This window comes from Ursus maritimus, unplaced genomic scaffold (assembly GCF_017311325.1).
Source record: "Ursus maritimus isolate PB19 unplaced genomic scaffold, ASM1731132v1 scaffold_7, whole genome shotgun sequence".
Taxonomy (NCBI): domain Eukaryota; kingdom Metazoa; phylum Chordata; class Mammalia; order Carnivora; family Ursidae; genus Ursus; species Ursus maritimus.
In genome coordinates, this window is record NW_024426885.1 from 68,611,587 (window position 1) to 68,683,675 (window position 72,089).

Below are 72,089 nucleotides of genomic sequence, written 5' to 3' on the forward strand. Positions count from 1 at the left end.
TTGGAAAACAAGTTCCTTCTCTGGATTCTTAATCGCAGCCAGAGGAGGAAGGAGGTGGCTAGTGTGGGAAGGGGGTCCTTGCCTGATGAGCGGTCATGTCTGACCTGTGCTGCCCCGCGAGTCAGAGGGAGGCTGGGAGGGCACTGGTTTAGGACTCCTGAAGTCTAATGTTTAATTTTAAGTTCCTGACATGGCTGCTACTGAAACCCCCCCAAGGTAAGTAACCTTGTTCAAAGGCATTGGATGAGAGTCTTTGAGTGATTCAAGGAAAGAATCTAGAAAAGCCCCACATTTTTGTTGACACCAGGGTAGACATAAAGAGCTAGATTTCATGAAGTGGGTGGCAGGTGTTCAGCTGAGACTGGCTGCCCAGAACCAGAGGGATCTGAGGTTGCAAAATCCCAGCCACAGAATCTTAGAAAGGCGACAGGTTCTCTGTGGGGCCTGGAAGAGGGCTTTGAGCTAGTTCCTTCTAACCTTACAAAGAGGGGCTCCTGGGAGGCTCATTCGGTGAAGTGTCTGCCTTCGGCTCAGGTCATGATCCCAGGGTCCTGGGATGGAGTCCCGCATCCTTGCTCAGCAGGGAGCCTGCTTCTCCCTCTGCCTGACACTCCCCCTGCTTGTGCTCTCTCTCTTTCTGGCAAATAAGTAAATAAAATCCTAAAAAAAAAAAATAAACCTTACAAAGAGGCTTCATTGCCCCAGGCCTGCCCGCACCCCTTGTAGGGTCTGTACATCTTTGTTTGAAAGGCCTCCTTCAACATCCTGCTGGGCCCTGGAGTTTTGAAATGTTGATTTTTCCTTCAATGCATATCCCTTATATTCCTGACACTCGGAAAAAGAAGGCAGTTTCTCAACCGGAATTCCCCTGGGAAGAATTAAGTCCCAGTGCCCAGCCTGAGGCATTCCTAGCATGTAATAAATTAACTTCATTACATCTAGACGGTCTGAGTTATGTCCTGTTCTTGGGAGAGAACAGTCAGGCAACTGACCTCTGGGTCCTGCTCCTCTCTCGCAGACATGTGGTCCTGGCAGAGGGTGGGGGCTGACGAGCGGGCCGTCCGAGGACTTCTCCAGCTGAGCACGTGCTTGTATCCCCGTGTCTCCTCAGGAGGCTGAAACCGGTGCTTGGTCCTGGCCCCCATCCTTCCTCCACCAGGCCTCCCACCCGAGATGAAGAGCACACTGCTAAATGGACGGGGTGGCGGGAGTGTTTGTAGGACAGGCAGCACAGTGGAGCTACAGCCTTCCAGATGGCCGTATTGCTCCAGACCTGGTCCCTAACTCTGCCTCCTTCCGTACTGCCCTGGGGGGTCCTGGGGCAAGCGTTGTGCCAGGGGCTCATTCATTCCTATGGCCAACTCAAAAGGCACCCACCTGTTTTCTTTTAGCTACCTCGTCAGCCTGCCCCATGGTACTTTAAAACTCCTTTATTGATAAGGTTAGGACTGATTTCAAGAATAATATCATTTATTTCTGCCACGTCTCGGGCAGTCTGAGGCTATATCTCGATGGTCAAAGGGCTTCGTTCCCCATGAGCTCTCTCCTCTGCCCTTTGAAAATCATTGAATTTTCTTGATAGTTTAATAAAAAGGGAAACAAAATAACAGATTCTTTGGGCCCGGGCAGTATGGGGCAAGGGCTGGCAATGCCGTGGGTCTCATATGTGAAGGCTTCATTTATAGCTGTGTGATCATATTCACAGCTACCCCTCACCCCTGCCTGCGTCTCCCTACCCCTGTACTACAGAAGGGTCTCTACAGCCTGTGATTGAGACAGGCCAGCCAAATGCTGGCTGCATTCAGAGGAAGACACTTGATAAGCTTTTTATCAGTGATGATGGGTCAAGTGTAGATGACTTAACATTTTCCAAAATGAAAATGAATGCCAAGCAGGAGAGTGGTCGGGACCGTTTGGCCCAGACTGCCCACCCACACGGCTGCAGGTGTATCTCCCTGCCCTGAAGGAAGGCAGCCTCACACACAAACACACATGTGGGACACGGGCAGTTTGAACAAGGAGCAGGAGCAGGTGGGAAACAGACTGATCTTTGTTTGTTTGTTTTTATATAAAGGGTCCTGAAAGCCATGTTGGAGGATGCTAACCCAAGATGCTGCCCAAACAGGGTCTGGAAAGAAGGCTGTCCCATGACAGCTTAGATTTTTCCACTACACTTTCCTCTCTGTGCCACCTGCCTCTTCCCTCAGCAGTAGGAGTGATTGGCATGCTTTCTAGAGACAGGCAAATAGACAGAGTCTGCCACCATTCACTTACCTTGTAGACATCAGTGACTTACATAACCTCTTTTAATCTCGTGTCCCCATCTGTGAAAGGGACCTAGTAATGGGACCTGTTTTGCAGGTGAGGCTGGAAGAGGTAATACAGGTAAATTCCTTAGAACAAGGATTGGCACTTAGAACTCCTCGTGTTTTCACCCTTGCCTTTAACATCATTTCAAGTGTTAGCGTCCTCAGAACTCTTCCCGACTTGGTCACTGGTGTGCTAACCTCTCCTCCTCCACCTGCTGGTCACCACATGGCCAAAATCCCATGGAGAGAAAGGAGGGGAGCAGTAGGGAGCTGCCAGCTGCTAGTCCTGTTTGCCCAAATCTGCTTCCTCTCATCATCTCACCTCTGAGTTTCCAGGTCAATGCTACACACACCTTTCTTTCCTGCCACCTCAGTATCCCATCCCGTCCCAATATATACCTCTGCCCAAACCAGCATTCTCGTTGGTGGCTCTACTATCAGGGGGGATTCCTCATAAGTCAGGCTTTTCCAGAAATAAGAGGGTCTGGTCATAGGGTAATCTTGCCTGCATTATGGCTCCGTGCCACAGGCTCCGCAATGGATGGAGCTGCTCTTTTTGTTTCTTTTTCTTTTCTTTCTTTCTTTTTTTTAAGATTTTATTTATTTATATTTTAGAGAAAGAGAGTGTGAATGGGGGAAGGGCAGAGGGAGAGAATCTCGAGCAGACGCTGCCCGGAGTGCAGAGCCTGACATGGGGCTTGATCCCACGACCTTGGGATCTCAACCTGAGCCGAAATCAAAAGTTGGATGCTTAACCGACTGAGCCACCCAGGCGTCCCCCCACACCTCTGGTGCTACTCTGCTAATGACTGCAACACAACGGAAGTGTCACAGAGCTGTTTTCCCTGGTGAAAGTTAGCTAAACAGTGTGAACTCCTCTTGCAACTGATGGAGGCTTCTCTACCCCCCCTGCATTCCCCTGGAGTGGGGTCTGCAGTGTGGGCACTGGGACATTTTTAGGTAAGTGTCTTTTTTGCTGTTCTTTAAACAGCTGTAGAGCTTCTGGCCATCGTGCCATTGTCCCCCCCTCCCCCAAGCCCCCACCACCAGACCCATGCTTCTTTCCTCCTTCTCCACTGAACACCTCTGGGGGGAGAGCTGGGATAGGCATTGTACTTAGGCTAAAAGAGAAAGGTAAAAGTGGGTGGAAAGTGAGAAATAGTTAGTATGAGTGTAAGATTTCATTTTGAAATTATCTGAACACAGAGAAAGAATGTAGAGTCATAAGTAATTGTGACTCCAAGCACATCCATTTGGGATGCCTCTGTTGTTTATAACTGAAGGAGGTAACTGATGTGGTCCACTTAGAGATCACTGATCTAGATGGAATAAAGGAATCTGACCATTTGACCCAGAATTTAATTGCAATTTTAGTTCTTGCTACAACATAATCTGAGAAATTTTCAATGGCTCCCGTCAATAAAGCTGAAACTCTTTGTATATTACCCCAGGCCACTCCTCTATCCTTAAACTGTTTTCCTGTTGTTAATCTCTTATGACTTGCCTTATATATATATATCATTTCCTTAAGCCACACTGGATTGCCGCTAATTTTCCAGAGTCCATGTTCCCAACCCGTCAGCCACCCAGGACTCAATATTCTTCCTTAGGCTGTTTTCTCTGCCTTACATACTATCAACTACCATCACTCTGTGTTGAAACCTAACTTATTTTCCTTCAACAGACTTTATTTTTTAGAGTTGTTTTAGGTTCAAAGGAAAATTGAGTGAAGAATAGGGATTTTCCATATCCCCTCTGCCCCATTTCTGTATTCCCCACCAGACTGGGACATTTGTACAATGGAGGAAGCTACGTTGAAACATCATTATCACCCGGAAGCCATAGTTACATGAAGGTTCACTCTTGGTGTTGTACATTCTATGGGTCACATGACACATATCCACCGTTATAGTACTATGCAAAATAATTTCACTGCCCTAAAACCGACTTATTTCTCAAGGTCCAAAACAAATCCTTCTTTCTTTCATTCAGCATTTATTCAATAAGCCTTTAATGCACGCTCACTCTGTTTAAGGCACGAGGGACACAAAGCTGAGCCTAAGCTGTAACAGAACAGGAGGTAAGAGACATAAATGGATAACCGTGACACAGTGTGTCTCAGACAGCATTGGTTGGAACATATACTCCTCCAGCGAATTCCAAGTATTTGCACCCTTTTGAACACACTACAACTTCCAATCCATAACTTTACCTGTCTCATGGACCTCGTGATGTCTCAGGTCAATGGCCAGCATCAATTCCTAGGCTGATCTTCCAATGGAAGTTTTTTTTAAAATTTAAGAAGTGTTGGGCCCCGTTGACTGCTCAATTCTTTATCTTCTGAATTGAGAAACTAGTCTGGGGACTTGGTGATCCCGGCCACAAGCCTGCAGTTCTGTGGGGGCACCTGAGTCAAGGTCCAGCACTGCCTTGAGACAATTCCTCCAGGTTAGGACCTAAGGAAACCTTTGCAATTTACTGCCATTAAAGGTTCCTGAGGGACATATGCATATGCATATGCAATCAATATGTGGGTAAGTGGCAAATGAAGGTTTTTCATCAACATGAAATATTGCAGACACAGTTATCACGGGTACCTTCTGTGAGGAGAGCTGGAAAAATTCTGATATTGCCAACGAGGCAAAGAGGGCTTGTTAGCTACTTTGCCTGAGGTTTAAAGGAAGGTGGTTTCCTCCATCTTTAGGCTTGCCTCTCAGATCCCTGCATGAATCAGAGCTCCGACAGAGCAAATTCCCATAATTTCATTTCAGAGCGAGTCCCTGCCTTACTCAAGTCTCTTCTCAACCTGCTTAATTGCTGCCCCCTGGCAAAAGTGCCACAGCCTGCCACCACTTTACTCACACTTTATGAAATCAAAGTTAAATTGATGGCCTGTTAACATTCTTGGCTTGGTGTTGGCTGCAGAAAAAATATACCTAAAAAAAGAAAAGAACCTATAGCCTGCCAAAAAATATTATCTCCCCTACTAAAGACCCAAATTACTGAAACATTGTGGCCTGAAGGGGAAATTCTGGTGAACTTATGTGAATGCTGTACTTTGAGAGTAATCACGCCTGAGGCTGTAGTTTTATGAAATTTCCCTACTTAACTTTGATCCATAAAGAGTCCTGGCAAAGGGCCTGGAATTTTGGACCCTGGTAACCAGCTTAAAATGGGTTTGTTTCGTTAACTGGGATTGATAAATTCTTCTGATGGGATTCCTCATTATAGACATTGTCCCCTCCCCCTTTTTAAAAAATAATTTCATCATGCATTTGTGGCAATCACAGAGCTGGGGAGGTGCTAGCTATTGGTCAGACCACCTAGGTTGGCATCTGCAAAAGATGACTGTGGAGTGTGTCATAAAAGAGGGCAGTGCTTATTAATGTGTTCAGCTAGTGTGCTGGTACCACAGGGGACAGGCCCTGGGAAACATAGAGAAACCCTGGGCACTGCCTTTGCCTCCAAATCTGACTGCTCAGATAGCAGAAATTTGACCATTTCTTGGGTAAATATGAATTGCAATTGAGGCTCATAACAAGAATGACCACTTCCCATTTGCTGTGTGTAGGATTCCTTCTTACAGGAGGTAGACCCAGAACTGAGCTGAAATTAAGGGATGATACTGTGGTGAGACGAGAAAGGTTAAAAGAGATTATTGAAACCTTATGAGAATGTGTGCAGACCAGATTGGAAGAAAGGGGAGAGGAAGGGAAAAGTGAGCTAGAGTGGACAGAGAAATGATAATAGTAGCTGATACTTGCACAGTACCTACTGGGGGCCAGGCACTGTTCTGACGACTTTACACATCCCTGATACATTTAATCCTCACAACAGCCCTATAAGGTACATGTTATTTGCATCCCCCTTTCTGGATGGGGAAACTGAGGTCGGAAGTGTTGAGTGACCTGCTTGAGGTCAGACAGGTGATAAGTGGCAAAGTTGAGATTTGAAAACACGTGGTCTCCCACTGGAGTGTGTGCTCTTAGCGACTTGGTCATCCCACCTCTCAGACCTAAAAGGTAAGATGTACAAAGCAGCTGGTAGAGAGAATGGGCAGGCCGAATGTAGATGCCACATGAGACCAGGCCGAGAGGAGAGAAGTAGCTGAAGCGTACTGATTGCTGGGACTGTAGGGGTGAGCAAGAACAACAGAGCCTACAGAAGCAATGGTTTTCTAAGGGCCCAAGTAGCCCCGAAGAATGGGAGGGCATTCAGCAGGAAGAGATGTGAGCAGAAGGAGGGGAGTACTTGTGGAGGTGGGTAATGTGGAAATGTATAAACGATCAGAGTAGGGACTTTGGGCAAGCAAAGAGAGGAAAGGGAAAGAATCTGGATGACTCAATGGGCAAAGGGGAAGTGATTCAAATCTAAGCTTGTATATTTTCTAAGCTTCTGTAAGAATCAGAAGGAACATGTCCCAGAGAGATGAGAGTTTATTTTTTAATTACTTTTAAATGTACTTATAGAGGAGTGTAAGCTCCTAAGGAAAGAGAGTGCTTCCTAGACCAGGGGCTTGTGAACCAGATCCCCTTGCTTGTGCATTTGGGAGGGAAGTCGGAAGCTCACAGGACAAAAAGCCTTTCTGAGCCAGGCTTTGGTTGTGCCGGAACTGAATCCCCTGGCTGGTGACACCTGGCTGTCTGGCGTCTCAGGGTAGGGAAGGGGAGTGTGAGACCAGCAGAGAAAGACACTCTCCCCTGGATGCTTATTTTTAGCAGGGGTCCCAGTGGATTCCATTTGCTGGTGCTACTGGACTCATATGGGGTTGCTAGCAGAATTCCTTATCCTCATACCTAGAAGACACCAAGTGGACCATTGCAGTCTCAAACAACAACAGTGGGGGGCAAGTGGAGCTATAGCTGACCAAAATAACATCACAGGGGCTTTGAAAACTAGATTGTCATTGGAATCCCATCCCACAAAGTAGGCCAGGAACTGCACGCTAAACTTAGACAGGGCTACTGCATGCTAAATGAAATATTTAGATAGGACTGAGTCTCCTAACATAATAGCCAAAATGGTCAGGATACAATAAAAAATCAACCATCATAATAAGAACTAGGAAATCACAACCTGTGTGGGAAAAGACAATCAACAGAAACCAACACCAAGATGAATCAGATGTTGGCATTATCTGATAAGGATTTAAAGTAGCTATTATAAAAATGCTTCAAAAAGCAATTGCAAATTCTCTTGAAACAAATGAAAAAACAGAAACTCTTAGCAAAGAAATAGAAGTTATACAAAGCCCCTAGTGTAAATCCCACAATTTAAAATACAATACCAGAAAGAAAAAACTCAGTGGATGGGCTTCATAGTAGTGTAGAGGCGACAGGGGATGGGACTGGTATCCTTGAGGGCAGACCAATAGCACTTACCCAATCTGAACAACAGAGAGAAAATAAACTGAACAAAAGAGAGTGAACAGATTCTTAGGGAAACCTGTGGGCCATTTATATCACCAGTGTCCCAGGAGGAGAGTACATGTGATGGAAAATGTAATGAAAGAAATAATGGCTGAAGATTTCCCAACTTGGTGAAAAGCATAAACCTGAAGAATCATGAAGCTGAGAAAACCCCAGATATGATAAATCCAGAGAAATCCATGGGAAGACGTATCATAATTAAAACTGACAAAGAAAAAGAGAAAAAGAAAAAAAAAACTTTGACAAAGAAAAAATCTTGAAAGCAGCTAGAGGGAAATGACACATTACCTGTAGAAGGACACCAGTTCAAATGGCAGTGGATATTCCATTGAAACGATGGAGACCAGAAGAAAGCACAACATGTTCGTTAGGTGCTGAAAGAAGTATCAGTTGCAAATTCTGTGTCTGGTCAAACTATCCTTCAGGAATGAAGGGGGAATAAACATTTTCTCAGATGAAAGAAAATAGAAACAATGTGTTGTTGGTTGACCTGCCCCTAAACAATGGCGAATGGAAGTTCTTCATGCATACGGAAATGGTAAAAGGAGGAACTTTGGAGGGGCAGGAGGGAAGAAACAACAGTGGAAAGAGCACAAATGGGGGACATACAAAACACTGTTATTCTCCTCATGAGGTTTCCAAATCGTGTGTGATGATAGAAGCAAAAATGACAACACCATCTGACACCAAAGACAATGGTATCTAACAGTGGGGAAGGTGAACGTACCTAAGTGGAAGTAAGATTCGCATGTGTCATTCAAAGTAGTAAAGTGTCAGCACTAGACTGCGAGGAGCTATGCTATCATGTATGCTATCATACCCAGAGCAACCACTAATTAAACCACAAAGAGAATTAGACTCAAAATACTATAAATGGATCAAAATGGCATCCTTAAAATTATTCAAGTAACACATGTGAAGGCAAGAAAAGAGAAATTGAAAAATGAGCTCCAGAAGAAATAAATGGAAGATAAATATCAAAATGGCAGTTCTATCAATAATTATGTTAAAAATAAATATTCTAGGGGTACCTGGGTGGCTCAGTCAGTTAAGCGTTCAATTCTTGGTTTCTGCTCAGGTCATGATCTCAGGATTGTGAGATTGAGCCCCACATCTGGCTCTGTGTTCAACATGGAGTCTGCTTGAGATTCTCTCTCTCTCCCTCTGTCCCCCATCCCCCTGCTCACTATCTCTCTCTCTCTCTCAAGATAAATAAATAAAACATTTTTTAAAGTAAATATTCTAATTATATCAATCAAAAGACATAGATTAGGTGAGTGGGGGAAAAATGACCTTTTTCAAAAAGAAACTCACCTCAACTTCAACGACACAGGTAGGTTGAGGTAAAAGGATGGAAAAAGATCCCTCAGACAAACATTGACTTTAGAAAAAAAATGAAGCAAGGGTTTCTCTGTTAATACCAGAGAAATTAGATTTCAGAGAAAAGTTACTGGAGACAAAGAGGGACAAAATGATAAAAAGGATCAATCCACTAGGAAGACATAGTGATTTGAAATAGGTATGCCCCAAATAACATAATTCTCAAAATACATGAAGCAAAAATCGATGAAGCTGAAGGGGGAAATAGACAAATCATGATTATACTTGGGGACATCATCACTGCCCTCTCAGAAAGTGATAGATTTATGAGTCAGAAAATCAACAACAGGGTAGAAGACCAGAATACCTTAATCAAACAACAGAATATCATTGACACATACAGAACACTCTACCCAACAACCAAATACACATTTTTTGTAAGTGCGTACAGAATATTCACGAAGATAGTCCATACCTGGGCCATAAAACAAACTTCAATAAATTTAGAAGCATGAAGCCATAGAGTTTATTCTCTGATCATAATGGATTCAAGCTAGAAATCAGCATGAGAAAGACAACAGAAAAATCTGTAAACATGTGGAAATTAAACAACACATTTCTGCATAATTGATGGGCCAAGCAAGAAATCTCAATGGACATAAGAAATACAGAGAGTTAAATGAAAATGAAAATACAATAGCCTAAGTTTTTACGCTGCAACTAAATGCAGAGAGGGAAATTTACAGCATTAAATACTCACGTTAGAAATGAAGATTTCTCTCATCTATGGAACATAAGAACTAGGAAGATCGGTAGAAGAAAGGGATAAAGAAAGGGGGGGTAATCAGAAGGGGGAATGAAGCATGAGAGACTATGGACTATGAGAAACAAACTGAGGGCTTCAGAGGGGAGGAGGTGGGGGAATGGGATAGACTGGTGATGGGTAGTAAGGAGGGCACGTATTGCATGGTGCACTGGGTGTTATACGCAACTAATGAATCATCGAACATTACATCAGAAACCAGGGATGTACTGTATGGTGACTAACATAATATAATAAAAAAACATTAAAAAAAAGAAATGAAGATGATCTCCAATCAATAATCTAAATTCTTACCTCAAGAAACTTGGAAAAAGCAAACCAAAATAAACCCAAGCAAACAGAAGGAAGGAAATAATAGTGATAAGAGCAGAAATGAATGTAATTCAAAATGTAACCAAAAAACTACAATTTTCCTCTGTTGTGGAATTCAGTGAAATAAAATGTTTATTTTAAAAAAGGAATAAACTTAAGAAATCATTATTAAGACTTACAAAAATTTAAAGCGAAAAGGCAGCCATCACCAATATCAGGAACGAAACAGGGAATATCATTACAGATCCTGCAGCCATTAGAAATACAAGGAGGGACCCTGTGAACAAAGGTTCTACGCTCAAGGATCCAACAACTTAGAAAAACCTCCAACTTCCTCAATAACCACATACCACCAAACCTCAATCGAGATAAAGTAATCTGAATAGTTATAAAGCCATTAAAGAAATGTAACCTTTAGTTAAAAAGTTCCTGGAAAAGAAATCTCCGGGTCCAGATGGTTTCATTACAGGATATTCGCAAAGATTCTGGTAGGAGAATAAAGAAGAATTAGTGCCAATTTCACAAAATATCTTTCAAAAAATAGAAAAGGAGAGAGATTTTCTAACTTAGCTTATGAGGCTAGTATTACACTGATACCAAAACCAGACAAAGAAAGTACAAAAAATTAAAACTACATGCTAATAGCCCTCATGAATTTAGGTGCAAAAATCCATAATAAAATACTAGTGAATTGAATCCAACCATATATACAAAGATATCACACCATGACCAGGTGAGATTTATTCCATTTATGTGGGGCTGGTTCAACATTCAAAAATCCATTGTATGGAATAGCACTCAGCAATAAAAACAAAATGAGTTCTGGATATACACAACAACGTGGCCGAATCTACAGAGAATTATGCTGCGTGACTAAAGGCTAGCCCAGAAGGTTATATACTGCAGGGTGCCATTTATGTAACGTTCTTGAAAGAACAACATTTTAGAAGTAGAGAACAGATTAGTGTTTGTCACGAGTTAGCGATGTTGGTGATGGAGTGGAAGAAAGATGGGTATGATTATCGACGGGGAGCAGGAGGGACCCTTGTGGGAACTGGACTATTCTGTATTTTGCCTTGTGGATACACAAATCTACACATGATGAAATTGCATAGAAGTAAACACACACACACACACACACACACACCCCTAAAACTGGGGAAATCTGATAAAAGCAGCTAATTGTGTTAATGTCAATATCCTCGTTGTGATATTATACTACGGTTTTGTAAGATGTTACCACTGGGGAAATGGGCAAATGATATGTGTGAACTGTCTGTATTACTTCTTACAACTGCATGTGAATTTACAATTACTTCAGAATAAAAAGATAATTGAAATGATCAGTTGACCCTATTTAAGTGAGTATCTTTTTTTTGAAAACATTAAAAGAAAGAGCTCTATATTTGCTCTTTGGCATTTCATCGCTCTGGTTGAGGGTGTCTGCCTTTCCTCCTTCCACAACCAACTCCCTCCCACCAAACATTTCAGAGAGTTAAAATGAAGAATAACATCTGATATAATTTTGTTGTTTAGAGTTCTGTGTCTTTCCTGAGCTAACGTGGTCTGTTACTCTCTCCTCCTCTTCAATGTCTGCTGGGTCCAACAATATTTTACTTTGAAGCAGAATGCAAGTTAGTATCATTCCTTGTTACATTTCATTAAGAGATTTATATACATCATATCTATGTTTTATATACATCATATACATGTGCATGTGATTATATATGTATCTATAACCACACACACATTGACTAAACAGGCCACAGTGGAAATTATTTTTGTGTTCCTTGTCCACAAGTAAAGAGTTAACTTGTAGACTCGCAATTGCTCCTGAAATCCATACTCATTGCTGCTGACACCAAGGAAATATTCTATATTCATGTCCTAAGCTGACAAACCTTGAGAAACGCTGTTGCTGGAAATTTGAGTAAATTTGCTTTCACCTGCAGATCTCTTTACCGTGCGGCTTGGCACGTGAGCTCTGGCCTTGTTGGGGGCTGCCAGTCACAGCAGCCGCTCCATGGTTGAGACTGGATTTGAGTCACAGAAACTCCAGATAATGGTCTTAGGAGCAATGCTATCTCCTTACCTACCTGAGGGGAATCTGTCTTGGAAGAACTGTCTCTTTCATTCTTTACTCTAGACTTTAAAGGAAAGTTTGGACATCACTGGAGTCTCAGAGATGACAGGTATTCGTCTTCTTCAGCGATATGTCCAAGTCCCACAAGACTTTTCAGAAAATCCAGGTGATTTTAACTTATGAGCAAACCACCAACATTCTTCAGAGTCTGTTAGCATTTTCCCATCCTTAGTTTTGAGAGGCTGTCTACCATGTTCTGGAACTCTCATTTATAGCAGGATGTAACTGCATTCCTCAGCTTCAGGCTTCGTAAAGAACCAGTGTGTCATTTTATGCCAAATATAGTTGATAGAGATAAAAACTTCTGATCCGTAGCTTTCGCTTCAGACATTTGCTCCTAAAGCTACTTCTCGAACCATTTTTTAAAAATCTTTGTCCCCTAAAACACTCTATCATACTCTTTTCTGCACATTTGCAAAAGACAAAAATTTTGTGCAAAACCTGTCTATGGGGATGAAGCACGTGATGCTTTTTCAAACTACACGAGCCTCACCTTCCCCCTGTGATTCTGATAGATTTTCCACCTCCAGTGTGTCCCCTTTGAGAGTCATTTGCTTAAGTGTAGACATTGGAAGCACATCACTCAAGAGCCTTTACATCTCTGATGCTGAGATTTCTCCATAGCACTCACAGTGATTTACTATAGACTATTGACTCATTTTTTCTTCCTAACAAGTCACTAACTCATGTACAATTTGATACCAGGATGAAGAATGACATAATTTTCTTCCACTATGATTTCTCATTGACCACTGTCAGAAAAAAAGAACAAAACAAATGTCCACCTGATGCAAAATCCTTCTCAGGGGTCCAACAAACTCAAAACACAGTTGATCAATTTCTCAGTACCCTGGACGGGCAACTAGACCTGTTTTGTTCTCTTTCAGCAGAAATCTGGAAGATTCTGTGTGGGTTAGGTGGAGGGAACACAGTGTAGATGGCCTTCTGGGGAATCACTAGTACTGGATTTCTTTCCTGACCATAGTCCACTCAAGTTTGACCTCACTTCCACGTTATCGCAGGACATCATCAACTTGTTCAGTGTTTATGTAGGAACACTGCCTTTCCATGGAAGGAGAAACAGGTCTAAGCAAGGTAAACCCTGATCCAAACAAGAGAATGACTCAAGATGGAAATCAAATGGTCTGACCCCATGCTTCGCTTCTCATTATGCCTCCCTCAGGTGATCCCACACTGATCCAGCACCATGGGCCAAATCACAGCAGAACTAAGCAGTGTGGTAAAGCTATGGTGCCCTTATGTATCTTTAGGCATTCATTCGTTTCCTGAGCTGCTGGACTGTTGGAGGCAGAGCTACTTTGTCCAAGGTCATGCTTTCACCCAAAGGACGCTGTACATCCAATGGCTGCTTGATCAAGAGGGTATAAAGAACTGGTCTATTGGCCCTAAGGCAGACAACTCTGAAAGTTCATCTAATTCCCCAGAGATTGGCTAAAGCCTGGGTTGTGACTGCATTGATGGTAAACTCCTCTCTGCAATTGTCCTTCCTTCACTCCCCCCATATCTGCCCAAATTAAGAACACTCCCCAGTGAACTTCCTTTATGCAAATCTACATTCAGAGTCTGTTTTCCCAAGGAACCCAATTTAAAATAACAAGCATACCTCTGGACAGAAATGTTTTCTCTTTAAAAATTCATTTTTGGGGTGCCTGGGTGGTTCAGTTGATTAAGCATCTGCCTTCAGCTCAGGCCATGATCTCAGGGTCCTGGGATTAAGCCCAACATGGGGCTCCCCATTCAGCGGGGAGTCTATTCTCCCTCTCCCTCTTCCCCTACCCCTGCTCATGCACTCTCTCTTGCTCTCTCTCTCAAATAAATAAATAAAATTTTTAAAAATGTAAAAAAATAAATAGAAGTTCATTTTCTTTATTCATGCATCCACTATTTACTGAGCTTCTATAATGTCTGATACTGTATTAACTTTTGGTAATTATAAGATAAATAAGCACTATGTCTTGCCTTCAAAGAGGTCATAGTCTACTAATAGAGCATAAGATTTTTAAAAAATAATATACATATCATCCATAAGAGATGATTTTGTGAGATCACAGAAAAGAGTTACTTAAACCCAACCTGGAGAAATGAAGAAAGGTGGGGAGAATTTCTGAAGAAAGTGATGATAGACATAAGATTACATAGTACTTTATTAGTTTCAAATTTTTATTGATATATAGTTCACATAACATAATATTCACCCCTTTAAAATTAACAATTCAGTGGGTATCAGTAGATTCACAGTGTTGTACAACTATGACCACTATGGTAGTGCCTGGGTGACTCAGTCAGTTAGGCGTCTGCCTTTGGCTCAGATCATGATCCCAGGGTCCTGGAATAGAGCCCTGCATCAGACTCCCTGCTCAGCAGGGTGTCTGCTTCTCCTTCTCCCTCTGCTGCTTCCCCTGCTTGTGCCCTCTCACTCTCTATGTCAAATAAATAAATAAAATCTTAAAAAAGTATATGACCACTATCTAATTCCAGAGCATTTTTATCACCTCAAAATAAACACTGTACCCATTAGCGGTTACTCCCCATTTCCCCCTCCCATGAGCCCCTGGTAATCATCTTTCTGCCTCTATGAATTTACCTATTTTGGACATTTTCTGGAAATTAAATCAACAAAATGTGGTCCACTTTGACTTTCACTTAGTATAATGTTGTCGAAGTTCACCCATGTTGTATCATGTATCAGTACTTCATCCCTTTAAAAAAAATATGTAGTAAAATATACATGAGATCTACCATTTTAACTATTTTTAAGTGTATAATTCAGTGACATTAAGTACATTCATGGTGTTGTGAAAACCATCACCACTCTCCATTTCCACGCCTTTTTTCTTTTTATCATCCCAAACAAAAACTATACGCCCATTAAATACAAACTCTTCAATCTCCCCTCTCCACACTTGCTTTGTTTCTGCCTTTGGGTTATTGCAAATAATGCTGCAATGAAGATTGGCATACAAGTCTCTTTCTGAGTCCCTACTTTCAATTCACTTGGGTATATACCTAGGAGTGAAATTGCTGGGTCATTATGGTAATGCAATGTTTGTCCCCTTGATGGTGTCCCACAGGTGCTTAGGCTCTGTTCATTTTTCTTTCTTTCTTTTTTTTTTTTTTGTTTTTGTTCTTCAGACCGGATGATTTCAATTGTCCTATCTTCAAGTTTGCTGTATTTTCTCAAATCTTCTGCTTAACCTCTCCAGTGAATTTTTCATTTCAGTTATTGTACTTTTTGTCTCCAGAATTTGTTTGGTTCCTTTTTATAATTCCTATCTCTGTATTCATGTTGTCTGTTTGGTCAGATATCATCCTCATACTTTCATTTAGTTTTATAGACGTGGTCCCTTTAGTTTTCTGAACATTTTTACAAGAGATGATTTAAATATTTTTGAAGTTTTTGTCTAATAATTTCAATGTCTGGGCTTCCTCAGAACTGTTATGTTGATTGTTTTTTTTTTTTTACTTGTATATAGGTCATACTTTCTTATTTTTCTGGATGTCATGCATTTTTGTTGTTGTAGAAAACTGGACAATTTAAATCAAAAATAGGACAGCTCTGGAAATCAGATTTTCCCCACTCCTCACAATTACTGCTGTATTTTTGTCTGTTAGTGATTTTTCTGAGCTAATTCAAAGAAGTCTGTGTTTCTCATGTGCAGCCACTGAGGTCTCTACTCAGCTTAATGGCCAGATAACGATTAGAGATTTCCTGAAACAAATGGAATTGGTAAGTCTCCCAGTTGTTGTGGGGGAGTTCTGTGTGTATTGTGGAACATGCCTTCAACACTTACCCTGGCAACTCAAAACTCCGCCTTAGCCTTCACTTCCTGTTTGTATAGAGACTCAAGGGCAGGCAGAGGGGAAAGAATAGGGTTTTGTCAGGTCTTTTTTGGGTGTGCACACATCCCTACACATAAACATGGCCTTATTATATTCCCAGGAATATGTTTGAGCTCTTAAAAACCTTATGGATATTTCATTCCCCAGATTTATTTTTAAGCTTCCTGGTTAACTTATTGTTTGCCTCAACTGTTAGTCACTGCTTCAGGCAGCCAAGATACTAAAAAATTGCCTCCGATGATTTTCAGCAAATGCTGCCACCCCACTTTCTCTCTGGAATAAAACTCTTTGCATGTCAAATAATAATAATTATCTGGAAATGGAGTTTTAAGACTAAAATCTTTACATGACTCCCCATTACTTTCAGGGTAAAATGCCAAATCAATAATGGAGTATGTAAAGTCCTTTAGAATCTGGTCTCTGTCTAAATCACCAGTCTCATCTGCTGATAAGCTAATGATATCTAAACACCCCGTGCCAGTGGCTGCCAGATTGCTGGTTTTCACTTGACTCTGGCTTTTGGTTAGAAGACTATTGTGGAGCTGGGAAGGGGTGGTGGCATTAGGTCAAGTAACAGCAACATAAACCTCTCCGTTTTTATTGAGATTCGGCTATTTTTCTTGAAAAAAAAAATGCTTCCTGCATTACTACAAGTCTTTGATCAAATTTAAGACCTCCAAAAATGGTCATTCTTACCATTTTCACCAGTGTGTCCACTGGTTTTATGGAGGAGAGAATTTTCAGAGGAATGTATTCTGCCATTTTCACTGCTATCCAAACTAAGTTTTAAAGACAGAAGAGAGGGGAAAATTGATTATGGCAGAGGTAACAGCTTGGGAAAAGAAAAACAATGAGACCCACAGTTGACTTATGCAGGAGATCTACAAGCAGCTTTGTCTTAGTGGAGGATCAAATTGAGAAAAGGAATGGAAGGAAAAAGGGGGAGGAATAAGAAGGGGCCAACCACGAATGCCCTATTGGCTACATTTAAAAATGTTCACTTTTTTTCCCCCGTGAGCTGTTTTCTGCTGAGGGCCAATTTCAAATCTCAGCAATTGCAGGAACACTGGCATAGCTGCTCAACCCTGCAATTCTCTGACATTGGTACCGTCCCCCACCCCACCATCCACACATTGCTTACCTACTGTCAACACTTTATTGAATTATCTTTTCTGAATCTCCCAAGTGCATTCTTACCTGATCCTAGCACTCAGTACCTACCACTGTGCTGGGAAAATGTTAGGTGCTCAAAAGATCTGTATTAATTGATTATTGGAGAGGTTATTTAGAAGTGCTCACGTGTTCTTACTTTAGGTATAATTCTTGATGATGCAACTGTACTAGTCCATGTTAGGTCAGAAAAACAGGTGATATTTAAAAACTGTATTTTTAGATATTTTAAATAGTAGATATTTTAGGCAAGAAGAACCTAACTAACATAAGGACTTAGACCCTCATATAACTAACTTTTGGAATATTGGGAGATTGAAGACCGGGAGGGTCCGTGCTTGCTTCCATGAATCTGGAAATGGAGAAATCACAAGGTGCCATCCCTGATGATCTCAGTTACCTGCAGCAACAACTAGGCAATTCTCAGGAAATCCCCGAGAGCCACTGACAAAAACTCACATCTACCATATGCCAGTGCTTACTTACCTACATGGTAGCTGTTATAAAAGAATAATAGTAGTGTATTTTTTTTTGTATCTTTGAAATCTCATGCAAATACCTCTCCTTTGTGATATGGGATGCTTGTTAAACTACTGAGATCCACATTCAGTGGTGAAGGACTCACATCTCAGCCACTGGGAGCGGTACCAGCTGAAACTCTTCAGAGTCCTTAGAAATTGAGAGTCCTTGAAAATATCAGCTGTCCTTAGAAAGACCCTCTGCTGAAGAGAGCCACCTTGCTAAGGTCATGTTCCCTTCTTGAAGAGGCCTACATTCAATGATTGGTTACTACAAGGATGTAATGATCCTGTCCATTCCTCCCAACTCAGGACATTTCTAAAGAGCTGGTCCAGCTTCAGAAATCGCCTGGAGCTTGATAAGGCCTTGTTTTGCATTTCCAAACACCCAGGATGCATCATAGAGCAATTTCTCCCTTCTGCCCAGTCCTGCTGCCTTCACTTTGCCTATAGGTATTAATTCCAAGAACACTTCCCCCTAAACATTTTGCTTACTAATCTTTATCTCAGAGTCTACTTCCAGGAAGAACCTAACTTGCATCTAGGTCAAGTAGTTTGTGAAGGTTAAGATGGGATTCTAGAGCTGGATCACTCTCTGGTCATCTCAAAGTGAGGACTTCATCACGTGGTAGGTGAAGCATGGATAGCCCCTGGTCCAACGTAGGGGAACAATTCATTATTAAAACTTTCTTTGGTGGTTAATTAAATAATGTACCAGCAGAAGAAAATGCCTTTGCCTAGTACAATGTTTTAAGTGTTTGAAAAAATATGGAGAAAAGTCATAATTATAGGAGCAATTGAATTGGTTGGCTTTTGCCTGGGTCAGTTGAAGATTTGGGGAAAAATAAAAAAGGCCAATAGTGATTGATCAATTAAAGGCTAGGAAGGAAAGCTGGCAGCATAGAACGAGGCTATCATTGATGAATTGCTATGTACCCAGCATAAATATTTTACATAACTCATGCAATCCTCACAACAACTTTGTCAATTAGACATTCTCTCCATTTCACAGATGAAGAAATGGAAGCAGAGAAAGGTCAAGAAAGTTGCCCAGGATTACCCAATGATTATACATCTACTTGAGTGCTGTTTTGATCACACATCCATTGCCCTCAGGAAACCATATGCTCCAAAAGAAGAACGACTTCTCTTTTTGCCCCCAGTGGCCCTAAGCCTCCCTTCCCAACTACCCCAACTATTTGCCATGAAGTCATCAACAGACTGAGGAAAGATCCAGTTACAGGACTTCCATGAGGCAGGAATCAGAGCCTCTTTCCATCACTTTGGACAAGTATGTGGACCTCAGATGTGTGAAGGATAAATTGTCTGTGGAAGGGGTTTTCTTTAGGTGACTGACTCTTCCTATTCCCTCCCTCTCTCTATTGACACAGTCCCCTCTCCAAAATGAACTCCAGAGTGGCACAATATATAGGCCAAGCGGGTTTCCAGGATAGAATGCTGATCAGGGAGCAGAATGGGGCCCCAGATTTTCCTCTGGGCATCAGGAGCTCATCTTATCAATGGCAGCTGGAGTTGGCAACAGAAGGACTGTGGCAACCTCAGGCCAAAGGCTGAGGACAGACTTCCAGGAGGACTGACCCACCACAGTCTCACTGGAAGCCAACAGCCAGAACTCTCAGCTGCCACTCAGGTCCTGCCAGACAGGGGCAGCCATCCCAGCCACCCAGGAAGAAGAGATAATGGTGAGCAGGAAGGGAATAATGCCAGATAGCAGAGCTGGACAAAGGGCCAGCCAGCCGACACCAGTCGTGTGCCAACTGTTAGCAGAGCCGGAGGAGCACAAGGGCAGGCAGGAAGTGTGGTGGCGGTCCCAGCTCCCCCCGAGGCTGTGAGCTGCCTGCCCTGTGAGCCTGGTGAGTGCTGCACAAGGAGCACTGGTCCTGCAGTCATAAGACATGAATTCAAAAGCAATGACATCCCAGTCATGTGACCTTGAGCCATGACATTACCTTTCATGCTCTAAGCAGAGGGCTGCTGTGGGGACAAACTAAGTTACATGCATGGAAAGGGTTTGCAAACAACAAACTATAAATGTGTATCTATGGTGTTTTTATGAGGTTCTAAAACATTCATCTTGGAGTTGGTTATGTTTATAGTCCCCTTTTATTTTTTTAAAGATTAATTGATTTATTTGAGGGAGAGAGAGACAAGTGTTGGGGGGAAACAGAGGGAGAGGTAGAGAGAATCTCAAGCAGACTCCACACTGAGCACGGAGTCCAACATGGGGCTCAATCTCATGACCCTGAGATCATGACCTGAGCCAAAATCAAGAGTCAGATGCTTAACCGACTGAGCCCTCCAGGCCACCTTGCAGTCCCCTTTTAAATATGAGAAACATGGCCCCACTAAAAGGGAAGAAAGGCTGAAACAACACTGAAGCATTCAGTAGTGATCACAGGTCAATCACTGCCACCATTAATAGTCTCAATCTTTGTAACAACAGGTGTGGCCTTGCTATTCCTGGGATCATCCTCTTCCGAGTCCCTCTCTGAGATGTTCCATTGGCTGCCCTAACAACCCTCTCGCACAGCTTGAGGCCACGGGATTGCTTGTTGCAGAGAATTCCCCCTGGCTGTGACCCTGGCTGGGGTCAGTGAGCTCTTGTAGTTCTCCCTCCCAACAAGCTCACCTCTGTCCACCCCATTTCCACTCAATGCTCCTTTCTCAAGTGCTCCCTGATAGACATTATAGAAACAGCATGTGTACTGAGTTGTAGCAAAAATAAATTTACTTGTTGATCAAAACTGGGCAGCTTGCCTGGGGAATGTTTTCAAGACACCTGTGTGTGCCGCGTGTTGTTGGAACTCATTTGCTTCCACACCAGCTCTGTGATGGAGACGTGTGGACTCCCCGCTCTGAGAAGAACCAGAAGGATGGATCCAGAAGGAGCTCCAAGGTCCCTTCTGTTATTTCTACACCTTGAAAATGTCTAGCAATTTGACTGTCTTTTCAATGAGATCTCTAGATTTTGTAACTCTGGAAGGTTTTTATTCAGCTAACTTGCTTCCTCTAAACAGACAGTTGCACTTTCCCCACTGGGAGCCAGATATTGTGCTAGAAGCTGGGCACCAAATGGGAATGACACAGCCTGGCCTGCAGGGTGCTCACAGACCCCAGCAGAAGGACTTTAGGTGAAGAGGAATGCCCCGGAATGTTCCAGAAGGTTCCACCAAGAGGATGTATATTTTGCCAAGTATTTTATTCTGTTTGGGCTGTTATAACAAACCACCACAGACTGGGTAGCTTATAAGCAACAGAAATTTATTTCTCACCATTCTGGAGCTGGGAAGTCCAAGACCACGGATCAGAGTGGTTGGGTGAGGGCTCTCTCCTGGGTCATGGCCAGCACCTTCTCTCTGTGTCCTCACATGGCACAAGGGACAGGGTCTGGTTCTGTGGAGCCTCTTTCAGAAGACATCAGTACCGCTGATAAGGGCTCCACCCTGATGACTTCAGCACCTCACAAAGGCAGCAATCACAAAACCGTGCCTCTGTCACGGCGATGGTGATGGCGGGTGCTGGGTGAGTCAGGCCTGTGGTGTGCAGGAGTGGAGCAGGCTACAGAGGCTCGTGTGGAGGAGACAGCCAACCCTCAGCTCTGGTTAATTGTCATCATGCAGGAAAGCAGCTCCAGAGTGAGCTCAGCTTGGATCTTTCAAAAGATGCCAGCAATTCAGATTATGAATAAATTTTCTGATTTTTTTTTGCGAAATTGAAAATATTTTATTTCATGATAAATGGGTGAAAATAACTGCCTGATTTTTTATTGTTGGTAACCAATTTAAAAAAAGATTTTTCAGGCCAACTGTATTGGATGTCACCTTACGCACCCAGAGTCCCTCAACCCTCAGCTCAACACTCTCCGTGTTGGCCAGTGCTCACCTCCTCAGCCTGCATTTCTTTCTGTATCAGAAACATTTCCTGAAGAGCATCCAAAGCTGGCCCCGGGCACTACGTCTGTTGAACCTGATCTGTCAGCTGAGACACTCAGCATGCAGGTCTGCAGACCAGATGTGGTCATGAGGCCACTTGTTTGAGACGTTTGAGCTAGAGTTTGGGAACAGCGGGCTGCTAGGCAGGAGTCGCTGCGGGTGGGGGTGCCAAGCTATGGGGCCAAAAGGGAAGATGAGGGCCTTGTTAGGATCAGCCCATTGTCCCCACAGGGGAGTCCCTTCTCTGAGAACTGTGGAGCTACTGCAGGATTTCTTTATTTTCACCAAGAAGATGCTAATCAAATTAGGCTTTAGGAAGATTACCTGGGCTGCAGTGAAAGATGAAGTAGAGAAGACCCACCGTGGGGCCTCTATTGCTTGGGTCATTGAAACAACCTCTTCCTGGGTACCCCTCTTGTCCTGCTTCAGCCCATCCTCAAATTAGCAGCCAGTGGGACCCTGAGAGATAGAAGTCAGGTTCTATGCCATGGTCTGCTATGACGCTTCACTCAGCCCAGCCCCTACGTGCCTCCCTTCCCCTTGCTCCCGGCAGACTCCCGCCTCAGGCCCTGCACTTGACCCTCCTGTATCAAAGGGCTGCCACCCCACTCCCGCAGATCCCCATGAAAATGACACCTCTCCAGGGAGGGCTGCCCTGGCCTCACTACGTGAAATCACACTATTGCACACACACACACACACACACACACACACACACACACAGAGTCTGTCATTCCCCACTTAGAACTGTGCCACCCAATGGCACCTGCTGAAGTGAGCAATCAGGTTCTGAAATCCCACCCTCCCTCCATTGCCAGGCTTGAGCTCTGTGTGGGCTGCACCCCCCCGAGGAAGGGGGGCTTTCACCAGGCACAATGGCCAGGCTGTGTCCCCACACAAAGGAGGCACAGTGTTTGCATTTGTCTGTCTAGGAACCTGACAGTGTACCTCTATTAATTTGCACAAAGGGACCTCTTCCTGCACTCTGTCCTGCTCCCTGTTTTATTTATCATCATCCTACATGTTATATATTTTATTTCTTGATCTTGTTTATAATCTATCTCCCCCACTAAAATACAGGCTCCACGAGTTTCAATCAATGCTATTTCCCCAGGGCCTAGAATAAGGCCTGATGTAGTAGCTCAATGATATATGTTGAATGACTTATGAGTGTTTAGAAGGAAGGAGGGAGGGAAGGAAGAAAGGAAGGAAGGAAGGAAGGAAGGAAGGAAGGAAGGAAGGAAGGAAGGAAAGAAGGGAAGAAGAAAAGAAGGAAAGAAGGAAAGAAAGGAAGGAGGGAGGAATGGAGGGAGGGAGACAGATTGGAGGCAGAGAAATCCATTTGCTGGCAATTTTAATAATTAATAAGAGAATAATGGGAACTAAGGTGGAGGCAGTTAATTCAGAAAGGGCTGCAATTGTTCTGAATATGACATTCATTTCTTTTGACCCTCTCCAGCCAATTCTGTCACCAATGGATCCCTGGAAACACCTTGGTTTCCTGATTTTCAGTATTGTGACCCCAAATTCCTACACTCCGCAGTTAGAGGCAGCTTCTCTGGGAGCTTCATGCGTGACATTTTAGTCACTTGATTCCGGGTTAGCTTTTTCATGTGAAAAACAGTGTTTGACATCCCTCTCTCCATTTCTCTTTTCTCTTTTCTTTCTTTCTTTTCTTTTTTTTAAAGATTTTATTTATTTATTTGACAGAGAGAGAGAGAGCACAAGCAGGGGGAGCGGCAGACAGAGGGAGAAGGAGGCTCTCTGACAAGCAGGGAGCCTGATGCGGGGCTCAATCCCAGGACCCTGGGATCATGACCTGAGCTGAAGGCAGACGCTTAACCGCTGAGCCACCCAGGTGCCCCTCCACTTCTTTCATTTGAACTTCCATCTAAGTCCAACTGATTTTCTAATAGCTTGAATTCCTTATTGAGTCCTTTGTCTCGGGGCCATATGCAGGGTGCCAGCTCTGTGGTCCTGGAGGAGAGAGGTTCCTCGGGCAGCCTGCCATCGGGAGCTACTCAGGAAAGGGCCTCGAGGCTGTGGCCACCTTCCCATTCCGAATGCCCCCCCACCCCCGGCAGTGACCTCCCCAGGGAAGGGAGAGGTATTCCTGGCCTGGGGGAACATCCTTCCCAGTTCTGCTCCCCGCCCAGCGGAAATACTTGCAATCGCAGAGTGGTAGTTAATGGTGATAAGGTTCACAGATGAAAAGCTGTGTTCTCAGGCAGCCGTAGCAGCAGAGTCTGGGAACCACGGTGCACCTGCTGGTCCAGCTTAGTCGCCTCTGTGCCAAGGGCGTGTGGTGGGAGGCCACCTCTCCGGGCCCAGGGTCTCTTCCTTCTCTAGGGACCAGCTTTGGAGAGGAGGTAACTGCGATCTCTAACTGAAAATCCAAATGTCAGAAAGGAAATCACTGTCCGTGAGAGCTAAAAACCGCTCCACCCACTTCTATATATTTGAATATATATGCTTTTTTTTTTCTTCAAATTTGTCATCTCACTCTCTGGCATAAATTTTTAAGATAAAAGATCAAATTTTGATGGCTATGAATATCTCTTCTTCTCTTTCAGGGTGGGATGTGGTAAACAGTGGGTTGGAGAACTCCGAGGGTCAATTTCTTAATTCAGAACGGGGGTGAAAGCAGCTGTCTGGGCAAACCCAGATTAATATATCAAGAAGAAATAAAACAAGAAGATCACTGGAACGGCTTTACTGGTAGCAGATTCTGATTTGCTGTATTACTGATGGAGAGCTAGATCGGGGTGATTTCCTAAGCTTTCCTGGTATCCCCAGAGAATTTTCTTTGGTTTTTTAAATCTAAGCCTTTATATTCCTGGCCAACCTCCAGAAAGGCTGCATGGGGGAACCTGCCTCTCTCTCTTCCCCATACTGAGTTTACACCACAGGCTCTTTCAGAGTCAACAAAATGGCTCTCAATGAGTTTGCATTCAAAGGAGGCAGAAGCTGGAACTTAGCTGAAGCCCTTTGCGTTGGGGCTCGGGCAGCCTTCGGGAGGAGTCCTTCCCCGTGGTCCTCGGTGGGGCTCTTCAGGCTGAAATGCTTGTCATCTGATACAGATTAAATACGGGGCTAATTGGCACTCCTAAGCTGACGCATTTTTGGATGAGTTTTCTTCTGATTTTTTTAAAAAGCATCTCAAAAGCCTCTTCTATAAATGATTCTCAAGAACCCTCACAGAGAGAAATTAGTCTCTTAACTATAACAGGGGTAGGCTTCGGTCCAGGTTTACAACCGTTCCGCGTCTTTTAGAACTGTTTCTGTGTTTCCCAATATTGAAAACTAAAATCTAAGTTTAGTTTAATTCCAATTCCTTTTCAGTGCAGCATCTTAGAAACAATCAAGAAGAAGAGAATGAGGGAGGAAATCCATTCCTTCTCCTGTGTCAAAACAATAACCTTAAAAATAATTTCAGACATGGGCAAATGGGATAGTTTAAATGTTTTCTCAAAGTCAATGAGGAAATCCAGACATTACCAGCTTGAAACTTTATGAAACTTGCTCAGAGGGGGCAAACTTCTTTTTTCTCTTCTTTCCTTGTTTTTTTTCAAATAAAAACAATATTAACTATTATAGGGTCTCAAGTATGACCAAATACCAGGCTGGACTTTTTAGAGACACTAACTTTTTTAGTCCTCATAAAGCCTTTTCAAAGTAGATGTTGTTCTCCCCATTTCACAGATGTGGAAACTGAACCTCAGAAATGTTAACTCCCTCACCCCCTCAGTAGACAGTAAGTAGAGTTGAACCCCGTGCTGTCCACCAAATGCACATCCTTCCTCTTAACCCAGCTGTCTGGTTAACCAAATCTAACAACAGCGACAATGAGAATAATAAGTCAAGACCAGAAATTTGGAAGCACAATTGTCCTCATATATCTTATACTTTTTAACACCGGAGCCACTGAAGGTTTTTGAGCGTCTACATGGACACTAACCAGAGGATTTCTGCCATGATATAGGTTTTACCTGGGTGGTCCCCAGTCGCCCAGTCAAGGGCCACACGTGACCCTTGAGCCCTAGAAACATAGTTCGTGTGACTGAGAATCTCAATTCTTAATTTTATTTGATTTTGATTCATTTTAATTTCAATTTGTTAAAAAGAAAACCGCAGGCTCAACATGGCATTGCTTAGGCCAAGTTACCAAAATCAATACCTAAGGTCATTGAAGTAAGTCCTCACTGCTCAGTCAGGAATTTTCTGGTCAGCACCATGAAGTTATTTGTCTCCTGGGCCTTCGCCACCCCACCCCTACCCCCCAAAGGGAAGACCCCCTGCTCTTTCCCTTAAGAGCACGTGACCTTGCCTGAAACAATCCTTTCCTTTTCTTTTCCTAGGAACTTCCTTACCCCACCCTCTGTCCTATAAAAACTTTCCATTTTGTATGGCTCCTCCGACCTCCCCTCTACTTGCTAGATGGGATGCTGCCCCATGCATGGGTCACTTAATAACACCAGTTAGATCTTCACATTTCCACTGTTGAATTTATCTTCTTTAATGTATTTAAATAACCACATGTGGTCTGGCAGTTCCCGGGGCGCTGGGCGCAAAAGCGCTTGGCTCAGAGGTCCCCAAACAGACCAGGTCCAACCATTCACTGCTGACAAAATCCAAAGGCACAGAGACGAGTGGTCGTGAAACAAGAAAGGGGTTTATTCCAGTGAAGCAGCCCTGGGAAGACAGTGCACTAGCGTCTCAAAGACTGTCTCCGAAGTGCTGCAAATACTTCTGAGTTTATGTCAGGAGAACGTGGGACAGAGGTCACTGGGTCCATGCAGCTGGGCGTGAAGGTCAGGTCGATCATGGTCTGCTTGAGAGGTAATATCGGTTCCCACTGTGGAATGCTTGCCTGCCAGGTCTCTTGCCTGCATTAAGAGATAAGCTGGAAATTAGGACTTAGTCTATTAGAAAGTTAGAGGTCAAAATGAGGTGGTAGAAGTCCTCTTTCAAGGCAGGCAGCACACATCGACATACATATAATTGCAATGCTTACAATTGCAGACATGAAGTAAAGGAGAAAATTTTAATGTAAGCATAATATCAATGTTGATTTTTTCCCTCACTAATATTAAGGAAATTTCTGGAAAATAGGGGAGCCTGGCCCATGGGCATGTGTACTGTGGATTGAGAGTTGCTTCTCCTCCTGAGTTCCTAAGCGTCATCACCACCCAAATGGACTTGGGACGCAATTTTAATTCTGCTGTCTACATTGAACTCCTTGGTCTACAATTCTCATCTCTACAAGGGGCACATTTTACTGGAAATAAAATTGGAGCACATTTATTTTGGCAAATATAAATATGGCAAAGGAAAGATTTTTCTTCTGTTTTCAGTTTTGCTTTTTACACATCCACATATATGTATACAGATAGGCATACATACATTTATATTGCTTTCCTGAAAGATAATTCTTTCCATTCTGAACATACAATCCAGACTGTGGCCAATGAGTCCTCAGTTCTTCTAAAAACAAAGCCTCTCGGAGATAAGGACTTCCGTAGTTGTTGATTCTGTACTATATGCAGGGTATAGAAGTTTGACCTCTGAAACGTTATCAGAGAAACTCCGACCCATATTCTCTCAGACGGATTATGGTTCCCCTCTGTAGAGCACGCCATGTCTGCCCCATCCAGACCCCTTCACGGCTACGTGTTCATCCCTCAGCTGCTATGAGTGTGGCCTCTGTCAACCAAGAAAGAATTCACTGAAAATTTAAGCCAGCAGACATTTATTTGGGCAATGAGGATTGCGATTGGGGAGACCCCGATTGAGGAAGAAACCGGAGTTCTGTTCCAAGGAAGACAAGGAGGGTTGTAGAAGTGAAAGTGAAACGTCACTCATTTAGGTTCTCTATGCAGAACAGGGATTGAAGCTGGTTAACTAGGATTGGTTGGGGTAATATGCAAATGGAGGGTCAGAACGTGTCAAATTGCATCGGCTCCTTTGGAAGTGAAGAGTGCCAACGATTCAGGCATCTCGATTCAGGCATCTCCGTGAAGGCGGAGGGAGTCAAGTCCAGCCTGAGAGCTTACAGCTGGCCAAAAGTTCATGCTTCTTCCGATGAGGATGTGCATAAATTCCTCCTCCCTTATGACCTTTCAACCCTATTTTCGAACAGATTCTCTTAGCTAGGCTTGCTTGCTCCATTTTGAAATCTTTCATACCTGCAGATGGCTCAAAGCTGTCCCTTCTCCCAAGAATGGTCCTTGGACAAATGAGAACCCCAGCCTAAGAGATACCTTCCTCCCCTGACTTTGCTCCCCATCCCACAGGTGATGATGGATTGATGGAGGAGCAGGACACAGAAGGCCAACCCTCTTGCTCAATGTGGGGCCACTTTATGGTACAGTTCCTGCTCCAGACCTCCCACGGCATCAGGCTGGTGATACAGCACACCCTCCCCACATCACAGGCCTCTGAATCCCTGTCTTAGCTTCTGCTACTAAGCAACTTGGCCTAAGTCACTATCTCAAGGGCCTGAATTATTTGCATAAACAAGAAGTGATATGCCCACATCTAGACTAACGGGACCCTCCTCGGAAACGTATAGAAGGTGTTTCCACTAATAAGCTTTGAGAGACAATAAACTTTTGTTCTTTTCTTTTCTGTGCATAACTTCTAACCAGGACATTCCAAGGGTAAAAAGAGTTCTGCCATGTTGCCACAGCCTAGATTTGGAACCCAAACCTAACGACAGGATAGAGGCTGTCGCTTCTGCCAAGTTAGTCCAAATGGCAATGGCTACAAGATGATTTAGAGAGGGAGATTTTTCGTAAGGTGATTATTGAAGATGTAGATTGAGCAGACAAAGAGGAGAAAGAGCACAACAGGGTAGAAGAATGAGGTGTGTCAACATAAAAAGTGACGATACCTACACTTCATTTCTTACACGTGCATGTAAACAAACACACAAATAAAGAGGATGGGTTAGGCCAGAAGAAAAGGAGCGTGTGTTTTGCATGTCCTTCATTGGCCCTGGGCCCGCTGAACATTGAGCTAGAACAACAAAAGCTCTCATTTAGAATATACAATGATTTTGTAGAAAATAAAGCCTTAATTTCTTCATTCATAATGGATATAAAACCATCAAGCCAACCGGATACTCATATTTGTTGTTTGGTTTATTCCAGCCCTCTAGGCACATTTAGAGGGAAACCAAATTAAAATCAAAATTTTTCATTGTGAATATGGACTCTGAGAAGCAGAGGGAGTTTGGCTGACTCGGAATGCTGAAGTCAGGGATCTGGGGCCGCCTGACTCAACCCTCTCCCCCATGGGCATTCCACCTCCAAAGGGGCCACCGATGTTCCTGGACTGTCTCCTGGAGCGAGGGTGGAGGCCCCTTGCCAGTAGGGATCTCTCATTTTCCTTTTCCTGGACTTCTTTGACTGGCCAGCTCCCTTCTTTCTGACTACCATATTTTATAAATTGTTTTCTATAACAATACTTTAACTTCTTATTCTACAAAGATATATGATCATTGTTAGACCTTTGGACAAAGCAAAGCTCCCTACCACTTAGAGCAGAGAGTATACTTGCCTTGCAGTGGGGAATAACAATAGAATTGAGGACATTGCCCGTGACATCAGGAGAGAATAATCTTTCTCCTACCCTTAAATATTTTTTTTACATCAATATTCAGCAAACTTTTTCTTTAAATAGCCAGAGAGTAAGTAAGATAGGCTTTGTTACCGCTACTCAGTCTTGCAGTCGTAGTGCTGTAAGATATACATAGTGCTATAGACACTACATAGATGGATGGGAGTGGCTGTGTCCTAATAAAACTTTATTTATAAAAACAGACAACCTGCTACATTGGGCCCCAGGCTTTAGTTTGCCAACCTCTTTTCTACTTCATCATCTAAAATGGATCCAGAGTAAAGCATAAATTTTACTACTAAGAAACTTTTTAATTGAAGTGCAGTTGAGATTCAATGTCACTATTATTTAGATAAGTTTTTATTTTTCTAGTTAAACTATTTTTAATATTTCTTTATTTGAGAGAGAGGGTGAGCAAGACAGAGAGAGAGCAAGAGCATGAGCGGGGGTGAGGGGCAAAGGGGAGGGGAGAAGCAGACTCTCCCACTGAGCAGAGAGTCCAACACGGTGCTCAATCCCAGGACCCCGGGATGATGACCTGAGCCAAGGGCAGACACTTACCTGTCTGAGCCACCCAGGCGCCCCCTCTAGTTAAACTATTAAAAATGCTTCTCTCCTTAGTTTCTGAAATACATATTTTGTCCAGTATTTGGATCAAGTTATAAATAATTGCTCAATATCATTGCTGGAAGTGCTAGATGCATGAGGAATGGAGCATGTTTTCTGCCTGCAAATATTAACAGTGCATTTATTGAGGTAGAAGATGTCCAGTGATCCAGCCATTCCTGTTCTCGGTATATGCTCTCCATGTGCTCACTAAAATGCAAGGATAGAACTATTTATTCATGGAAGAACTCAGCAATGTCCCCAAACCGAAAGCAATCTAAATATCCACAGAGTAGAGATGATAAATGCATTTTTGTGTATCATGTTGTAAAATATTATATGGCAATGAGAATGAGCAAAACACAACAGCACGTAATGGGTTCTGCCACGTTGCAGCTCACAAATAGTGCTGAGAGGGAGGAAAAGAACATATGGTTTGGTTCCATTTTCACGAAATTCAAAAAATAATCCACGATATTGATGGCAGCCTAGTGATTTCATTTGGGAGAGGCTGGTTAGTGGCTGGGAAGGGCAGGTGAAGTTCCTGGGGGTGTTGGTAATACAGTATTTCTTAATCCGGGTGCTGATTTCACAGATAAATTCCCTATTCTGTGAGTATATATATATTTTTTAATTGCAGCAGCTGTAATAACAAACGACCTTTACTAAAAGGCAACCATGTGCTGAGCACTTTATACACATTGTCTCATTTAATCTTCACAGAATTCCAACGTGGTTTCTCAGCCCCATTTAAGAGTGAAATCAAGGCTCAGAGCAGTTAAGAAACTTGCTCAAAGTCGCACAGCTAGTAAGGGGCCAAGCAGAAGTCTACTCCCTTGATATTTACAAACAGATACCAAGAGATCAATCCAGCTTTATGAAATCAGCCACTGGATTGGATATCGGAGAGGGAGAGCCATGTGAGATTTCCGGGAGGGAGAACTGTGGGCTGAGTAAGAGATGAGCTGTTTGAAAGACAGGTGGAATGAGGAGGGGAGTTAAATATCTAAATGTGTCCCCTCCACTTTGTGCTGCCACCAGGCAGACAGATGACTGCAAATAGAAGGTTTCTCCTACTCAGCTCATTGGGCCCAAATCAAATTCACAACAGCTCAAGCATGGCTCACAAGCTAAGGGTTGGTTTTCTTCTGGGAGTAACACATTGTTCCAGAATGAATCCGTGCACAGACACAGCCTCTGTGGGCCATGGCCTTGACTGTCACATTTGAAATCAAAACAGACAGAAAAGCATCTCAGAGCCCTGCCTCTGAGTGATAGGAATAGGGGAAACCAAGGACCCCAATTAACCAGCTTTCTCTAGGGCTGTCGTGGATCTGTCCTCCCTCCAGAATTCCCCTGCCTCTTGCAAAAACACTGACCGGAGAGTCACCATCTGCGAGCCCAGCGCTAGGCACTATAACATCTTATTTCTTAAAAGGATGGTCTCAATATAACCTGACATATATAAGCTTGTGAAATTATTCCTACGTCCCCAAACAGAGATGGGAGAATCTATGCCCCCATAGCAATTACTGCAAAAATTAGGAGCTTTCAAATAAAGCCCATTTACAACATAGCCTGTGGAATGGGAGCATTTGAAATATTTATCTGATACCTGAAGGTATCAATAAACTTTTATATGGGGGAAACAATGTAGATACTAGAAAATATACACTATAACATTTTATGCTTTATTTAGCTGTAGTACATAAACTCCCCCAGGCTCCGCAGAGGAACTCGGGTGGGCTCCGGCTTCCCGGCTGCTTAAGGGACTCTCAGATATTCATCTTAGGAATCCCAGCCCACTGCTTTCTCCCTCCATTGAAGAATCAGTTCCTTCTGGCTCCAGGGAATTTGTGATTGCTGCTTTCAAAACACTCTTTGCAAAATTTTGCGAACTAAAAATTATACAAGAGCTAATTATTTCCGAGAGAAGTGAATCATCTATGTTCTCCATCGTAAGTGTGCATAGGACTCTGTTGCTTTAATTGTGTCTAAATACCTTCTCTTTTATACCAGTTTTGTTTATGTATGTATATGCTGGCAAAGAGATAGCTATTATGGCTGTAAATTGTGCCTGATACTGAGATTAATAGCTATAAAAATAGTGCTTGAGGGGATTAGGGGTCTGGTTTAACCATCTCTGTAATGTTCCCACTCCAAGAGCAGTATTTCATGAGTGTTGTAAAATTTATAAGCCTAGATTCACGAGGTCTGCATGGTTCCAACCAGGCAAGGCTGGAAGTTTATTCTCAGCATCCAGGATCTAATAGGGGCTACCCCAGGTGTCACAATGAACACACTACCAGTGTTTACAGAAGCCGAACTCAATGCTGGGTCTCGGAGCCCACACTGAAGGTGAAGAAAAAGGTCAATTGAAAAGGGTTCTTCCCTTTCAGTAAGCAGGAGGGTGGAGGGAGGGCGGGCTGGCAGGCAGGAAGAAAGGGTCACATCACTGTAATTGCCTTTTCATTAATCCCACCCCCACAAGCTGGACAGGAGGAGGGGAGAGGGGTGACGCTGTGTGCCTGTCACTGCAGGGATGAAGGCAGACTGCTGGTGTGCTGGAGACACCCGCTCTAGAGAGTTTATCCTTACATTTTCACGAATTTTGTGAGCCTGTTGTTAAACACAGCTATTATTAAAAATCGGATTACAATGAAGTAAGATGCATTTAAAACCAGAGTTCATAAATGCTCCAAATTCTTCATTTCTTAATTTTGCAATTACCTCTGCTCTGCAGTCCTCTTGGTGTCTTTTATCTACGATGGAACGCTGTCACTGTGTGGCATGCACCCCTGTGCCCTACTCCAAACTCAGCCACGTCGGAGTGGGAGCTTGGAGTTGTCCATGGTGGAAGGGCTTACTCCGTAGACACTGGCCAATGCTAAATGTCAGCGGGTGTGTGTGTGTGTGGGGGGGGTGCATGCATTTGTTCCGTTTTTTGGAAGGTCAGTTGTTAAATATCTCCCAGCCACCATTATGGAGGCTGGGGTGTTTTGTTACCATCCTACTTGCACCTTCTCTCCTAGACCCCCTACCCCCTTTACTGCCATAAATAACTCCCTTTCGCTGCTATTCTCTGGCTCATCTTTCATGGAACAGTTGCAATACAGCTTTCCTGGTATAGCTCAAGGGGAACCAAAAGAAAAAGGTAACCTATCATAGTGCACAAAATTCCCATTAATAGTGTCCCTATTGTTATCCCAAGGCCCATATCCTCTGCCCCTTTCTGGAGGGCCGCAGACCACACTTCGGGTCTGGGGAGGAGGAGGCAGGAGAGCAGGGCTCAGAAGAAGGGGCGTGTGTGTGGGAATCAGAAACTCAGGATTGGAGCCAATGGTTTGTTACTTTTTAACCTGTGACTCTTGAAAAGTCAGACACTGTGTGAAGCCTTATTTTCTTATCTGAAGAGTGGGGGTGAGGATAATATCTTCCTTGCTTACTCTGTAGAGCTGTGAGCTTGGCCACAGTCAAATGCATGCAAGAAGATATTTTGTACGCTATCAAGTGTTACATAATGGCCTCCTCATTTCTTGCATTGGGGAGGGGGGTCTTCCAAATGTCCCTACTAAGAAGCATTTCTCATAGTTAACAGGGATATTTCAGATCATCTACGCGTTCCATGTTCTAACTTAAAAGTTTAAGGAACTTAACAAACATTCACAGGAGCCGTAGAGCAGGAACCAGATGTGCCTCAGACCCCACCTTCTCGGAAACTTTAACCCACGAGCAAGGGCTTATCTGGGATTGTTGGGTTCATGAAGAACAAAGACCACCTCAGCTCCCTCAGGAAGGCAAATAGGAGGTGAGGGTAGGTCATTACGAAGATTCATGCGGATTTTTAAGGGAACAGCCCGTGGCAAACACAGCAATGCTGATAATATGGCTGATAATATTGGTTTATTGCTTTCTGTGTGTCCATTTGATACTCAAAACAAACCTGTGAAGTCTCCGCTCCATTTTACAGATGCTTAGTTAGACAGGTTAAGTATTAACCTGTTAGACAGAGGCTTAGTTAGACAGGTTAAGTATTTGCATAATCACACAGCCAGTGCCTCGCCAGGTCACAGGATGAACTTGGATCTGTCTAATCCCAGCGGCCGTGCCCATAAGTTGAATGACAGGCTCTTCCATGAACTTGAACTGCGGGACAGCTGGTCCCATGGGAACAAGGTTGGGAGGGGTTTGCTGAGCTGCATGGAGAAGTACACTCTCTCGTAGCGTCTGCTTCTGTCACAGCTTCTCTGCTGTCCTTTGCTCCCTGGCTTCTACCTTCAGCTTGCCTGCAGACTACGGTGGCGACTGGAGCTCCAGCTGAACGCGTCCTTCCATTAGCTCCGTCTCTGAGTTTTCTAGTTCCAAACTGCCAAGGGTACATTCATGTTGGCCCCGTTCCTCTTTTCCAGCCGGGCTGTGTGCAATGACACTTGCAGCCTTGGGTCACTCAGCTTGGGTCTCCACTTCTGGTCCAATCCGCTGTGAGCGTGCAGCCTAGACTAGCACGTATAGAACACTCACCCTTTTATAATTTGACCTCCTAGAATCTCTGACCGTCTTCCTTGTTTATAGCTGTTTGTGCATTCACTGTGTCTTCTCTGCTAGACAGCAGGGACTGTGAGGACAGAATGTGTCTGCTTCAGCTTTGTGTCTCAGCATTTAGCACAGTAGCAGGCTTGGCTGAAGAGATGAACTGTATCGTTTGGCAACTGGAGAGACCAGATCTACACTGGTAAAGAGAAGTATATAATTTAAGTAATAATCCAGAGAACGGAAATGCTTACGACCTGGCCTCAATCTGACTGTTTCAGGGCAAGTATAAAATCCTTGGTCTTTATTATTTAGAGTATGAGGTCAACTTTCAATTTCACATGGCTGATATCCACTTGACATAGACCCGGAGAACAAATATACTTTTTGGCAACAGTAACTGAGTATATCAACGACCCAGAAAAGGGAAGCAAATTCTAGTGTCTCCTAGCCCACGGGTCATTCCTGACAAGAAGCAAGCAACCTTGCTAGGGCCTACCACATCTGGTTCTTCCCTCCTTCCTGGGCACATAGGAAAGCTTCCTGTCCCTCCTTGTAGTTGTGTTGGGACCACGTGACTAGTCAGGCCAGTGCACTGGGCAGAGGTGAAGTAAGTCATTTCCAGGTGGGGGCAGCTGGGAGTGGCTGTGAATGTTCTGTGGTCCTTCTCTTTCTTACCATGGCAATGGTTCAGGGCTATAAGTTGAGATGGCAGAACCACAAGACAGATCTCCATGGGCAGACACCCTAGAGAGTCACCTGACTTGCATTTAACTTTGTACGAGTCAGAAATAAAGTGAGAAAATCCATACGTGGTATGCTTCCTATTATTTCAGAGTCCCTCCGTTTCTCTCCCTCATCTATCATGTCTCAATGTCTCATAAAGTAACTCAATGCAGGGACCTTCCCTGAGTCTCCAACCAGCACAGTGCTATGCCTCTGCTTCCAACCTCATTGGATTAAGTGACAGTGAACTGAATTAAATTGGAAAATGAGGGAGATCTGGGAGCACCTCAATGGCTAACCTTGACAAACCCTAGACATGAATCAATATGGCCATGCCTTGGTTCTGCAGTGCCCCCTAAAATGAATGCTGATGACATTGGTCATCTACTTGCCTCCTCACTAGGATTTTGGAACAATGGATTGGTCTGGATGCACATCAGGAAGCGTTTGATGAGTGCCTTCACCTTAGCCTAGTTCCTAGCCCAGTTTTTACCCCTCAAGATTAAATAACAGGGTATAATCCAATGATTCTGGTTCTCATTTTATTTGTCCTGTAGAAGTGACCCTGTTAAAATCCCAAAAGCTGAAGTTCAGAGTTGTATCCCACATGATGCCATGTTTAAGATTATGTAGGTAAGAATTAGTTCCTGTAAAAAGAATGTGTGTGTCCATTTCATGAGACTAGATGTTCCCTAAAAGTCACACTTGATGCATCGAGATAGCTCCCCTCTCAGAGGATCCCACAGTTTTTGGAAAGAATGATTCTAGGTAATTCCAAAAAATGACCCCAGTTGAGAAAATTTAACTTGAGGAAAAAATTCAATCTCTCATGTATTCCCCAAACAGAGATAGAAAAATTACACGTGGGCAACTGCATGTACAAAACAAGTGGGAAAAAGTCTACTATTAAAAAGCAAACAGAATGTTCTCTGGGCTTTGATTAAATAAGGTATCAAGAAAAAGTGCTCCATAAACTACAGCCTTCAAGCATTCATCAAAAGAAATCCGGAGGCAGCAGCATATCTGGACAACCCTCCCCAGCCACAGTTCTGACAAGCGTGTGTTCGGGGTTGGCCCCATGTCATCTCTGGCACTAAAGATGGGTCATGCCAGGGGGTTGTCTACCAAAATCCTAACCACTACTTCACTGGGTAAACTGGAGTGAACACCAGAAGAGGGGCCAGAAGGGTCCTTGGGTTATCAGTGAACTGAAACACATTCTTACAGGTTGTCAAGTGTCTGTTTATTCCTCAGGGGAGTCACCAGACAGGTCAAGGAGCTTACCTTCCGCAGAGCACTCCTTTCATATCTGTTCATGGGACTGTTGGTTCCTACTAGAAAGTGGCAAAAACCCAAAGCTTCTCTCCCGATTTCCCCCCTTGAGGCCTTCAGCCATTGGATTTGGAAGAAAGGCATTTAGAATATCATTTCTGCAGAATGCACTGGACTCGGGCGACACTGAAATCCAAGTCCACCGGGATTCTGGGCGGAAACATGAGCCATGCCCTCATTGTGCTGGGAACTTCTCTCTGTCCCGACCAGATGGAGTGAGAACTAACTCATGTGAGGCCTTTGAGAATCCAATGAGTGGGACAGCACCAAAACAAAGCGCTTGCAGGCCCGGGGTCTAATGAAAAATGCAACATCCTGCCTCTGCCCTCCGTTGCCTTTGTGCTTTGATGAGAATCCATGTTTACAGGGAAGCTTCTGTCTGCTTTGGCTCCAGGCAGCGGCCTGTGCTCCCTTCTCCTAGGGAGAGGGCGGCTGCTACAGAAGAGAGATAAATGGGCACAGGGCTCAAGCTACACTCTTGCAAGCCTGATGGAATTTTTCTACACAACATTCTTTTGAAAATTCCTGTCAAAGGAGCCTGTTTGGTCTTCTTGTCCCTTTTTCTGTTCCTTCATGTTTCCGTGCACATAGAGGGGGCAGAGGTGATCGACATCAAAGTTGCCCAGAGAGACTCCACATCTGGAACCGGACCTGTTTGTGAATGTGAGGTGTCAGCAAGTTCTCCCCAGTATTAAACCAGAAGCTCTCCTCGTCTTGTCTGAAATCCTTGATTATTTTTTTATGGAATTCTAATTGATGTACCATATTATATTAGTTTCAGGAGTACAGCATAGAGATTGGCTATTTTTAGACACCTCAACGTAATCACCTCGCAAAGTCTAGCTCCCCTCTGTCACTTTGAAGAGTTATTATGATATCGACTACATTCCCTTGACTGTACTTTCCATCCCCATGACGTATTTATTTCAAAACTGGGAGTTTGTACCTCTTAATCCCCTTCCCCTTGATTTCGCCCATCCCCCCCGCCCCCCGCTCTGGCAAACCACCACTTTGTTCTCTGTATCTATGAGTCTTAAACTTTCTTTTTAAAAATTTCATCGGTAGTGGATGTCAACAGGTGCAAACTCATTCATTTTGATACCTCCTCCTTCTTCCTCTTCTACCTTTACTCTTCGCTTCTCCAAAGGCAGAATTCAGACAGCTGAAAATCAGAAGGCACCACACACAGACTCCACTGTGAGCCAGGGACAAGATGATGACACCAGAAAATGCTCGGCTCTGCGGGTCCTCCCTCTGTTAGCCGGGTCGTCTAATTAAACAGCTGATTGAGTGCATCCGCCCACATCTCCTACCGTGGACATTGTGAAATCTAAGCACTAAACCATGACGCTCTGGCTGAAAAATTTTCCCCAAGGTCTTAAGGGGGAAGAGCCTTTATGTCCACACAACAGCATCTCCCCCCTGCTGCTAACCGCTGGGTTTCAATATGAAATATCACTTTCGTGTCCTCTGTCCTTTGAGGACACAGCGTTCATCGACCTACACAAGTTTCAGTGAACGCCAAGCCAAATTAGACCTGAGTGAGTGAAAATTACAAAACCAGCAGTTCCCTTTCTGCCCGTCAGCCAGCGCAAAGTGCCCGCTCTCCCTGCAGTGTTAATAACCAAATATGAAATATTTAAATGGCTGCAAATTGCATCAATTAAAATTGTTTCCATTCCAAGGAAGCTCAGAAGACTTGCATGTTTTGACCCAATGTCTTTTTATGTTTGATATACTTTCTTAATTAAAAAGTGCACCATGATAGAAAAAAAAAAAAAAACTAGGGGAAATTGTAACATAAATGTTTCTTAAAGTACCAAATAAAAAAAAATTAAGAAAAGAAAAGCTGAGGTAGAATCCTCCTGTGAGATATAAACTTTAGGTATTACTGCTTCATTATGGATCTAGGGGGTGCTTCTTAATGCTGAAATTGACCTTGGTTTCTGCCTCTAGGCATGCCAACCCCTTGGTATGGCTAGGCCTTCGGAAGCAGGGAAGATATGGCAGGGTGCCAAGAGAGGATAGTACAAGCTGAGTCTTGGGGAAGCAGGTCACTTCCAGAGTTTAATGAGGGCTTGCAGAAAAGTAAACCAGATTGGTCTTTCTCTTACCCAGTATGCTCCCATAGCTTCCCGTTGCCTTTAGAGCAAACCTAAGCCATTGACCACAGACCACAGGGCCCCACACATTCAGACCCCACTGCCTCACTGTTTCCCTTCCGCACCCCCTCTGGCCATGTTGACTGCCTGGTGTTCTGGGAAACTGAGATTATTCCCACCGCAAAGCCTTTGTTCTTTCTGCGTCCTCTGCCGAGAGCACCGTCTTCGGGTATTTTTGGGTTGCTGGCATTCTCTTACATCAGGCTATGCTCAAAAATCATCTCTTTAGAGAGATCTCTGACAGGAAGGTCTCCCTCCTTGTGTCCCTCCCTCTGAAGGCATGATGACACCCTGTTTGCCTCCTTTCCCTCATCACATGCAAGGAGACTCAGAAAGGGTCTTCTCTAACCATCATCCACTTGTCCAATACCTGTTTCCCCTGAAGGAAAGAAAGCAAGGACTTCATTTTTTTCTCTCTTTGAAGGCCCACAACCTGGAACAGTGCCTTCCCAGAGCACACATTCAATAGATATTTGTTGAATTAACAGGCACATCCACAAATAACAATGCAAGCATGGGATTAAACCAGCCTTATTTTTATGATGCCACTGAAGAGTGTGCTGGTCTTATTTACTGCCATCTGTCCAAGCCTCTGGAGAGGCTTCAACAGGTCTAGCCATCTGGCCAACACCATGTCTATCCCAGCACCATGGGAATTGCACAGAGTCCATCAGAATTTAATATTTTAGATAATAATGGAATTCCCCTTTGAGGTCCCTTGAGAAAATATTCTAAGAATGGGTCTTAAAGTGACTGGAAATAATAGAAATCATGTCTGAGATTCAGACCTCACAATGATGCTATGTACTCACCATAAATGTGGCATGTCCTTTGACTTGTTTTCCTGCAATGGCAACTCATTTGAGTTTATCGTTACCAGTTCCTTCAATTCCATTTCTCCTTCTTACCAAAGGTCAATGACGTAATGGCAGATGGGGCCCTTCGCAGGCATGGGAGAGCTCTAGGTGTTCTGAGATCTGTGGGAGACAAGACAGTACAGTGGGAAGGAGGACAGTGTCCTGCGGCAGAAAAGTCCTTCTGCAGGAAAGTCTCCTGGCCTGGGTTGAATCATGACTCCTCCACTTACTAGCTGTGTGACTTTGGTCATACTCCTTAACCTCTCCCTGCTCTAGTGTTCTCAGCTCTAAGATGTAGAGTAATAATGGCACACCGCTTGCTTAGGGGTGTTGTAGACTAGAGAATGGGTGTGAGTAAAACACTTAGAACAGCATAGAACGGTGGCTGGCCCATAGTAAGTGCTGTGCCCTGAAGGAATTTGCTGCCCAGGAAGGAAAAACAGGACACAACGAGGAAGAAGCAATCAATGGCTGCACCTCTGATGAATGCCAGAGGAATGCTAGTGACCGGAAGTATCATAGGACCACAAAGAAAGGGAGAAATGGCTCTGCATTGGGTGCTTAGAAAACACCTTCACTGGGGTGCCTGCATGGCTCAGTTGGTTGAGCAACCGACTCTTGATTTTGGCTCGGGTCATGATCTCAGGGTCATGGGATACAGTCCCATGTTGTCTCCGTGCTCAGTGAGGAGTCTGCTTGAGATTCTCTGTCTCCCTCTGCCCCGCCCCCTGCTTTCTCTCTCTAAGATAAATAAATAAATAAATAAATAAATAAATAAATAAATAAATAAAATCTTAGAAAGAAAGAAAGACAAAACTTTTACTGAGCTAGATTTAAGCTAAAGCCTTGAGATGGGGACACAAGCCTGCCCCCATTTTGGGGACAATTGATTGGGCTGGAATACAATTTCCAGACTTTCGATTCTGAGGTCGCTGCCTGACACTTGGGATAACCTAAGGGTGAGTCAGATAGATCCGCCTCAAGGTGTCAATCACACACACAGAACCTGATAGTTGAGGTCACATTGGAGTTGTTGCATTGACTGAAGATTTTAAATTTGTTTGTTTCAAGCTCAATATTTGAGAGACGAAAGCTCTATTTGAGAAAAGGGTGATCTTTTTCTTACAGCTGCTGGAAACCTGCCAGTTTGGATTTTCTTGTTACAATGCCTAAGGCTTCTTGGGGTTGGCTTTTGTGCAACAAGTTAGCAAATCTGATGTTTGCTCTCTTGCCCAGTTAAAGAACAAGGAGGTAACACCTCGAAGAAGGGCCCTACTCACGTAAGCATGCCAGTGTGGAATCATGGGTCTCCTATCACCTCTGCCTCCCTGTCCTGCTCTCCTTCCCTTGGCTCCAAGCAGGACGCTGCCCTGATCACTGTACCACCTGACCTTGGCTCTGGCAACAGCTGCCCTCCTGTCTAGGGCTCCTGCTGCTGGATACCAGAGGATCAGAGGCTGGGAGGGGCTGCATCTTCTGAATTCCCTTCCATTTTAAGTCAGAGAGAACCTCCATCTGTTGGCTTCCTGGGTGTGGAGCCAGTCTTAATCATCTTACTGGAGTGTTTGGTGAGGTGTTTGATGATGGCTTCTTTGCTGTTGGAAGACAAGAGCCAGAGGAGTTTGCCTGGAGAATTCCATCTGAAGGATGGATGCTTTATTAGGGACGGTTTGTTAACTATGCTACACACACACGAGTATAGATGTGAGGATGTGAGTATATACTATTTCTTTTCTACCCAAATGTTGAATGTTCTGTTAAGTCATCTGATGAAAATGGTACCTCAGAGGGAAATGAAAGATTGTCTCTTCTTACAGGCTGTTTCCATGGTAGCTCAATACCTCCAGGCAGCGCCCTAATGATGAGTTATTACTTTTCAGCTAAAACACATCGTAGGGAACTGATTAATAATATAACTTGCATAGCAAAACAACAGGTTAATTTTTCTTTCGTTTATTCTCAGATGGGAACACACACTGATATATCTGATAATTTATTTCAACATCTGACTCACTCATCTTAACTCTTTCTTCATGGAGTTAACAAAGGAAGTGAAAGGAGGAGGTATGGATCCTCAGGGACTCCCTCGGGCCAAGTATGTTGTAGGTGGCATCCCGGATGCTGCCCTGAGAAGGAGTGTTTTAATCAGGAAAGTCCCTTTTTTGAACCACCAGACCAAGTATTCTAGCAGCTATATTATGTCCGGTGTGATTGGACCCTTGGCACATCTTGAGCTCAACATCAGAACTGATATTACAAAATGGTTTGGCTGTTTACAAGGGCTTCTGGGAGGAAATGTGCCTGACATAATGAGAAAGCTCTTCCCCGAGGAGTGACCAAATCTCTGTGGTTTTTGTGTTTGGCCAGCCAACCTCAGAGGCTTAGGGCTACGTCCTCTTGTAGCCAAGATGTACCGAGGGCCGCAGGCCCTTAACAGAATTCCTTATGTGAGAGAGGTGGTGAGAGGGGTCAAACAGACTACAGCCCAGGACACAGCAACCCGGGCCAAGCAGCTAAGGGGCTTATGGCATTCTCTCTGAGGAATTGGAATGTATTTCATAGCTTAAGAGGTTAAATCCCTGGATTTCATGCTGCTTCTACATTCCTAGGATGCTTCCTCTTCTGCCTTAGAGTCCCATTTCCCCAGGCAAGGCTTGATTTAGGGAAANGACCATCTAACAAATATTATCAACAAAGAAAAATAATTAAGAGAAGTATTTCACATGTTCACACGGGGACAGAAAATTTAAATCTTCCAAATGTCTAGAAATCAGATTATCATCTTTAATTTAATGTAAAGATTTTTCAGGCCACAAATTCATCAGATATAAGGAAAATAAAAAGAGAATGAACAGATAAAATTATAACCAATAACTAAGATATCTTTCGTCTTCTGCCCTGGAGCTGCAAATATATGAAAATTGAAAAACAAACAAATGAAAGTCTGCAGCAATTTTCTTAGTTACTAACACCATGTAAATATTCTTTTATTTATATCATAATCTGGTTCATTTCAATTTAACATTCAAAGTTAAACAAGTAGAGAAATTTATTGACAGGTAATGTTTAATTGGCCTAGAGGATTTTCAAAAATTTCTTAAAACTGAATTGAGAATTATTTTAATATAGTCTGAAAAAGAAGATATGCCAAGATATTTTATCTAGAAATGGTGTCAGGTGGCTACCAGGCAAAGAATATAAAAGAAAAAGTACTGATATATCTGAGAGAAGGGAAAAGATTGATGGGTTTATAGAAGAGAGAACAGTTATTCTTTTTTTTTAATTGAGATGTAATTGACATACAACATTATATTACTTTCAGGTGTACAACATAATGATTCGATATTTGTATATACTGAGAAATGATCACTACAATAAATCTAGTTAATATCCATCACTATAGTTATAGTTTTTATTCTTGTTATGAGAACTTTTAAGATCTACTCTCATAGCAACTTTCAAATATGCAATACAGTGTAACTAGCTCTAGTCACTGTGCTCTACATTACATCTCTAAGACTTACTTATTTTGCAACTGGAAGTTTTTGTTTTGTGACCCCCTCCCTCATTTTGCTCACCCCACCCCCTGCCTCTGGCAATTACCAATCTGTTCTCTGTATCTATGAGCTTAGCCTTTCTGGGGTTTTTGTTTGTTTATTTAGATCCCACATATAAGTAAGATGATACAGTATTTGTCTTTCTATATCTGACTTATTTCACTTAGGACAATGCCTTCAAAGTTTACCCATATTGTCACAAATGGCAAGATTCCCTTCTTTTTATGGCTGAATGTATTCCAGTGTCTATGTACCACATCTTCTTTATCCATTCATCCATCAGTGGACATTTAGGTTGCTTCCATGTCTTAGTTATTATAAATAATGCTTCAATGAACATGGGATTACATACACCTTCTTGAATTAGTGTTTTAGTTTCCTTCAGATAAAGATCCAGAAATGGAATTGCTGGATCGTAAGGTAGTTCTATTTTTAATTACCTGAGGACCCTCCATACTGTGTTCTATACATTCTTACAAACGGTTCTCTTTTCTCCACCTCCTTTCCAACCCTGTTGTTTCTTGTCTTTCTGACCATAGCCATTCTAACTGGTGTGAGGTGATCTCTCACTGTGGTTTCGATTTGTATTTTTCTGATGATGAGTGATGTTGAGCACCTTTTCACATACCTGTTGGCCATCTATATGTCTTCTTTGGAAAATTGTCTATTCAGATCCTGTGCCCATTTTTTCATTGACTTGTTTGTTTTTGCTATGAATTTATATTCGTTCTTTGTATATTTTGGATATGAAGGCTTTATTGCATATATGATTTGCAAATCCCATTTTCTCCCATTCAGTAGAATGATGGTTTCGTTTGCTGTGCTGAGTTTTTGCATCCCCATTTGTTCATTTTTACTTTTGTTACCTTTGCTTTTGGTGTCAGATCCAAAATACCATTGCCAAAATTCATGTCAATGAGCTCACCATCTATGTTTTCTTCTTGGAGTTGTTTGGCTTCAAGCCTTACATTCAAATCTTAAATCCATTTTGAATGATTTGGTGATTTTATGTAAGGTAGTGGTCTGCTTTCATTCCTTTGCATGTGGCTGTCCAGTTTTTCCCAGCACCATCTATTGAAGAGACTGTCCTTTCCTCATTGCATATTCTTGGCTCTTTTGTCATTAAAAAAAAAACATATATGCATGGGTTTCTTTCTGGGCTTTCTTTTCTGTTCCATTAATTTACGTGTCTGCTTTTATGCCAATACAATGTTGTTTTGATTACTATAGTTTTGTAATAACAACAGCTACTCTTGAAAGAAAGGACAAATATTTATGGAACATCTCCAGCTGGATTAAAGAGACTCTTTTATTTCAACCTCAAGGAGCTCTGTTGGGCTTTTCTCTGCCCTCTCACAGAGGGAGAGTGGGGTTAGAGCAGTGAAATAACTTGTCCAAAGGGAAAATGTTGATTTTGCAGAGGGCTGGGTTCTGAGCCCTGTTCACGTTAAAGCACAGACACTATTGCATTTGGTAGGTTATATTGGTTAAACCTTTTCACAAAGAATACTCCAGACCCACATGGCATCACTGGTGAATTCTACCAAACATTTAGGGAAGAAATAATGCCAATTTGGCACAAATTCTTCTAGAAAAGAATAAAGAGAAAGAACTACTTCCTGTCTCATCTATGAGACCAATGTTATCCTGATACCCAAACCTAACCAAATAATTACAAGAGACAAACAGCCCTCATAAACATAGATGTGAAAAACTTAAGCAAAATGTTGGCAAGTTGAATACATCAATTTGTAAAAAGATAACGCAGCATAACGAACTGGATTTTATCTCTGGGTTGCCAGGCTGGTTCGGCATTCAAAACCCAGCTTTCTTTGGATTAGAGTTTGAATCATATACCCTTATTCATCCTTTTATCTTTAAACATTCACTATCTTTATATTTAAATTGTGTCTCTTACAGGCAGTGCTGAATGAGATTTTGTTTTTCATCCAGTTACTGGTGAAAGATTATAGATTTTTCTATATCTTCCTTCAATTCTGTATATTTTGCTTTTTAAGTTTTGAAACTATATTAATAGTGGCAAAAAATGGTATGTCTTACGAGTTTGTTGAACATTTTTTTCCATTATGAAATATTCTTATCTACTTTAAGTAATGATTTTTGCTTTAACAGCTCTTTGTCTGAAAAATTAGACTAGATGAAAATTAGAAACAGTTCATCAAGTGATGCCGTGAAGACCATTTAAAAAATCAAGTCATTAGTGAGAGAAGATATATACACACATATCTGAAAAGAAGCATGTCCCAAAGTATGTAAAGAATATATAAATCAATAAGAAAAAGTCAGATACCCAATAGCAAAATGGACAAGACATTTGAACAAGCACTTCAAAAAATGATATCTAAGTAGCCACTAAACATATGAAAATGTGTTGAACTGTATTAGTAATCAGGGAAAATTAAACCATGGTGAATAGCCATCACACTTACTAGAAGGGACAGTCTGAAAATGTTAGAATTGGCAAGGATGTGGAGTATTGGGATCTTTTATATAAACCTGGGAATATATTAGTCCATATTGGTATGTATAGGTACAACCATTTTAGTGAACTCTGACATTATACACTATATTTTACACATATCCTGTATTCTCGAAATTTCATTCTTAATTATACGCCTGTAAGAAATATGTCGCACATGTGTACCAAAAACTATGTATAAGAATATTCATAATCATCTCTCATAATCTACTCATAATCATCAAAAACCGCAAACCCCCCAAACATTTATCAACAGTAGAATGAATGAACTTAGGCATACTAATAGAATAGAGTACTATCCAGCAACGAAAATGACTGAACTATTTCATGCAACAATTTGGATAAAAATTGCAAACATGTTGAGCAAAAGAAGTCAGACACAAGAAAATGCATAGTGTACAGTTCCATTTATATAAAATTTAAAAACCAAACAATCTATTGTGTTGGAGGTCAGAATAGTGATAGAGCGTAGGGTAATTTGGGGAAGGGAAGCCAGGGGCTTTCTGGGGATAAATAAAATTCAATTTATTGAAGTGGGAGGTGATTATATTTACTTTGTAATACTTCATCAAGCTGCAGGTTTATGATTTTTGTACTTTTCTAAATGTATTTGTACCTCAATTAAAAAGTTAACAAAAATTCTTAACACGTAGAATGCAACTAAACTTAAATCTCTTCCTGTGTTTCTTGACAGTGAAGCCATAAATAGAAGACATTAAATTATGTCAAATTTACTTTCTAGTGCAAGGAAAATCAAGCTACTTTCAGTGGACTTTGTTCTGCTAGCCTTGCTCCTGGGTTATAATATGCTTCCATTAAAAGAACCTTTATGTAATGTTCCTGTGTCAGTTCCAGGGGGGAAAGATTCTGTCTACTTGGTTCATCATTGTGGATCTAGTACCTAAATTAATTTCTAGACCAAATAAGGTGCTCAGCAAACATTTGTTGAATGAGTAAATGAATTAAAGCAAAAGGAAAACTGTCTATTGAAGTACTTATATGAGTAGATCTGGGCTCCAGCATCATTACGGAGGGACAGGGAATGGCTCAAACTAGGGAGGTACCAGAATATGAAAACTGGTTCTTGACTATTTCTCTTGTGGTCACATGTACACTGTGAGAAGCAGCTGCGGAAATGTCAGAAGAGAAGGTTTCCCTTCTTTTCAAGTAACAATCACCTATTTCGAGACCATCTCTGCTTTGGCTGAGTTCAGTGTACCCACTTGAAGTGATTCATAATGACCTCTACGAGAGCCACTGCAGGAAGGGCCATGTGTCTTCCATGGAGCCCATTGCTTGGCTTCCCACATGTCAGAATTTATACATTATAAGTAATATAGTGACATTCCTTTGAAAAAAATTCTTAATTCAGCCTTGCCCTTTCCATGAGCTATCCTTTATCATTTTAGAGTGACTTGTGAATGGACAGGTAGGAAAAAATCCATGTGTGACACAGGTATAAGCTGTGGAGAATAGCACAAATCGTTCTTACCACACATCCTGGCTTTTAATCATATATTGCCTTGAATTGCTATTTATTCTTTTCATGAAAACATTTCTGCATCTCTCGTCTAAACTGTAGGCTCATTTAAATCCGGGGCTATGACTGTTTCAGTTCTCAGGTATCCGACCTGGATTACACTAAGCCAAGAACATGAACTGATTTGAGCCCAGGGCCAACTGTCAGAGAGGAGGACAAAATAGGGAGACCAGACGGGATAAGTTCACAATAGTACAGACAAGAATGATGGCTTGAGCCAGGAGTCAAAAATGTTGGTGAAGAACAAGGGTGGAGCTCTGAGGACCTCCAATATTATGTGTCAGGAAGATAGCAGAAATAAGGATGCATATTGATAAGGCATGGCCAACGCATGGCCAAGGCATGGCCAAGGCATGACCAAGGAGGAGAAAGAACAGGAGTGTGGTGTCTTGAAAGCCAACTGAGGAAAGCCTATCAAGAAAAGGGAGTGGCCAGCCTGATGGCCAAGTAGGAAGAAGACTGACAACATCGGATTTAGCTACATGTGGTTTTTGGTGCCTTCAACCAGAGCCGTTTCAGTGACACAGTGGAGGTGAGAACTGATGGTAAAGACACAGTAGCTAGAGGACCTGGAGACAGTGAGGACAACTTCATCCAGTGTTCTGTTACAAAATGGAGGAGAAGAATGGTGAGTAGTTGATCAGAGAACTGAGTTTTGCTTATTTTATTATCATCATTGAATGTGAGAAATACGAACAATGAGCTAAAAATTAGGATATACTACAAAGGGGATGATTGATGTTTTAGGATGGGGAGGAGTTTTGCTAGAATGATGTCCTTGAAAGGTTGACAAGGGTGGAATTGTAGGAGTGACTCACCCTGCCAGTTTCCCTGGAACTTTCCCAGCAATGGAAGTCCTGTGTCCCAGGAAGCCCTCAGGCCTGGGCAAACCGGGAGAGTTTGTCACGCTAAGTAAAGAAGGAAATAAGGTCAACTGACAATTAAATCTGGGAAGAAGGTACTGGTGATTTGGGACTGAAATGAGAGTGGAAATAGTTGTCCTGAGATGCACCTCTGGCTGAAACACACAAGTCACTAAATCCTAGGAGAGCAGGAAAGAATGTAGAGAGGTGACCTTTTCATTATAGTTTTTTTTTTTTACCTTCTGATCAAAACAATCAGTAATGAGAAAATCTGTATCAACAAAGGCTTTGATCTCATGGAAGAGAAATCCAACTGATGTCCCAAAAGAAAAAAACAGAGCCTTAGCTGGCAGCTAGTGAGAAGAGAAAACATTCAAAATAGTATCCACGTCACTTACCATATCTCCACAGTTAATGGAAAATCACATCGTCTGTGAGCTTTTGGGAAAGAGGTTGACTAGATAAGATACTTTGAAAAAATCGTACATGGAGAACTATTGACCATATCATTTGTTTTCCTTCTGTTCTCTTGCTGTTATTATAAACTTGGCTTACTTGATAAGAACCCTTCATGCGAAGGCTCCGTAGATAATGCCCTCATAGGGTGCTGGCTCATGCTCAAATGATAAATCATGTCAAGATAAGGAAATCATTTGGTTCTTTAAAGTTGAAAAGGCGATGTGATTAAAAATGTCATTTGGTGGATATATGAGAAGGTTTCCTATCATCAGTTATCCAAAATAAACCATGTTATTTAGCAAATGTCTGTAGGGAGACAACCAGACAGATGTTTAAGACAATGAAGGAAAGCTGAAAATATCTTGAACATTGAGTGCTTTAAAAAAAATATATGTATTGATTTTGGAGTGAGGGAATGAGAGATATATGTTTATTTTTTAAATGATTGGTTGATATTGCTTTTATGGGACAGATTTTTTTTCTACATAATATAGAAGAAATTAATGCTATGAACATTTACTTTAAGACTAGGAGGGAAAATATGAGATGAAAGCTATGTGTAATCAGCATTTCGATTTATAGAGAACATGACTTGTGTGGAAAAGAAGTCTCTTTGAAATCCACAGAATCGCAAATTAGGAATCACAGGTAAACTGTGTCCAGGAGAGGTGTGAAGGAGAAGAGACCTGAGCACATTTAAAGGCAGGGTTATTTCATTGCAATTTCACCCCGGAACATAAGGCAGGGGGTTTCTTTCTTGGATGGGAGCAACCATGCCCACATGCAGCAGCACCTTTTCTTCCTTCCCCCTCCCTGCCTTTCCCCAAATAACCCATCCTTCTGGTCTACCCCAAATAACCCTTACTTCTGGAATACTACAGGATGCCCAGCTCCTGAGGGGCTTAGCGAAGGCAGAGGGCACACCAGCTTCCCCTGCACAGAGACTGAGGTGTGGGAGGATAGGCCCAGCAGGTAAATGATTCCAGAAGTGCTCTCCTTGCAGCCATGAGGAGATGGGGAAGAAGCTGATATCTCAGTGCTGAAGGGGCCAAGAGTGGGCACGATCTAGAATCATGAATGTGAGGGCACTTTATACAAATTGGATGTTCCCAATCTGTATTTCCCCCTCATGGCCAGGTACACATCGCTGAGAATCAGGCAGACAGCAGCTGAAAAGCCTGCTCAGTTTCCCTCAGGAGCACCAGGTTGGATTCCAAAGTTTGGGACAGATAAGTATTAGAAATCTCATTCGAGAGCCCTGAATTCACATGCTCTGAACTGAGGACAAATTTGGGGGAGACTAGAAGGAATTTCTAACATCATGTCCGACTATGCTAACATGCTCCCTAAGTGGGGGGAAGGGGGTCCTTGAGAGGCAAGGACAGCACATCAAATACATGAGTCTCTTTTGTGCCAACCACACTGCCAGTCACTTACACAGTCAAGGACATTCCAGCTTCAGGGCAGCACAAGTTCCACACAGACTCACCTTCCAGCAGACTTGGGTGGGGAGTGTGATGGAGACTCGGCAGTACATAGTGAAGACAGGAGGTCTGTGATTCTGTCCAGGTCAGAAGTAACTTCTGAGCATGAGAAGGGGGGATTTGAGGGAAGAGTGCACCAGGTGCTTCCCCTCCTCCACCATTCTGAGTCCTCCACCATGCTGAGGAATGCCTTTCTCCCTTCTCCCCTTCCCTCTCCTCCTTTCCTCTCTTCTCTTCCCCCCACTCTTGCCCCCATCAAATCCCAAGCCCAGTGGCAGACAGGAGGTATGTGCTAGTTCATGTGGGAAAGTGTGATTGGTGAGGGTTGGGTGTTTGAAAGGAGGAGAATAGTCAGAATTATTTGGGGGAAGGAAAGAGGTTTCCATTTTGGGTTGTTTTTATTATTATTATTATTATTATTATTATTATTATTATTTACCTGGAAGTCTGGTGTAACTTCACCCTTTGATCACCACCGAACACCTTGCCCACAGGTCAGTCTCTTCTCCCCCTTCCATGAACTTAAGCATTTTTGCAATTCCCTTATTTATTGTAGTGCCTGGCAAATAGGAGTGTTCAGTAAAGATAGTTTGCTGAATAAATGCATAAATGAACGAATGAATACCCAAATGAAGATAACAGGCTGAATTTCTGGAAAATCTTTCTTATCTCTCCTGCCCCTACTTAGGAGCAGCCAAGTGGGGGGCAAGAGTGGTGTCTTCTCATTTTCCTGCAGACATTGGAAGTGCTGTGTTGGTTGCCAAGGCCAAGAAGTGCCCTGAGGCTCAAGGCCTGGCCTCTGATCCGGCTGTCCCTCTCCACGTGCACATGGAGTCACACAGTTTGCTCCACAGGGTCCTTCCTTTGAAGAATAACACAGCAGGAATATCTTGTGTGCCTGAGATATTATGCTATCAGCCCTTGGAGAGCAGAATTTGAGGAGCCGAGAAAGGGAATGGAAAGCAAAAAACATATCTGGTCTCAGTGTCGGACATGAGGAACCAAGCCACACAAATCAGCTAAGTTATCATAATCTGCAGCTTGGGTCCCGGTAGACGGTGGACTCAAACATTGATGAGACCGATTGGAAAGTCCTTTAGATTATCCCTGAGACCCTAAATGGTCATTAACGAAAAACACAGGACCTCATCACTCAGTGATAGCCAGTGCTGTGTTTCTCTGGCCAGTTTCTTCTCCCTCCCCGAGGACATAAATGTGCTTGACCTAGATACCTGAAAAATGGGCTAAATAGTGTGGGCTCTGCCCTCCTGATGAGCTTCTTCCTCTACACCCAGGCCCTTCTTTTTCTGGATGGTAAACATCAGGTTCCTTTTTCCTGGCCTATGGATCAGGTCAATCCAAACCTAGCTTTGGTGTGGGGGCCGAGGAGCAGTGGCACTAGTACCCAGCTGAGGTCTAGCAGCAAGCAATCAGTGGTTGCCCTGCACTCTGAAGGAGCCCTCCAGGCTCCCGTTCCCAGGCTAGCCTGTGTCTCATTGCTCTGTGTTCCCAGAGCTCATCCCAGGGCCAAAGGCGTGTGTGATGACACATACCTGGTTGCGCAGTGCATCTCCCCCTGCTCTGCTCTCTCCATTGCCCTGGGCACCCTGCTTCTGGGGGTTGACCTTCTTCTGGGTCTTTTAGGATCCTTTGCAAAATTTACTGGTGCTGTGTTCCATTCTCTTGCCATGGTGCCTGTTTTCCAGATTAATCACAGAGATTAAATCAGTGTTAATTGTTTAATGCTTAACCCCTGCTGAGAATAGTGGCATTGTAGTGGGGACTCATTGAAGGGCTACAAAAATGGATCTAGAAATTATGTAGTGTAAGGAATGGGGAAAGAAGTGTCAGAAAGGGAGGGAAGAACAGTTAGAAGCCTACCATATTCAACTAGACTTGAAATATTGAGAGCGTAGGCTAGCATGATCATAGCAGACTGGTGAACATTTGTCATTTCGTGGATGTCACGATCTTAAGCAGTTTCCTCTATTTGGGGAGCACTGGAATGAATCCAGCCATCCCTTGGTAGAAGTTGGAACTTTAACACAAGTTAAATCTTTCCCAGTGTCCTTGGCTCCTGAGGTCCAGCCTTGGACACTTGGCTAATCAATGCACCCACTTAAAAAAGAAGAGACATCATTTGCTGGCAAGGGGGTAGAGTCTAAGGAAGTGACACCATGATTTCAGAGGCCACAGGCAGAGGTCCTGGTGGGTTCACAGTGTGAGCCATGGTCAGTGTCCAGAGGAGGCTACAAGGGATCTCTGGTGCAGTAATCTGCTGGAAAAGTGCATGTGAGTTCTTCCTGGCTCTGGACATTTCAGGCTCGAATCTCAGGAGAGTCTATGAGTTTCCTAATATCTTTTCATAAATTCCTTTTCTGTTTAACCTACCCAACATGGGTTCCATTCTTGCAACTCTGATTAATACAAGAGGATACTGAAAGGATTTGATGTCAAGTATCCTGTTGATTCTTTAACAAGATGGTAAATCCTTGAAGGACCCTGTTTTGTCTTCTTGACTATCCTACAGGACTTAGAATATGACAGGCATTTCAGAAGGAGAGAAGACTACACAATCTGATTGAGAATCTTCTGAAAGTTATAAAAGACCCTCTGGTTTTTAAAGCCAGACTTGGTATAATTTGTACAAATTCTCAGCGGCCTCCAGAGCTCTCAGCCAAACCGGGCATCCTTTGGGGTAAGTAATCTTACTTTATGGCTCTAGGGGATATCCAACAGTACCTGTTGAGGAGATGTCTTGGAAAGAGCACCGTTGTAGACCAAACATGGCTCAGGAGGCCAGAAAGGCAGAATCCTTCCAAAAGAAACTGAATTGTTCTCCAACATTTGATCTGACTATATGAATTCAAGAACAAATTTAGCACAAGGGATGTTTAAATAGGATCCTTTATTTGCCTGAATGACTTGCACACCTTTGAATTTCATTTTCTGTTTTGTTTGTCTCCAGAAGAAAAGAACACAGCAAAGTCTCCAGCAGAGTTGAGGTGAGAAATGCTCAGATGAAAAATCCTATTTGCTTGCCTGCCCCACCGTGACCTCCGTTCTGTGGGTAATATTCACTGCCTCTGGGGAAGCTGTGGTCGGCAGTCACAGTGGATGGGCAGAACTGTTTGCACGTGAGCCCCATTTTTCCATCATCATCCATCACCCATCCATCAGATGTCTGTCTTCTCTGCTTCTTACCTGACACTCCTTTAGTCCGCTTGGAGAGAAGCTGTAAAGAACTAGAAGAGTCTCCAAAGAGTGTGGGTCAGGTGGGTCACCGCCATGTTTGAAAAACCAGGGACCGAGTTCGCAGGCTGCAGAAGCAGAGCCCTTGGAAGAAGACCCACACTAGGGTCACGTTGATCCTAGGACATGTGAACAGGGTGATGTTGGCCTCACCTGGAAGTAACTGAACACCAGCCATCTGGGGAAAGGAAGACACCAAGGAAATTGAATGCAGGGGGTTAGGTGTCAAAATAGAAGCTATCGTCTGAACGTAGAACACACTCATTGTAATGCCACGTTGTTATCTTTGCAATTCTTTAAAGTTCAGTGGTATCATTAAAGAGAAAATGTAATGAGTTGGTGCTGGATTTTCAGTCACCGAAATGTCTATTTGGGTGACCTTTGCTCTNNCCCTGCACTGGTTTGCTAATAACTATGTATATAGCTTTACTGTTTAAGATACGTCCTGAGCATTGATCCCACTTCTTCAACCCCCTGCGTGATAGCATGTCTAACTTCCCCACTTCACAGATGAGGAACCTGGGGCTCAGGGGGGTACAACTGCCTCCCCAAGTTCTTACAGCAGGAAGACAGACTTCCAAGCTGGCCACTTGCCTTTGACCTCAAATCCCAGTTCTTCCTTCTGTGCGGTGAAATCCTAAATGATGCTAATTCCCGATACCACGATGCCAGCCTCAGTTTTATGATGGGATTAAGGTCAGTATTGTCTCTCCTACAGTAAAGACAGGGAAAACTGCCAGGGTAGGATAACAAAGCACATTAAAAAAATGATAAATCTGCCATGATTGACAAAACAGACAAGAAAGCTGGGGCGCCTGGGTGGCTTAGCTGTTAAGCGTCTGCCTTTGGCTCAGGGCGTGATCCCGGCAGGGATCGAGCCTCACATCAGGCTCCTCTGCTGGGAGCCTGCTTCTTCCTCTCCCACTCCCCCTGCTTGCGTTCCCTCTCTCACTGGCTGTTTCTCTCTGTCAAATAAATAAAATAAAATCTTAAAAAAAAAAAAAAACAGACAAGAAAGCATTTTCTTTCCCCCGTATAGCTCCTGCACTGGGGCTGCCTTGCGGTTCCCCAGCCCATGCATGGCTCATCCCTGCTGCTCAGAGTTCACTGCCCCAGAGACCCGAGGTACAGTAGAACCATGCTCAGCAATGGATTGGCTGCATGATTTTTGTCAAATCACTTATCATATCTCCAAATTGGTGTCCTCAAGGGTAAAATGGAAAATAAAGAAACACATGGCACCATAAAGTGCTATAGAAATACTTGGTGCTGTCATTAAGGACATAAGTCAAGTAAGCAAAACTGTGTTCAATGCATGGGAAAGCACCTTCACAATTACCCAGGACTGAGCTCCAGCCCCTCTTCAGGCATAGTGCTAAACCTCAATGGAAGTGCCAGTGAACTCGGAGGGAGTGGCCACCACAGCTCGAAAGAACCCTTTCCTCACACTAAGAAATCCAACTCTAGAACATTCTTCCCAACTAGTTTCCATTTGTCTTATGAAACCCCAAGGATATTTATAAAATAGGATGGAGGTGACTGTGTGGCTGTAATAGACCCAGTTCAGGATGGAGACCCGGGCAGGTACCCAAGTCCTCCGTGCTGGCAGACACAGGGCTTTGATCTGGGGTGTGCATCTTCACTCGCTTTGCTGTTCTCAGTGGCACTGGGAGGTCAGAATGGTGCGTTAGCCTCCAAACCCAACCCTGGCTGCTCTTGGAGAGAACTGAAGGGAAATCGAGCTGGGACTGGCCACCACAAAGAAGATGACTTTAAGTCAAGGTTTGTAGAGCCCCTGCAGCAAATCCAGACTAAATCTCTCTGACAGGCTTGCTCTTGTTCCACTGCTCTGGGTGGACATTTCTCTCAAAAAAAAAAAAAAAGCCCAAGATTTGCATAGAGCAATTTCCCACCCTGTCTTCCCTCCTCCCTTCCTCCTTCCCTCCCTTTCTTCCTCCCTCTCTCCCCACTCCCTCCCTTTCTTCCTCCTTCTCTCCTCCCTCCTGTCCCCACCCTCCCTCTTTCTTCCCTCCTCTTTCCCTCCTTCCTTTCCCCCCTTCCCTCCCCACTCCCTGCTTTTCTCTCTCTTCCTTTCCACCCCCCCACCCCTGACTGCTCCCTGCTATTGGCTCCTATATAAAAACTGGCTCCTATATATAAAAATCCTTCTAGAGGTCATTCTAAGGTCAGTTTTTGGATGTGTTCTCATAGCTTTTCTAAAACTGAGATGGCCATTCATTATATTAGTAAATCCACATAATGAAGCACTTCTCTCTGCAGAAATTGTGGGACAAAGCCAACGCCTGGAAGCTGCTTTTGGCTGAGGATAGAGGCAGGAGGGACAATATGTGTGACCCTGAGAGGTGGGGGCTGTTGGCCGGGGAATGGATTTGGAGAAGGGTCCGCTGTCAGGCCTCAGGGGGTGCTTAGAGCACAGTCCTTCGGGTGTAAACGATGGGCACATGGTTCCTTTCTGCAGGTTATGGCAGGTGCCGATGCCAGCTCAGAAGAAAGAGCAGATTGGGGCTGTAGGTCAGAGATGCTGCTAAAGGTTAATTAAATCTCCATGGGATGGTGGCAGTTGGAGGAATGCATTGACATTTAACTGTGAGTCACAGGTATGTTTATCCTCCTAAACGCCAAGAACTAACTGTTACTTACTTAAACTCTCTCTAAGAGGGTCCTGTTCGGAATTTGTCCAACAGGATATATTTCTGACTTATTAGAGGAAAGAGGGTTGTTTTTTTCCCCACCTTAAATTACTATCATTGTAATTGCTGTTGTTCGCAGTGTACTTTTTGGTTATTTTATCTTAATGAATTTATCCTAATACATCATCAAAATAATTTTGTGGAGGAGCTATCATCTCCACTTTTCCAGTCTCTGCAATCTACAGGTAAGGAAAAAGTCAGGCAGTCACTTAATAGTCACACATAAGATTTTCCTGGTTTTACTTTCATCCATGATTTTAAGACCTCTACTCCTTGATTTAAAAGCCACTTCCAAACCCAACACCTCAATTGCACAGTGGGTATGGGAGTTGGCATTTAGGCTCCATTCCACCTTACTTTTTGTGTGTCTTCCTGAATGACAGGATCTAGAAAGATAAAAAATATATTTGACAGACTCTTTTGCAGCTAGGATTCTGGATGGTTCCAAAGGAGCAATGATTTGGAAGGTGGTGGTAAGGTGGGGCCTGCCTGTGGCCTCAGCTGAAGCTCCTGGAAGTCCTGGTGATGCTGGGCTCCCTGACTCAGCATCCAGGGTCCAGGCACCAGTTACAGTGGTGCTGAGAAGCAACTGTGGTTCCCCAAATGCTGGACAGTGGCCTGGTGATATGTTCCTGACCTCCACCACTCTGCTGCTGGCCTCTTGACCCCCATGTCCTTAGCAGAGGCACCAGCTCTCCATCTGGTGTTGCTCCTGGAGTCATTCTGTTCTTTCAGACTTTTCAAGGAGTCTGCCAACTCCTGATTTCTCCTCTCAAATCCTCTTTTTGTTGAAAATAGCTGGGATATTTTCATTTTCATGCACTTGAACCCTGACTGATACACACCCCCACCCCACAGTGCCAGCCAGGTCTGGGAGTCCCCATCAGTATGTCATGTCTGCCTATAGTCACAGCCGTCCCACCTCCCAGGTGATGAAGGCCATAATTCCCAAACTTTCTTCTGCTCCAGCCCCTGTTAGTGACCCTCACTGTTAAGACTTCTGATACTCATGAAGACCCATTGTTGTTTCCACTGCAGTTGGAAGCTGAAGGCCACCAAAGGTCCAGGGGTATGCCTGGCTGGAACTCCTCCACAGGTCTGTCCATCCTTATATGGACAGTGTGGTGGTAATCTCCAGTGAAACGGGGAGAATCTCTTCTCCATTCCACCATCACTCTGTCACAGCTCTTGCATATCTCCAGTGACTCCCAGAGACGACTGCACAAGTGTGCTTTTCAGTCTGCTCCCTGGTACTTGCCCCATATTCACTAATTGAATAACCAATTCTACAAATACTTGTTGGGCATCGAATGTAGAGTGGGCATGAGGCTACACCTAAGACATCTGTTTATTCTGACAACTGAGAATTGTCACTTTGTCAAATTTGTGTCCCAATGCTCTTTTCCCAAGAAAAGACCACACTTAGGGCATGAATGAGTCCCTTGGCCATCAGAGCTGTCCCACAAGTCTGCCAGACATGCCTGCAAGCTGGGGTATGTACAACTAATACCACCTGGACTTCCACCAGGAGAAGCACGTGGAGGTTGGAAGGTGGCTGGGGAGGGTGCCTGTGGATGCTGGATCCTCTTTCCTCCAAGAGTGGCCTCCCCAAGGTCATGATCATGTCTGTGATGTCATTTAATGGATCCCAAGAAGGGAATGTAGCTAAGGAGGGACTCCTCTAGACAGCAGAACTTAGGAGGTCATTGCATTCCTGAACCTCTTTTTTGCTCACCCCAACATTAGAAGGTGAAACACAAGTCCAGAGGTCCCATAACAAAATGTGTTTCCTGGAGAGTGACCCAAAGCCCTTCGGTACTAGAATTAAAATGCTAGGTCTGTTTTACTCTTTGAAAACTTTCTCTATTTCACAGAGGATACATTATTTTAGATATAATGATCAGGACAAAAGGTCACAGAATCAAAGAAGAGAAATGACATTTAAAATGTATCCTTAACTTTATCTAAATTTAAAATTCTTGGGTTGTTTACAGAACCCATGCCACACTCTGCTATAGGGAAAACAGCAGGAGAAAATGAGAGGAAAACTTTCTAAAAATAGTCTTTGGAGGAAAGTTGTCTTCAGAAATATATTCAAGGATCTCAGGGTAGACCAGGAAAGAGAAATGTCTTTGGAATGTTTGAGGGGAAAATGTTGTTAGTGAAAAAACAGTTCAAGGAATATTTATTTATTTGCTCAGTTTCAAAAGATGTTCTTTAGTCTTGAGATCCTGAGGAGAGCCAGTGTGATGTCTCCTGAGGTTGATGGGAAAAGGAGGCAGGAATTTTGACATTGAAGTGGCTGATTCACAGAGGGGCTAAGAAGTACCAGAATTGGCTGCTGGTCCCCTGCTCCCACTGACACCCAGAAACTAAGAGATGGTAGTTAAAATTGCAAAACATTTCCCTGAAAAGATCCAACTTGTAGACAAAGGGATTGTTTACTTGTAAAATGTGCATGTCTGAAGGAAATTTTAGGAAACCCTGAATCTGTGTGTGTGTCCATTTCTCTCTCTCTTGCTCTCATAGATTTTAGGATTTTTCTCTTTACCCTTCTTTGTTCCTAAACTTATACAAAAATGTATCCAAGTGTGGATTTTTAAAAACATTTGTTCTGGGGCGCCTGGGTGGCAAAGCGGTTAAGCGTCTGCCTTCGGCTCAGGGCGTGATCCCGGCGTTGCGGGATCGAGTCCCACATCGGGCTCTTCCGCTATGAGCCTGTTTCTTCCTCTCCCACTCCCCCTGCTTGTGTTCCCTCTCTCGCTGGCTGTCTCTCTCTGTCGAATAAATAAATAAATAAAAATCTTTAAAAAAAAAAAAAACATTTGTTCTGCTTGGCAGTTTGTGAGATGATTTTTTTCTAAGGACTCAGGCATCTCTCCTTTCTGCTGGAAAAATCTTAGCCATTACTCTTCAAACACTGTCCCTTAAGGATCCTCTCTATTTTCTTTTTTTTTTTTTTAAGATTTTATTTATTTATTTGACAGAGATAGAGACAGCCAGGGAGAGAGGGAACACAAGCAGGGGGAGTGGGAGAGGAAGAAGCAGGCTCATAGCAGAGGAGCCTGATGTGGGGCTCGATCCCACAACGCCAGGATCACGCCCTAAGCTGAAGGCAGACGCTTAACCGCTGTGCCACCCAGGCGCCCCTGGATCCTCTCTATTTTCTATCACTAGAACTCATCGGGTAAATATCTAGATTGATCCTCCATGCCCTTACCTTTTTCTTTCATGTTTTCTTTTTCTTTGTTTCTTTGTAATCCATTCTGGAAGATTCCTTCAGTTTGATCTCCCATTTCATGAACTCACGTTTGAACTATACTGAGATTCAACTCATCTATTGAGTTTTTGTTTCAATGGGAGTATTTCTCATTGCCAGACTTGCTAATTTGTTATTTCTATAACCATCCATTTCTGTTTGATGAAGCAAGCCATTTCTTTCTTTACTTCCTTGAGGATATGGAAATACTTCTCTCGGTTGTAAGTTGGCCCTTGTTGGTGCTTGCTGCCTGTCCTTCATGCTGCTGGTCTTTCTTGGGTGGCTTCTCCCTTGCTTCTGTGAGATGTGAGATGTGAGAATGCCTGGTGAGATCATGTCATTGTGACTTCAGCCTGGGACCTGGCAGGAGCAGGACTCTGGTCTCCCACAACACATGGAAGCCATGTTCTAGCCCCAGCCATGTGTGGGCATTTTTTGCCAGGTACATCCCTGGATGGACAGCTTAGTTCTGACTGCCAGCCCTCCTGCCCCCCTGGGATGGAGGCCCCCATCCCCTGTCCCAGGTGTTTGGCCTTGCTCTAGACCAGGTCCATTGTAGGAATGTGGGGCAGGCCCGCACTTACAGTTGTGGTATAGGAACAGTGCTCATTTCTTATCTACAGAGATTTCCTTTTCTTGTTTTTGTGCATGACTGTGTGCTTATAAATACATTAAAAATATTTTTCATATGTGGAGAGGAGGAAGGGTATCTCATTAGGAATTTCTCAGGAGAGGGTCAGGAGATTGAGGTGCAGTAGCAGGCAAGCTGGTTTCTTCATTTCCTTACACTCTCACAAAGGTAGGAATGGAAAGGGGAAGCAATATGAGAGCTAACACAGGGATGAGGAGAAGCAGAATCCCCTACAGAGGGCTGGAGGAGGATATGAATGGGAGTCAGGAGGATTACAGGTGGCAAAGTCTAGTCTCTCCATAGTTCCTATTGAAATAATGATTTTAGTTTCCCTATCCTGGGGAAGGGAGTTGTAGCATGTTTTTATTTGTAAACATTTTTCTCATGATCCCTTCTTGTTGCAACATATGTCTGGGCAACATAAGTCTCATAGAATAAAATCATTCTCTTGACTATGTGGTTAGTGACATGTGGTTAGCCTATGTTGTTTCATTGTTTCTGCCTTTAAAAGATAAATTACATGTAAGCAAAGTTGTTGCGGGTTTTTGATAGGAGAAAGATGGAGAGGTGTCTTCCAGCCTTCCAGAACTCCTTTGGTAAAATTTGAATCTAATATTGAGGTTCACTACCTCATCTCAGTGTTGCTGAGTAAGAAATATTTCTTTCTAGCCTAAATATAAATGGAGCTAATAATTCAAGCCAAAGTTAACCCCTAGGAAGAGAAGTCTGGCTTAATGCCCAGAAAGTAAGTAGACTTGTGATCGTGAATGCTATTTTAGAAAATCAGAAGGGGGAATGAAACATGAGAGACTATGGACTCTGAGAAACAAACTGAGGGCTTCAGAGGGGAGGGGGGTGGGGGAATGGGATAGGCTGGTGATGGGTAGTAAGGAGGGCACATATTGCATGGTACACTGGGTGTTATACGCAACTAATGAATCATCAAACTTTACATCAAAAACCAGGGATGTACTGTATGGTAACTAAGATAATATAATAAAAATATTATTATTAAAAAAAAGAAAACCAATCTTTGGACAAGAGCTCTTCACTAAAAGGCAGATTCTAGATACTTCTGAATTTGCCTCTGCTATGATTGACAGATAGATATAAGCAGATAAAGACCCACTGCACTGGGCTCAAGTGACCCTAAAACAAATGCTCATCTGAAACCTCAGAAGATGACCTTGTGGAGAATAGGGTGCTTGCAGATGTAGTCAGTTAGGATGAGCTCACACTGGATTAAGATGGGTTCTAAATTAAATGGCTGGTCTCCTTATAAAGAGAGAGCGATTGGAGACACAGAGGAAACAGAAGGAGAGGGCCATGCGATGATGGAAACAGCGATTACCAGTGCCAAGGATCACTAAGGATGCTTGAACCACTAGAAGTTAGGAAGAGGCAAGAAAGAATTCTCCTGTAGAGCCTTTAGAAGGAGCATGGCCCTACTGTCGCGTTGATTTCAGATTTTCAGCCTCTAGAACTCTGACAGAATAAATTTCTGGTGTTTTGAACTCCTTGTTTGTGGTATTTTGTTCTGGCAGCTCTAGTACTTATACACCTCAGGGGGTGATAAGCAAACACAGAGCTCATGTAGCAGTGTACTATCCACCATTAACATCCTACACCAGAGAAGGTAATGGATCACTTCCACAAAGGGGCGTTGTCAGGCTCCCTGGCACCTTGGAGACATCTGCCTGATGACCCAGGATCAACTCTTATTACAGTGTCCTCATCATTGTTTCCTGGGGTCCAGATCAACACACAGTAACAGACATCCACTCCTTGCTTGTGAATCCTGCAAGGTAGGATAACTCATATCCTAACTTACAAAATGTTGGCATGAGGCAAGGAAAATAATTTGAAGCAGTTGTTTCAAATGCTTTACTCTACATACAACACATATAAGAGTTGTACTCAAAGCCCTGCTTTTGAGGTTTGGCTGTCTAACTTGCAAGTTGCACGATTTCATGTCAGTTGTCTGATTACTTATGTCTTATGTCTGGAGCTTATCTTCTCGTTTGTTTTATCAACTTACTTCACTGGGAGGAGGATCAACATGGGAAAGAACAATAAAAGATGTAAACAAATTTATCTGTTACTGTTATGTAATAAGTTGGCACATTTTTACTATCTAAATAAACTAAAACTCCTAGAAGAAAATATAAGCAGTAATTTATTTGACATCAGCCATAGCAACATTTTTCTAGATATGTCTCCTCAGGCAAGGAAATTGAAATCAAAATTAAAGTATTGGGACTATATCAACATAAAAACTTTTGCACAGCGAGAGAAACCATCAATGAAACAAAAAGCAGATACTGAATGTGGGAAGATAGATCCAAAGGATAGATCCAATAAGGAGTTAATATCCAGGGGCACCTGGGTAGCGCAGTGGTTGAGCATCTGCCTTCGGCTCAGGGCGTGATCCCGGTGTTCTGGGATCGAGCCCTGCATCAGGCTCCTCCGCTAGAAGCCTACTTCTTCCTCTCCCACTCCCCCTGCTTGTGTTCCCTCTCTACCTGGCTGTCTCTCTGTCAAATAAATAAATAAGATCTTAAAAAAAAAAAGAGGGAGTTAATATCCAAAATACATAAAGACCTGAGACAACTCAACACCAAAAATAACAAATAATCCAATTAAAAATGGGCAGAGGACCTGAATAGACATTTTTCCAACGAAGACATCCAGATGGCCGAGACACATATGAAAAGATGCTCAACATCGCTAATCATCCAGGAACTGCAAATCAAAACCACAATGAGATATCACCTCACATCTGTCAGAGTGGCTAGTATCAAAAAGACAAAAAATAACTAGTTTGGTGAAGATGTGGGAACAGAAGGAACCCCTGGGTACTGTTGGTGGGAATGCAGATTGGTGCAGTCACTGTGGAAAACGGCATGGAGTTTCCTCAAAAAATTAAAAATAGAATTACCATATGATTCAGTAATTCCACTACTGGGTATTTGCCCAAGGAAAATGAAAACACTAATTCAAAAAGATACATGCACCCCTATGTTTATTGCAGCATTATTTACAATAGCCAAGATATGGAAGCAGCCCAAGTGTCCATTTATAGATGAATGGATAAAGAACTGGTATATATACCACTTCTTTATATATATCATATATATATATATATATACACACACACACACACACATCATATATATATCATGAATATATACATCATATATATATGATGGAATATTAATTAGCCATAAAAGAGAATGAAATCTTGCCATTTGCAATAATATGGATGGACCTAGAGGGCACAATGCTCAGTGAAATAAGTCAGTCAGAGAAAGACAAATAGCATATGATTTCACTCATATGTGGGATTTAAGAAACAAAACAAATGAACAAAGAAAAAGAGACAAACCAAAAAACAGACTCTTAACTATAGAGAACAAACTGGTGGTCACCAGAGGGGAGGGGTGGAACAGTGAAGGGGATTAAAAGTACACTTATTGTGATGAGCACTGAGTAATGTATAAAATTGTTGAATCGTTGTATTGTACACCTCAAACTAGTATAACACTGAATATTAATTATATTTCAACTTAAAAAAGCAGAAAATAACTTTTTATTATTTATTTATTTATATATTTTTTACCATCTATACAGCTTGCCCCAGAATTCCTCTTGGGAAGGGAAGGCCTTTGCCTGAGGAAACTCCTTAGTAAGGTTTCCCAGATCCCTTTGGGCCTGCTTGTTGACTGGTACCACTGACAGGAGGGTTGAGTTTTTCTACATCCAAGATGGTGGACATCTCCGAGGCGCCAGGCTACGCAGGCAGAGAGGAGCTAAGGGTAACAGGGATGGGGGAGAGCAAGAATGGTTGAGGAGATGGCATGAATATAAATGATGTTCACATTCCCTCAAAATATTCCTGAATTCCTGGTGAACTTATGAATCCCCGGAGCAAGTGACTTATTTGCTATTGTTGCAGTGGAGCTGAGTTTCCCATTGGAATTAATGTGTTCATTCATTTGTCTACTATTTTTTGAGCATGCAGAGAAGACATCTCTTTCTTACTCCAGGAACATCCAGACATCTTAGGGAGATGCTGGAATTCCACTGGACATAAAATGTCAAGTTGGCATTTCCACACCCAGACTCCAAGGAGCAGGACCGTCTGGCTGGTGTTCAGCGACACTGTCTGTTCCACCCTTCCAGCAATACAGCAGTTGGAATAGAGATTTTATTTCTTTCATCGAATTAGATTGATCGTCTCTAAAAGAGGTCAAACTGGTGGCCAACAATATATTCTTTTTGGCTTATGGTGTAAAAACAAAAATGAGGGCCCATGTTTAAAAATTCAGAGGCTTCGCATGGAATCTGGGTGTTAGGTAACTCTTAATAAGTAGGAGGGTGTGACAGTACGGCCAGAATCAGCTGGTGTGCCCCAGCGGCTCCCCTTCCACTGGGCATGGCCCTGGAGCTTGCCACCGTACCTGTTGCCTCTTGGCCACCAAGGATGAGCACCATTTGCCCTTCACCATTCACCATGCATCGCTGTTTTCCTTGTTACGGAAGATAGTTCTCAGGATAAGCATCTTCACCAAAAGTGGGAAAACAGAAGATTGAAAAACTGGGGTATTAAATAAAGTGGGAGGAATAACATTTGTTTGAGGCAGGGCTAAGGTCTCCGGGCTGCTTGGTCTGCGTACCCACTGCTTGTGAAGAAACATGCACCTTGGCCCGAGTCCCTGGTGTATGTGATCTGTCTGCTCCCTGCAGACATCCCAGCTTGTGGGTCTGGGCTGGATTGACCTGATTCTCACCCTCGTATTCTGTATCCATCACTTGGCAACGAATCCCATATTCCTTTATGACTCCTATTCCATTTCTCTCTAATTGATCGAAATCTCATCTTATTTATCTTGTCTTTACAGTGAGATGGTAAGTTTTGTGAAGGAAGAGACTATTTCTAGCAATCTCTCCCCTTTTCCAAGCCAGCTTGGTGCCGCCCTGCCCACTGAAGGCAGGTCAGAGGCTCAGGGAACCAGACCAGACCTAGTCACGCCCACACCCGCCAGGGAGATCCCCCTGGGCTGCCAGCTGCCTGAACCCCTGCCCTTTTCTTTGTGTCTGGGTCCCCTCCGTGGGCTGCTTGTCCTTTGCGCATCTCCCAAGCTACCTGAAAAACCAGCATCTCGCTCTGCTTGACCCAATCAAACTTGGATTGGGGGCACCACTTCCTGCTGTCCTGCAGCCCCCCTGACACTTTGCCCCCCACCCAGAGCCCTGCCCGGTGTCTTCCCCTGGAGCAGTTCATAGGTCTACGCATTGATTTATGCAGCAGGGCAAAGCAATTCATTTAGACTAGTGCATACACAGGCGCCCATGCCTTCAGCCCCAAAATTCTTCTAAACTTTTCATGTTCGTTCTTCTTTCCCTTTTCTTGGGAGCAGGAAAGAATTATCAGCTTCTCTCCCTCATTCTCCCAAACTAAGCGGAGGTGTTCTCTGCACCATCGCCTTCCCTCCATCCCTCCTAGGGCTGCATGTTTTGGTTTCGTGCCCTTGCAGGCTCAGCAAACCCTGAACATTACCCTCCATTGCCAGCGTGCAAAACCCTGCCAGGCCCTGCAGCCTCTGGGGAGGCCCCAAAGCCCCAGGAAAGGCCTTACCTGACTTTCCAGCCATGGGGAAACCCATTTATCTGCAGAATTCTTGGCAGTTGCATCCTCCACATGCCTACATAGTGATCAGATGGTCCCTGGGGCTCTTTGTATCAGGCAGGTACCTTCCAGGGCCAGACACGGCACCAGGGGCCCAGACCCTACCCTCGCAAAGAACGCAGATTTACGGAGAGACCACATTTCAGTGCCAAATGGAAATGCAGTGATAAAAAGGGGGGCATTTAGCTGGCTCAGGGGGTCAGGGAGCCTGACCGAAAAAGCGTCTGTGACATTTGTACAGTAGTTTGACCAGATTTTTTTTTTTAAAGCTATCACAAATTCAAATTGAAGGACAATTGATATGCAATAAATACAATTTACACACGATTGGAATTGTCTGGAATGGTGAGTTTTGACACTTGCGTGTACCTGCGTGAGCACCAGTCCAGTCAAGACATAGAACGTTTCCATCACTCCTGGAAAGGCCCCTCCTGCCCCAGGCCCCACTGCCCTAGTTCTGATTTCTGTCACCACAACCTCCTACTGATGGAACGCATACAGAAGGAATCACAGTGTGGCTCATTGTCCTACTTCCTATTCTCAAGGGGAGCGTTTTGATGTTGACACCTGTCATTGGATCAATAGCTTCTTGCTTTCCAACTCCTGAAGTGTCCCGTTGCATAAATGCACCAGAATTCGTCCAACCCTTCTCCTTTGTATGGATGTTTGGGTTATTTCCGGTTTGGGATTGTTATGAATAGAGTAGTTCTGAACATTATGGTTTCTGGTCAAACAAAGATTAGCTAGGTCAGTGTCTATAGCAAGGGTCCAAGACATCTACTGTGGGAAAGGGGGTTCAGGGAAGCAGGCAGATCAGAGGCTCCACGTTCCCTGAGTAAAAACTAGGTGGGCGGTCGGCTCACGCTCACTAAAGGAATGTTATGATGCTGGGAAGGCCGTGCTCTCTTATATGAGCTCTATTCTCCTTGAGTGGAAGGAGCTTGGGGAGGGCAGGGAAGAGGTCAGGACTATGGTGGGGGAGTGGGGCGTCTTGGGAGTAAAGTACATGGAAGCACCCATGCTCGGGGTCACTGCACGACCCCAGGGCCTGGGTGCTGTGCTGGGACAGGCCTTTGTGGCCAAGAGCAGTCAAGGTGGGGATCATTGGTGGAGCCTGGGGTCCTCTCCTCAAAGCCTGATGACAAGACACTATTGGTGACTATGTTCTTGGCAGGCTTTGAAGAGGAGGAAAGAAGAGGTGGTTTACCTGCCATGTCATCCAGGTAGTGACCTTTGTGTTTATACTTTGCCCAGAGACTCAGCCTGGGTTTACTTCTACGTTTATTAGGATTAAAAAAAAAAAAAAGTAGCCCGGTGTCAGCCAGATCTAGAAGATTCTCCTTCCCCCTCACAGAGGGGCTACTCTGCAGACCCCGTAACCTCTCTGCTCTTTAGTCTCTTCCTCTGTGAAGTGAGGATAATCCAACTTGCTAAAGATTCTCCCCCCCAAAAAATTATCATGATGATTAAACCGGAGAACACACGGGAAAGCGGCAGATGAATTTAGAGTGTCTCCGTTTGTGAAATTAATATAGGACTCACCCCGCAGACTGATTGCTTGAGTGGTTAATTTGGTTAATCTGGTTTAAGTCGCTCTTCAGGACTCCTGACGAACACCGTTTGGAAGAGAGCTCAGAGCGCCGCCAATAAGTCCCCCCGAGTGGGAACAAAGTTGAAGGAAAAAGCAGAACTCCGTGGCCTCTCTTTTCCTGCTGAAGCCACCTCAGCTGCCCCCCGCAGCCGGCACGTCTCGGGAAGTGCCTTGCAGTGGGTTCCGTATGTGCTCGTTCTTCCTCTTCCAAGTCAGGGACGACACACACGGTGTGTGATGCACGTGCAAGAGGAAGGACGGAGTTGGTCGCACCACAAGGAAGGTCACAGAGTGGTAGAGCCAATCGGTGGCCTGGTCAACCGCCTAGAGGTGGAAGCGAGAAGATGCATGTCCCACCAGAGGAAGGGGTACCTGGAAAAGATACTTTTTGCAGCAGGAAACGTAGAAGTTTAGCAGTTTTAAAGTCAGGATTGTACTCAGCCCCAGCCATTTCACAGATAAGTAAACTGAGGCAGGGAAAGTCTGATATGTTTTTACGTGGTGACACAGCTAATTATAAGGGTAGCTGGCATTAGAACCCCGTTCTCCGAAATACAGGTCATAAGGGATGGCTGCATTTGAAATATCATAGTTACATGTGCAAGATTGTATTGTGTGCTCAGATTGGAGCATTTTTTTCTGGAGCTGGAGAGGAACATGTTTACAGGCAGGAGAGGATCTCTGGATGACCACCGGGAGGATGACTCTATGGGGGCTGGAAACCTTAGTCGGGAGATTTTGAAAACCCAGAAAAAAGAATTAGAAACAAATGTGACAACCCAACAAAAAAAGAGACCAAAAAAGGTCTTGGGAGTGTGTATCATGAAATATTTTCTCCCTGGAGGAAGTGACACCAGGAGGAGGGAATGTGGCAGGCAGCAACAGTGGCAGATGCCAGGGGAACAGCCAGGGACAGGGAGGAAGAATGCGGAAGGAGCATCCAAGGGGCCGCAGCTCCCGGGAGCGATGTCTGACAGCGCACGTGCGTAAGCCCCAGGGTGTGCGCAGGGTCTGGGTCCAGGACTCACGACTTGGTTTTACCGGAAGTCCCCCCCCCCACCCCCCGTAGAAAGGAGAGGGAGGGAGAGCAAGACAGAGTGTGCCAGGCATGCTGGGGTCCTTCCCTGCCGTCCGCACTCCAGTGACCCTCTAAGGATCTCCCGGTTCCCATCTGGGGACAGTCAGGGCCACAGGCGTTGGGAGTGAGCGGAGGCCTAGGGGAGGAAGGGGAGAAGCAACCTGAATTTGCCTCTCTTGGCTCAAACATCACGCCTTCGTGCCATCATGATAATGAAAAAGAATAAATACAAAGAAAGCCTCTTGAAAATAATAATAATTTTCTGAAATTGATGATGGAAAATGAGGCTTTAATTTTTGCTTGGAGGCAAAAATGGCACCAAGATCTGGGTGCTTTTCATTTCCCGGGTGGTGTGGCGACTCTCAGAGGCGGGCCGTGAACTTGAGATCCGAAGGGCATTTTCTGTCTAAGGTTTACCGGATTCTCTGTCCTGATGATAAGCGGGACTGTTAACAGAGAGCCACACGTCTCTTTGCCGAACAGCCACACCTGCTTGATAGTCTCTCCCTGACTGTCCCTGTCCTCCCCAGCCATTTCCGTGCACCCACTTTGCAAGGGCAGGCGCTTCCTCCTGGCTGGGGTCACCTCCTGGTAGGCACGGCAGCCGTGGGGTCGTGTCCGTGGGTGGTCCCCATTCCCACGTGGGGGGTGGTGCCTCCTTCATGTGGCTGACTGCCCAGCCAACACACCCTGGGCCTTGCTCTCTGGCGCCAAATGAAGGCGTTGGTCTGTGGAATCCTTTGATCCCTTTCGCACAGATGGCCCTCCCCGCAATCCTTAGGTTTAACTTGTGCTTTTTTCAAAGGATTAGCTTGAGATTCTGTTTCTTCCCAAACCAGCAAGTCTGAGTGCCTCTGGGAGACCGGTCACTAGTACTTCCAGATTTGTTCCATCCAAGCCCACACGGTAATATACTTACTAGAGAGAGTGCAGAACTATGTCTATACAGACATTCGTGGGTCCGTTAGTCTTGAATTCTTTGGTGTGCGCACGTGTGTGTGTGTGTGTGTGTGTGTGTGTGTGTGTGTGTGTCTTTTATAGTGGGGAGAAGGAAAAACAGAGACGTTATTGGCAAATATTGTTAAAACTTCTATTGATGATTCCTAAAGGCCAGTCTGTGCTCTGATGCCTAAGAATCCCGTGTGGGGCACTATGAAAAGGCAAGGTTCTTCTGGGGCGCCCGGGGGCTCAGTCGATTAAGCATCCGACTCTTGATTTTGGCTCAGGTCATGATCTCAGGGTTGTGAGATCATGCCCTCTATCAGGCTCTGCACTGGGCGTGGAGCCTGCTTGAGATTCTTTCTCTCCCTCTCCCTTTGCCGCTCCCCACCCTCTCTCCTTCTCTAAAAAATTAAAATAAAATAAAATAAAATAAAATGCAGATTCTGGTATAGTCTGCTCCTGGGGAATGTTAATGGTTCTCCAAGCTTAAATGACCACTGATGAACCACGTCAGGCAACTTGATTTGCTCCATGCTGGGTTGGTTTGTCTGAATCAGTAATAAATGAGTGGTCATTCATTCATTCATTCAGGAGATGTGTACCGAGGGCATTCTCTGTATCAGACGCTCTTCTAGATGCTGGAGCTAGAACAGAGATTGAAACATGAGATTCACGGAGTTCTCACGTTCAGCCGCACTTAGGCCGAGCATGTCATTACCTCTGCAGGATTACTGTAGGAATCATTCTCCCTTGCTCGTCTTCCCTCCCCTACCTCCCTTTCCAACCTCCATCTCCAGAGCATCTCTGTCTATTAAACGAACCCAAAGGGAAAACTTTAAACACAAAAACCACTTATTGGAAGGAAGACCGACAAAGGCTTCCGTGACTACGTTTCCCTAGTGCTTTGGGGAGAAGGGAGAGGGCCAGCCAGCCACTGGAAAGAGCAGGTTGCTTCAGGACCAACAAGACCAGCATCCTGGTCTCCCGATTAAAAAGGTCTCTCAAATCGGAGCCTAGAGACTGTCTTCGTCACTATCACGATGTCGTACTGAAAGGCATAGGTGACATTATACCACAGATAAACCTGCACTAACACACTGGAGGAGTTTGGGGGATGGGAAGACACAGGTTGGCGTTGTTAGCACTATGGGTACACACGTGCTCTAACGAGCCACTCTGTCCTAGGTGTGACACGTGTTTAGGTAGGAGGGAAAAGGATAAAGATTGAGTGGAAACCCAATTGGATCCGAGCATATGACTACCAGGATTTGTGAAAAGGCAGGCATGACTTGAAATTCAACCCAGAACGGCTAGAAAGGCTAGAAACTGGAGTGTTTCTCTTCTAGGTTCTTACCTGGACTTTGCCAAAGGCTTGCATTCTGGTCCCAAAGACAGGTCACTCTGTGCTATGAGGGCCAGAGGACGCTGCGAGGGCTGCTAGACGGGAGAGCCCTGGAAAGGAAGGAGTCCCAACCAGATCAGGGGCAGGATTCAAGTAAAATTTCCACACAGTCATTAGTATTTGTCTCCCACATTTCAACCTGTTTTCCTTTTCCACCAGATGTGTCCGAATTCAATTCACCTAAGCTCTGTGCAAGGCACTTTATGACCTTCTAAGACGGGAGTGGGTAATTTCACACACTTGTGCCCAGGGAAGGACTCGAAAGCCGTGGTGTCCACTGGGGTTTAGAAAACCTCTTCATATTTGCACGCGGCTTTCCTTCCAGCTGCATGTGTTAGTCACAGTCCCTGCAGCCTGGCACTTCGTCGGTGTCATCTCAGGGCACAGGAGTCCAGCCGTCCTCGGGCCAAGGGGGGCCCTGACATGGCCCCCGCGGAAGCCGCCCAGTTCCGCACATTCTGCAGCCTGCTGGCGTGCTCGCAGGTCACACACTCGGTTTCCCGGGGATGCCGGGGAAATGCACGCCCTGCCTTGATCACTGTCAAGCTTGTGTAAACACTCGGAGCCACACAGAGGCCCACACGCCAAGGGACCCCTTGACAACCTCTCGCAAGTTTATATTTGTTGGGAGATAGAAATCTGGCGGAAACGTGGCTGAGACTGCTTCCACGTCGCCCAAGAATTCTGCAGAACCTACATGCCGAATGGAAGCTAATCACTTCAATAATTTTTATAGAAATCCTCCCGTTTTTCAGGTTTCCTGTTTAGGATTTTTAAATTCTCGACCATTGTCCCAAACACAACGGGCGATGTCTCTTAGCACTGTTCGGCCGTGCAGGGACATGAAGTTATGTTCTCCAGAGACTAAGCAAAGCATCACGACAAAGGTAAAGGGGCTGCGTACTTGTCCGCATCTGTGTTTAGATTTAACATTGGAAGGCCCCTGAACCTCTAGGCGGCCTCAGTCCAGCTCCGCTGAGGAGCTGGCAGCCCTTAAGCTGGTTTTTATGATGGGCCATTTCAACCTGCTGTTGGCTTTCTTGGGCCTTTGCACACAGACATGGCCCAGCCCTTGTCTTGGGCCAAGGAAGCCACCATGTGCCCTTGAGCTCTCTCAGGAGGTCGCAGGGATGGGTCATGTTGTTAGTGGGTCTTGTGACATCGCCACAGCTCCTATTGTGTGATTGTTAAAACAACTGGTGAGTGAGTAGGAACTGCTCCCCTCGATCAGCCATGGGTGTCTGGCATCACAGACCCGGCTCCAGCAACTCACAGCCAGGGGACAGCTCTGCTTGGCCACATCGTCACTGTCCTGCCCATGGGTCACGGACGGAATGTCAGCGGCACCTCTGCGCTCGACAGCACTGCTGGGCACTCACCGTGCGAGGGGCCCACAGTGGTGCCAGCAGGGACACCAGAGGGCACGACGAGTGTCCACCTGCCGGAGTCAAGAATGTGCC